The sequence below is a fragment of the Homarus americanus genome, unplaced genomic scaffold, assembly GCF_018991925.1.
Source record: "Homarus americanus isolate GMGI-L3 unplaced genomic scaffold, GMGI_Hamer_2.0 scaffold52806, whole genome shotgun sequence".
Lineage (NCBI taxonomy): Eukaryota > Metazoa > Arthropoda > Malacostraca > Decapoda > Nephropidae > Homarus > Homarus americanus.
This window is the reverse complement of record NW_024720773.1, coordinates 5,034,712-5,087,001: the sequence shown is the minus strand read 5'-3', so window position 1 is coordinate 5,087,001 and position 52,290 is coordinate 5,034,712. Positions and strand designations below refer to the sequence as shown.

The following is a 52,290-nucleotide window of genomic DNA, read 5'->3' as shown; positions in this document are numbered from 1 at the left end:
TGGTACAATAAAAGCAGGTATATAAAGTAGGTATTACAAAAAATATTAATACTCAGACAATACAGTAGATATTTCTTAAGAGATGATTTAAATGAAGGGAGCGTAGTCTTTGCTCGGATGGGTGGGGTTAAGTTGTTCCTTACCTTCACACCATGATATTTTATGGAGGTCTGGGACTGAGATGAGCGCATTGGGGATGGTCTTAGTAGCTCTTGGTGTCTTAAGTTGTATCTTTGAGTATTCCGGAACTAGAAATAATTGTTGTCAAGCAAGTGATTGACAGATTTGTAAACAAATAGGGCACAGCAGTAGGTGTTAGTATCCTCGAATTTTAACATTTTCAATTTTGCAAATTGTTCGTTTGTGTGATCAGTTTTTTCAAGTAGGCCATTGTCCGCACAACTCTCTTTTGTGCAGTAACCAGGGATTGTGTTTTTGAAGAACCAGATGCCCCCCCCCCATAGTGTGTTGATAAACAAGTCCATAATAGATTTCTTCCATTGCTGTAAGAGTGAGTGACTGACGAGTGTGATACATGATATCGCACTGTTTATTGACTTCATAGTGAATGTCTTGTATGTGGTTTCTCCAGCTAAGTTTCTCATCGACAATAACCCCAAGGAATATATTATTTTGTTCGCGTTTGAGGACTGTATTACCAAGGTACAGGGGGTCCAAATCTGGGGGTAAGTTTTTCCTTCTGTGAAAGATTATGTAGTGTTTTTTTTTCGAGGTTTAGGGTCAGTTTGTTACGTTTTACCCAGGTCATGACTTTAGTCAATTCAGTGTTCACAGTTCTCATCAAGGAATGGAGGCCTGAGTTGCTGGCATAGAGATTACTATTGCCTGCAAATAAGTTGTATTTTAAGAGTGTGTTGGCTTGGACTATATCGTTTATGTACAACAAAAACAATACAGGACCGAGAATGGAGCCTTGAGGGACGCCATAGAAAATTGGTGAGGAGTCAGATTGATGATTATTATAGCAGACATACTGCGTCCTGTTAAACAGATATGAGGTAAACCAATTGTGGGACAGGCCCCTCACGCCATAATGTTCAAGCTTTGAAAGGAGGATGGTATGGTCGACAGTATCGAAGGTTTTAGAGAGGTCCAAGAATATACCGACTGTGAACCGACTGTCATCAAAGGAGTTGAAGATGTCATTAGTGAGGATAACAGAGCACTCGCAATCGACCTTCTAGCTCCAAATATAAACTGAGACTCTGTAAGGATGTTATTGACATTGCAGAAGGAATTTAGTCTACTACATGCTAGCTTCTCCAGTATCTTACTTAAGGCTGGGTGGACTGATATGGGGCGGTAATTCTTGAAGAGACCTTTGTCCCCAGATTTTTCATATGCCGGGTGAACTTTAGCAATTTTCAGTTTATCCGGAAAAACACCACTAGTGAAGGAGGAGAACAGGTAGTGGGCTACTCTCTTAATGATGCTCATTGGTATATAGTTGTCAGCTGCTGCTGCATCTTTGGACATTTTTATGATAGTCATTAATTCATCTACCGTGACAGGGGATAAGAACAGCTCCGTTTGCTGTCTGTTCAGCAGGTAGGCTCTAAATTCCTCATGGTGATCAGGGATGGTCTCTGTAAGATTTCTGCCAATATTAATAAAATAATCATTCAAGTGGTTGGTAATGAGGGAGGGTTCTGTTACAACTGTATCATTTATCATAAAAGCTGTGTGGGGGGTGGCGAAGGTTAAGTGTTCCTGTTTTGAATAGAATTTATGTTACTCCAGGTTTTCTTACTGTTGCCTAATGCTGACTGGAGCTTATTTGTATAATAGCTACGTCTCTCATTTCTAACTGCTTGAGTGACTCTATTTCTGATACTTCAGTAAGCATCACCGAAAGTTATGGGTCTTTTTGCAAATTTCCTTTGGAGTTTGTGTTTTTCTTTTATCTTTATCTTAATTTCGCTTGTGATATAGAGTTTGGAAATGGATACAGTTTTCACTGGCTTAGTCTTGAGGGGGAAGCATTCATCATAGGAAGCATTGAAGATGTGAGAGAAGTTGCAGCTGCTCACGTTAGGGTTGTTGGAGGCGTAGACAAGATCCCACATTGCATTCAGTAAGTTGTTTTCAAAAAAGGAGCATGTTGTCGGCGCAGTAGTTTCTGTATTGTATTGAGACTCTACTAGACCTTTCAGGTCTTGTGGCTGTTTTATACATGGCAAAAACTGGAAAGTGATCTGAGATATTGTCATAAATAATTCCACTTGCTAGAGTGTTAGTAGTGTTGTCAGTCCAGATATGATCTATCACAGTGGCAGAGGTGACAGCTACTGCAGTGGGTTTGGTTATAGTGTTGAAGAAGAGTTTAGAATGACAGGTAGCAATAAGGTCGAATACTGAGGTGTCGGTTTCTGATTTTAATAGATCAAGGTTGAAATCTCCTGTAATGTAGCAAAGTTTCCTCTCTGAACTTATGATAAAGATAAGCTCCAAAAATTTATCAAGAAAGTTCCTTACATTAGTGTGGGGTCTTCTGTAGATTATTCCTACTAGGATATTTCGTATGTCGTTACGCAATTCAGTGAAAACACTCACCATGAACTCCTCCTGAACCTTTAAATAATCTCTTACAGAAGTGTTATACTTAATATCAACATATAGTGCGACACCACCACTGTGTTGTGACGTGTTGACGCAGTGTATATTATATTTAGGAATGATATACAAATGTTCAATATCGTTAGTGAGTTTGGTCTCACAGAACCCAAGTACATCAAATTTGTGGGCAATAGAAGATAAACACTGATCTAAAAAAGGTATCTAGATGAAGGGGAATACTGCTGATGTTATGGCTAATTAAGGAGAAGGAGTGAGGTAGAAAAAGAAAAGAACTAAACTCGGGAGAGTCAGGAAAATAATAGGTACAGTTGGGGTTGGTGTAACCCAGTGAGTTTTGTAGAAAGGCATCAGGGTCAATATGAGGGAGTATTGTGTCGACACCATGGATGAAGGGGGTGTAACACATACGGTCCAGTACATCTAAGGGAACGACACTCGCATCATCAGTGTAGGAATACTGGTTCCGATTAAGGAAAAGCAAAAACTCAGGGTCACTGAGGTGTGAAAAAGGAAGCTCAAAGAAAGTTATAGCAGGTGAAGGGGGTAACGTACTCACAAGTGCTACAATCAACACAGATAAAGCACACAGGGAACTCAAAGAAATCACAGAATGGGGGCTGCTATGGAGAATTCAAACAAACCCCAACAAATCACAAATCACTTACTTTGGCACCAGACAATAATCCCGCCACATGTACCTTAACCCTTACATCGACAACCGAACACCCCATTCCTGTCAAACGTACAAGCAAAATCCTAGGAGTCACGTTCGACCACACCCTCACCATGACCTTTCACATCATGACGTGGCAGCAATCGCAAACAAAATACTCGGAAACATACGCAGATTCACAACCGCATCAACCAAAACCAAAACACACCTACACAAAGCACTCATACGACCACTATTGACATACGCCCTTAACACACTCCAGCTAGCCGCACAACAAACTCAAGAAACTACAAGTCACACAAAATAAAGCACTTCGGTTCACACACAACACACACACACTGGTCATCCTTCACCTCAAACGGACACCTACATGAACTTAGCTCCATCCCACCACTGAACATTTACTGGAGACAATTAGGCGACAAGCAAATAGAAACCCTCTTCACTTCTTACCCTCAATGGCAGGAATGCTTCGACAATATCATACTCCCACGCAGACTCAGAAACAGGAACCCCTCCTTACAAAACAGACAAAACACACCTCCCCCCCCATACTAGCAATACAGCCAGAATATAGTAACCTGATGACCCCCAAGAAAGGGAGGAACGACACAAGTAAGCAACACCCACCGAAGGAAGAGCCAACTATAACCACAACCGAATAAATAAATAAACAAATAACACACAACACACCTGACCTAAACTATTATCCCCCAAACACAAAACCTAACACACCCGACCGTACTAACAATCTTCCTCCCAACCAACCACTAACTATAAACCAAAATCAAAACCTAACATTCCCGACCAAACTAACTACCCCCACCCCCGAAAAAAAATTACGTTGTTGGGATGCATACCGATGGCTGCCGCGGTCGTGGGCGGGGCTTCGTTCGTCCCCTGCCCTCGCTCCCACTGTGGCGTGTGTAGGTGCCCGCGAGGCAAGGCCTATACCCTTGTGGTCACGCTCGGCCATGTGGTGAGGGTTTGTTTACACAAACCCCCCTCCTCATAGTGTGCCAAGCTGGTTAGTTCTTTTGAAACTAAAATTGACTTTGATACTGTATCTAACCAGAAAAACAGAGATACTATTAAGAACAAGTGTAGTGTAATAAAAGTGTTTATAAACTGAGAATACTCCTGTTACCTTAGTCCCCCCGACACCACCCGCTCACGGCCTCCCCTCACACCGCTAATACGCTGTAGATACCAGTCTCCTTTGTCCTCTAAGAGGGTTACGCCTCCCAACCACCGCTGACTTCCTAGGAGTGCCAAGCAGTCCTCGGCCCTCTGACGTAGGCATATAGGTCGGGTCCTGTAACTCCACCATGTCTGAATTGACTGGAGACCCAGCTACACGCTTTAACTCTCCTGATGCACTGAGTGAGCCAGGCGTCTATGGTGTTGACCTTGACACCAGCGGAGAGGATGGCTTTCAACTAGTTCAGTCCAGGAACAAGCGGAAGGCCGAAAAGGCAGAAAAACTTAGAGACCATCAACTACAACCTCAACCCCCCCATGAGAGTAAGATTAAACTTCCCTGAAGGTACATCACCTGAAGTCAAGTATCTCTGGCTGAACGATGCGGAAGATAAACACCCAGACGCTGAGTTTCAGTTCTTTTTTTGGGGGAGGGGGGGGGGGCACTCCCCTACATCCTTGTGTAAGGTGAAGCGCAGAAGCGTTTACAGCGCCCAACAGGGAAGCATGCTAAGTTCATGCTTGCCTTTATGTCTCATGAGTTCAGGGCGCAGAAGCCTGAAGAGTCAAGGGCGTAGAAGCCTGAAGAGTCAATGGTGTATGTCATCAAGTTATTGGAAGCTCCAACAACTCCCTAAATACGAATTCGCAACTTTCGACTTACAAAAGGTACCTACTTTACTGCTAGGTGAACAGGGACTAATGGGGGCTAGGAAGTAAGCCCAAACAACTTCCACCGGCCCGGGAATCGAACCCGTGACATCTTGCTTGCGAGTTTCAGTTCAGAGTCAGTACACAAGATCATGTTCTGATTAGAAGCGACCCAGCAGTCATACAGGATCTCCTCACCAATAGCATAAGGGGAATAACCATGGAACAATCATCCCAACCATCGAGCAAGAAAACCATCTTAATCATAGGGCTCGACCAGTACCAGACCCCTACACTACTAGAAGCTCATCCCTACATCAGAAGGACGAAGCGACTCAGGGGCAAGAATGCAGTCATTGCAGACTGGGTTGGCTAGGAGGACCCACCCAAGACCATTCGAGTCCGTGGTGCCTATCGGACTCTGAAGGTAACTCTCTATCAGCCCCCTACCCGGAGGTGTTACAATTGTCAGCACTGGGGCCATGTGGCCCGAATATGCCCCTCGACTAAGCCGTGGTGTGGTTTCTGCTCAAGACAACATGCAACACAGGCTTGCAGAGATACAGTTGCTCAAGGGGGTGTCATTCAACAGAAGTGTATTAACTGCAAAACAGTTGGAGTTCCTGTATGGCACCCCGACTGCCCTAGAGCTCCTAAACCCCTTCAGCGCCCAGACCCGCCACCCAGGCAGGTCTCAAGAAACACTAATGCTGCTAGGGTACTACCTACGGCCAACCCCTGGCCCACCCTCCACACAAAGCTCCAGGATCATCACCAGCAGTCATCGAAAGATCAGCATGGGGCAACACAGACGTACCGACACAACAGGTAGCTGCCAACACACACCGTGAACACGCACAAAGTGAAGAGATCAATGATTTGAAAAATGAAATTAAAGAACTCAAAGCTCAATTTACAGCTCAATCTGATATGTTAAGGAGCCTCTGTGATACACTACAGAAAATGAACACCACCAACACAGTGCAGCAGCCATGGAAAAATTACAGTCAAACTGAAGACATTCAGATGTCAGTACCAGATGTGGAAACTCAAGACCCACCAGGAACTAGTGTCCACGCAGACAAAAATAGTGATACTGTGAGGGCACGGGTTCCCTCTCTGTGTATCTACACCACCCTCATCTTACTTACTTCTCTTAGTCTTACTCTTACTCAGTTCCGTCACCTATTCTTTTGGTAGCCTGGACATTCTTTTGGTAGCATGGTCCTTCTTTTGGTAGCATGGTCGAGGGTCTAGGCACATGGGTATGGTAATTCTGGTATCAAGCCACTTGGATGGAAATAAAGGTAAAATACTGTGGGAGAAAGGAATACACCTAAAGTACTCTAAAAACAAGTTTATTAATATGAAATCAATGGGGAAAAATATTGTATTAATCATATAACTACCAGGCTCAACTCCTGGGCTTATTGCAGACTCAGTACGTACTCAACATACTCGTAAATAATTAAACTAGCATATACAGGGGTCCACTACCCAACATGGGATAATTATTTCCATCTAATTATCCCTAACATACATGTCACAACCCTCTCTGTGGACATACACTTCCAAGGAACAACCCAGGGTAGAGCACTGGGGCTCACGACTGTTGTTATTGTGGGATAGCCAGACACATGGCGGGTCTGGGGTCTGGCCCAACGAAGCCGTGGGGCACATTAATCAGGCCGCATCGGTGCCATCGTTTCGTATATGATCCCTGTTGGTCATCTACTACATCCGAGGCCGTTGTTGAATGGTTGCAAGAATCACAATGGGATCTGGAGAAACATTGAAGCAGCGTCAGGAGGAGCTGGGAAACATGACAACACAAACAAACTCTCTTGTCTAGACGACAGACGTATTTACGTTATATTACTTCTACACTGGGTGAATGACAATTCAACTGTTAAATCATGAACACTGGTGAACACTGATATTCACTACAATTGACTGAATTAACTGAATGGCTACACAAAACATACCTGGAGAAACATTAAAGCAGCGTCAGGGAGCGCTCTCCCTGGCTCGTCTTGGGGTATATGTACCCCTGAGTTGCCAGTGATCGCTACTCCCGCAATGACAATAATTACAAACAAACTAACTGTTACTCATTCAAAGATGACCCTCAGTTGACAAAGGTCTGGCGAATTACTTGAGTGGATTTACACAGACTAATTCAAGATTGAGCTTCCCAGGAGAAAGTGGAATAAACCACGCATTGACAACTGTCTTCACAAAGGCGGGACTCTGGGAGGGAACACAAGTGTAGCGTCTATGAGGCAAAAACACGTCTTCTCAGGGGTCGCTAACTCACTCATGTTTTGCGGGCGTGGAGTTTAATAAGAATCATTAGTTAAATATATCAGCAGTCAACGTGACCATGACAATACTGGTAACAGTTCTACTGATGCCTCTGTGGACATGGTCAGTGAAGATGAACAAACACAAACAGAAAATGGTGGTGATGTCGAGTGTAACCAAAGTGTGTCGTTGTCTGCCACTGACTTACAGCAATTGTTGAGCAGCACATGCTCCAGAAATGTTTCAAAAACGTTATGTGGCCTACTGCCTGCCGAAGGGACAGGCAGCGCAGAAAAGAACAGTATCATACAGCGCCTTTTGCTTCTTTCCAAATACATTTCATAATGGCCAGTGTTAATACCAGACAAAGATACAGAGCGGTGAAGGTGATGAGTTGGAACATCTCATCCCTTAGAAAACGATACCCTGACCTACACCACAAAGTTGTGACTGAAGACATCGATATTGTGTGTCTGCAGGAGTGTCTCACACCTAATGGCAAGCCCCCACCCAGTCTGCCCAATTATGTGTATTATGATCCTAGTTCTACTCACACATGTTTGATGTATGTTAAGAAGTCACTACCACATGTACCTCTTGTATCCAAAAAGACTACCAACCTTCAGTACCATGGGATCACTATCCACCTGGGCAACTCCACACTCAACGTGCTAAACGCCTATGCTCCCTCAGATCAGCTTCAATACACAGATCTCCCAGACTTTTTACACACTGAGCCCACTGTCCTGATGGGCGACCTGAATACTAGACACAAGAAATTAGGTGACTCCACCACTAACACCAATGGTAGGAAACTTATCTCGCTTCTCAGCGCATATGAAGATGTTCAAATTATAGGTAATAATGAACCAACACACATCTATGGCGGGGTTCTAGACAAGTGTATTGGTTTTAATCTTTCATACACAACTCATAGCTCCGATGTTGTCACTGATCTTATGTCTGACCACAGCCCAATCCAAGCTAGTATACATGTAGCCAATGACACCCCCACTGATGGTAAACTCAACAAATTTAGAATTACAGTCAAGCAAGAACATGAAACCCAGTTCATAGACTTTATCCATGACTGGTACAAGGACTACGAGCCTGACAACTACCAAAGTTTCCATGACGATCTGATAGATAGGACTTATGTATACTTCACCAACAATGCCGCCACCAAAAAAGGAGAAAACGTGGTCAGCATAATGGGAACAGGCAACAGCAGTGCTATAATGAACCTGAGCTGAAAAAACTTAGGGCTAGGGTCAGGAGGGTGGGTAAGGCTTACAAACAAATTAGAACACCTCGAATGTTACAATTGTATCAAGCTTCCCTTGCTGCTGTCAGGGAACGTGTAAACGAACTCAGACAAAATGCATGGAAGACATATGTCAACAGCCTGAACCAACACACATCCCTCAGCAAAGCTTGGAAAGACATAAACACAATCAGAGGTAAAAACAGTAGACACGTCTCCCATCCAAACCCTCTGCAAAAGTCGAATGAGCTAATAACAAAGTGGGCTCATGTGTCTAGCTATGACATGTTACCAGCTAGGACTCGGGGACTCCTTGATACGAAGTCTGTAGAGAGAAGTAATCTTATTAACTTTATGGTGGGCAAACAGCACGATGAGTGTGATGTTCCATATACTGAGTGGGAGCTTGACGCCGCCCTCGCCAGTGGTAGGTCTACTTCCCCTGGAGAGGACGGAGTCACCTACAACATCGTTAGACTACTAAGGCGTGTGCCGGGCAATCCATTGTTGGTATTGTACAATATGAGTCATGCCGAGGGCCAACTACCCACATCATGGACCAGCAGTATTGTTGTACCAATACCGAAACCAGGACAGCCTGATGCTTTTCGTCTTATATCACTAACCAGCTGCCTGTGTAAAACCTTTGAGAGGATGGTTCTTGGCAAACTCTTATATAGAATCAGAGAACACATGTCTCCTAACATAAATGGCTTCACCCATGGTAAAGGTGTACATAATTGCATCACCACATTCCTAACTGTGCATGGTGATGAAAGGCACAGATACACCACATTTCTTGACCTAAAAGCTGCATTTGATATTGCCAATAGGCATCATCACTGACTCTCTATCCTCACTACTTGCCCTTGACACCCTCGACTCAGGTTGTGACGCTCTTGTCTCTGAAGCCAGACACAAATATGCGTGCCCTGTTGACCGGGGTGTCAAGGTCAAACTGTTGTGGATCTCCTCTCACATAGGTCTCATAAAACATGACCGAGTTGATGCCCTCGCCAAACTTGCGTCTAACAAAGACACCGTTGAATACAATTTGGGTCTGTAAAAAAGAGCCCTTAAAACTGTAATTAGGAAAGAACTTATTGATGAGTTTGACGCAAGTAGACTAGTGCAAACAGGCACTAGTCGATCCATAGTTTACCATGATGAGATGTATCAAGTAAAGCATGTATATGGAGCAAGTAACAAGATCACTAGATTACAAGATGTTGTAACCGCTAGATTAAGGTTAGGATATAAGCACCTCTGGCAGTATGTTCCTCAAGGAGATGTAAACAAGACTAAATGTAAAGTGTGTGGCCAGACATGTGGCCACACACTTGAACAATACGTCCTCGACTGTGTGAAGATAGAACCTTTTAGGGACAGGTCCAAGCACACTGTGTGTGAAATGGCACAACACTTCATCTCTACAGTAATGGCAAGATAGCCGACATATTAAGATTGTAACCACTTTTTTGCACTTAGTAACTATATCAGTTTTCATGTACAGAACCAAATACACAATGTGCTTGAATACTTCTCACGTAAATGTGAATAACAAAGTGTGAGGCCAGACATACTGCCTCACACGCCTGTACTCACGCATTTGTTAATAAGTTACCCTTTATGTATAGAACTAAACAAATAATGTAATTGAAATACTGTGTAACATTCAGTGCCATAATATCCTGATAACGGGGGTTAATTATTATGACCCGTTGTAAACTACTCTGTAATCCTTTTGCGCTACCGCTCACAGGATGAGTGTGGGGTGCACAATAAAGTAGCCGCTGTAATAGGCAAAATAAAAAATCAATCTCAAGGAGACGAGGCGGAGCTTGCAGATGACGTGGACGCCTCTCTTGCCGATGAAGCGGAGAGGGGTGCAGAGTACCTGTAAAAAGTCCAAAAAAAAAGGAGGGGGGGGGGGCGGCGCTTGCGTCCGCGGCGGCTATTCGTGTGCGACCCAGGCGGGGAAAAAAATTACTAACAACCGTTACTAACAACCGTTACTAACAACCCCCACCCAATAGAATAACTGACAACTCCTCCCAAAACAAAACAAAACCTAACATACCCAACCTTAACCAAAATCCCAAACCTAACATTCCCCTCAAACAAAACCCAACATGCACGACCAAATAGACAAACAACCCAACCCAACAACTCAAAAAACAAACAAATAAATAGATAAATGAATAAATAAATAGAAAATAAAATCCTAACTCTCCTCTCAACCTCCATTCCAAATTTGACAAAAAAGCTCAAAATCTTTCTCCTACTCTCACCAAAAACCTCTCGTACAATACGCTCATCCTTCCATGCCCAGAGTACTTCGACATTTCAAGATCGAAGACTCAAAACTCTTCCTCCAATTCGCTCCGTTCATTTTTGACAAATTTTACGAACCACGCCATCTATTGTATCATGATCTAACTACCCAGCACTACCGAGCAACGCCGTCTAGGGACGCTACTCGAGTATGACTAGTCTTAGTCATCACTCCGGGTTTCCTTTCTCCATATCCTGGTTGTTGCGTCACCTCCTCCAACTCTTCCTCATCAGCTCCGGATTGAGGAGAGTTCAGTTCATTCTGGGAAGTGACCACACTTGGATTACCTATCCTGGAAACATACGGCACAGTGACTACCTACCATCTTCTTCTTAAACTCAGCCCTACTCGTCAGACACTTCAGCACCGCACTTGAGTATTGTAACCCTATATTACCTCCCACCTCCAATTGCTTCAGATTATTGTATGTTGTATAAATATGTATATACTGTTAAGCCCATGTTGCATATGTTTAAGTTAAGTATGGTTAAGGGTAAATTATAGAAAGCTGGATATTTTGTTAAGGAATTTATTGTACTTTATTATACACAACAAAAACTCTCATCCTTTGTCTACCCTTTTATAGTCTGATTGTCTTTGTTTGTTTAGTTTTTTTATTGTTGTTGCCTGTTGGGATCTGGGTAGACTTTTAACTATATTCTAAACCAGTTTCTAAATCCCCAACTCGTAACAAATGGCGACCGTGACAGGACCCGACCTTAAGTGCCATATTTCTTCCCCCCTTGTTACTCCTTGTTAATTATTCCTCCCAGTCACTTCTGTTCAAAATTGCTTTACGGTGGTTTAAAGTTCCCTTCATATGTGTGTGTGCATATATTGGTATTATCGTACAGTAAGAGTGACAGACATAGGATATTAGGTTCCGAGTGTCATAAGGCTTACCTGTTATTACACGTAGGCAGTCGTGTAGTAAGTCTTATCGAGTGTAGGGAAGAATCCGGATCTGTTTAATGCCGCACCCTCGCTCCAGAGTAGGCTGTTCCATAGTCACTAGTTTAGGGTGAAGTGATATCTTGGGACGCCCCTCTCTACCAGGACCCCATAATTATAAAGCCTCAATTATTGTTCTTCTCATTATCTCATTCGGGGTCAATAATAAAGTTACTCAAGGGTTGTTAATCCGGATCTTTATATTAATGCCGTAATACGCCCTTCCTGTTTCAAGTATCTTTCCAAGTCTCTTATCCTTATCTAAGGATCTTATCAGAAGAACAATATTCATAAGTGTAATTTCCCTAGGTATAACTTGGGTAGTTTCCGGGACTTTCTGGTTATCCACTGCCGTGATATCTTTTAGGGTAATCCACTTATCTTATCTTTTTGGCCATTAGTTAATTTATCTAGTTTTTCTTAACAATGACCACCTCAGGTTTTGATCTCCAGGATTTTATTGAAAATCCTTCCGTATCTAAATTACGTGTTAATATCCTGAAGAAAGAATGGAAAAGTATAGCCACCTATTACAATATCCCATATTCACAGCAAATGACTAAGGAAGTGTTAAAAAATCAGGTAATTGAAATGTTGGTTCAACAAGAAGTTTTAGAAGAATCCGCTGTTGACCAATTAACGCCCATGTCCAATACACTTCATCCTCTATCTACCACCCTTCCTCACTCAGAAGTTGCCTCAGGTCTGGCTAGCCCTCAAGAAAAAACACAAAGAGTAGACGCCTTAGAAATAGAACGAGCTAGGTTCGAGTTCCAAATCAAAATGAAAGAACTCCAGTTGGAGCATGAGTTGGAACAGGCCAAGTAGGAGCAGGAGGTTAGACTGAAAGAACTACAGGTGAAAGAGACAGAAGTCACCTTAACATCGGAGTTTAAATCAAAAGAAGTGGCATTAAAAGAGAGACTAGCTGCTTTTAACCCTGCTAATGCTTCTTCCCTTGTTCCTGAGTTTGATGAATCCGATATGGACGGGTCATTTAGGACTTTTGAGAAAATAGCCGGGAAGAATGAGTGGCCTGAGGACCAGTGGGTGTCGGTGTTAGTTCCTAAATAATGTGGTAAGGCTCGTAGAGTTTATAACTGTTTAGACCAGACTGATGACTATGATAACGTAAAAAAGAATATCCTCACCTCTTATGCTATCACGCCAGATAGATATCGGCAGAAGTTTCGTAAACTAACCAAAACATTTTCACACACCTTTGTTGAGTTTGCTCAAGAAAAGCTTAGGTTTTCAAGAAGTGGTTAGAGGCTACAGAGACCTCCACATTTCAGGATTTGTTAAACTTGGTAGTCCTGGAGGAGTGGAAGAGCAAGATACCATTTCACATCTTGAAGCATGTGGAGGAGCGTGGAGAGGTTAATTTAGGGCGTGCTGCTGAGCTGGCTGATGCGTACGCCTTGCTGGTGGAGTCGCTGGGCAGTAGGGAACGTGGTACTTTCCGGCATGTTAGGTCCTCCTCTGATGATAACCTTGGGGGCGTGAGTCGTAGGTCGAAAGGTCCCACAACTACCCCCCACCCCCTGATGCAACCAAGTTTTATTGTTCTTACTGTAAAAAACCAGGCCATACGATCCAGTCTTGTAAACACCCATCATCACTATACATGACACCATCCATCATCACTACAGATCGGTAAAGTAGTTTCCGAGATTCTCGAGCGGACACACAAACAAATAACAAACAGACAGACAGACTTCTTCGTTTTATATATATATATATATATATATATATATATATATATATATATATATATATATATATATATATATATATATATATATACATAGATAGATAGATAGATAGATAGATAGATAGATAGATAGATAGATAGATAGATTTGTAAAATCCACAAGTTACCTTACCTTACCTTACCTTACCTATATTGTATCACCAGTTGTAACAATTTTAGATAAACTATTCAACAATTCTCCCTTGAGTGAGTGTAATGATAGCGCCTAAGATGTGTCCATAATTTATCTACTATACTTATTAAGCATCAGTAGAGACTATCATTATATATCCACTTACCAAAGTTTTCTTACAAATGTAATGTTGTTTGTTTTAACCTTTTTGAGCCATAATTATTTTCCCGCCACAGACGGACAACCCGAGATAGTTGTTGATGTAGCGGCTGAACTTTGAGGGATGAAATAATTTATCCTTTCAAACATAAATATTTTAAAACAACAACAAGAAGTAAAGCATTAAAACACAATTAATCAAAAAATAACTTTATTGTAAAAAAGAAATCATTGGGCACAACCCCTGCTGTGGAGAGACAACCCGGTCCTGAAGTAAGGAACGTCGTATGACTCGCGATCTTTAACTGGCTTAGGGTGTTGGTCGGAGAAATGGAACCGAAGGGGAAGTTTGTGGGCCCCATCTTGCTTATGGGCCCCATCTTGTTGCTGGGCTCCATCTTGCTTAGGCTTTTTTAAACAACCCTTGAGAGGGGTTGGGTGGGGGGAGCACACCACCTTGATGGAGGCCGCGTCTCGGTCTAGATCCTTGGCGCAGTCTGGTGGATAAACATAATCTACATAGATTTTTGGGGGGAGGCAGTTATATGTTGGACGGTTTACATCAAACCACCTGCAGAGTCTCCTTCCGTCGAGACTTACACCCAGGTCTTGGTAATAATTATTTGTATAGGAAGCGACGGCCACACCAAGGTTCTCACCCTGTGGGTCAGTTGGCATAAACAGGTCCAACAGACCCCCTAATCGGGCCATCATCTCCATCAGTTCACCGCGGCTGCATTCCCGAGGTATATTTTGGATGTGCACAGCGTATTCATGGTAGCTGTTGTATTGAACGGTTTCCCAGTCTAATGAATTAAACTGTGGGCGGGATGGCTCAGCCCGTGAATTATTAAACTGGGGGCGAGATGGCTCAGCCCGTGAATTATTATACTGGGGGCGAGATGGCTCAGCCCGTGAATTATTATACTGGGGGCGAGATGGCTCAGCCCGTGAATTATTATACTGGGGGCGAGATGGCTCAGCCCGTGAATTATTATACTGGGGGCGAGATCAGCCCGTGAATTATTATACTGGGGGCGAGATGGCTCAGCCCGTGAATTATTATACTGGGGGCGAGATGGCTCAGCCCGTGAATTATTATACTGGGGGCGAGATGGCTCAGCCCGTGAATTATTATACCGGGGACGGGATGGCTCAGCCCGTGAATTATTATACTGGGGGCGAGATGGCTCAGCCCGTGAATTATTATACTGGGGGCGAGATGGCTCAGCCCGTGAATTATTATACTGGGGGCGAGATGGCTTAACTGTAAAGTTCGAGGTCCTCGCTTGGTCTTTCAGCTGGGAGAATGTTTCTTGAGTTAGGATGGTGACTTTTCCCATTTTGTTTATTTTATATAAATGAAGTTAGTGTTTGGGTGGCAGGTGGGGACCCTTCCCTGGTTGAGAAAATAATGTAGTAAGAGGTTAACAACACCATATACTGTAAGTAGTGTAATTGTAATGGTGATATAGTGTAGTTGTGTAGTGTATGTAGTGATGATGATGTAGTTTGGATAGAGTAGTTGATGTAGTGTAGTTGTGTAGTTGATGTAGTGTAGATAATGTAGTTGATGTAGTGTAGTTGTGTAGTTGATGCAGTGTGGATAATGTAGTTGATGTAGTGTAGTTGTGTAGTTGATGTAGTGTTGATAGTGTAGTTGATGTAGTGTGGATAATGTAGTTGATGTAGTGTTGATAGTGTAGTTGATGTAGTGTTGATAGTGTAGTTGATGTAGTGTTAATAGTGTAGTTGATGTAGTGTGGATAATGTAGTTGATGTAGTGTGGATAATGTAGTTGATGTAGTGTTGATAGTGTAGTTGATGTAGTGTTGATAGTGTAGTTGATGTAGTGTTGATAGTGTAGTTGTGTAGTTGATGTAGTGTGGATAGTGTAGTTGATGTAGTGTTGATAGTGTAGTTGATGTAGTGTGGATAATGTAGTTGATGTAGTGTGGATAATGTAGTTGATGTAGTGTTGATAGTGTAGTTGATGTAGTGTTGATAGTGTAGTTGATGTAGTGTTGATAGTGTAGTTGTGTAGTTGATGTATTGTGGATAGTGTAGTTGATGTAGTGTAGATAGTGTAGTTGTGTAGTTGATGTAGTGTGGATAATGTAGTTGATGTAGTGTAGATAGTGTAGTTGTGTAGTTGATGTAGTGTGGATAGTGTAGTTGATGTACTGTAGATAGTGTAGTTGTGTAGTTGATGTAGTGTGGATAATGTAGTTGATGTAGTGTGGATAATGTAGTTGATGTAGTGTGGATAATGTAGTTGATGTGGTGTGGATAATGTAGTTGATATAGTGTAGATAGAGTAGTTGTGTAGTTGATGTAGTGTGGATAGTGTAGTTGATGTAGTGTAGATAGTGTAGTTGTGTAGTTGATGTAGTGTGGATAATGTAGTTGATGTAGTGTGGATAATGTAGTTGATGTAGTGTAGATAGTGTAGTTGATGTAGTGTGGATAATGTAATTGTGTATTGATGTAGTGTGGATAATGTAGTTGATGTAGTGTTGATAGAGTAGTTGTGTAGTTGATGTAGTGTGGATAGTGTAGTTGATGTAGTGTTGATAGTGTAGTTGTGTATTGATGTAGTGTGGATAATGTAGTTGATGTTGTGTGGATAGTGTAGTTGATGTAGTGTAGATAGTGTAGTTGTGTATTGATGTAGTGTGGATAGTGTAGTTATGTAGTGTGGATAGTGTAGTTGTGATATTGATGTAGTGTGGATAGTGTAGTTCAGCCATCATCACTCCAGATCCGTAAAGTAGTTTCCGAGATTCTCGTGCGGACACACACAACAAAGAAACACACATACACACAGACATACTTCTTTGTTTGATATACTGTAGATAGATAGATCATCACTACATATAACAACATCCATCATCACTACATATAACATCATCCATCATCACTATATATAACTGTTACGAACCACGCCACCAATTGTCATGATCTACCTACCCAGCACCACGAACCACGCCATCTATTGTCCTGAACTACCAACCCAGCACCACGAGCAACGCCATCTAGGGACGAAACCCGAGTATGACTACTCTTAGTTACCACTCCGGGGTTTCCCTTCTCCATATCCTGGTTGTTGCGTCACCTCCTCCAAGTCTTCCTCATCAGCTCAAGTTCGAGGAGAGTTCAGTTCACTCTAGGAAGTTTCCACACTAGGATCACCTATCCTGGAAACCTACGGCACAGTGACTACCTACCATCGTCTTCAATACTCAGCCTTACTCGTCAGCCATCTCAGCACTGCACTTAAGTATTTGTTATCCTATATTGCCTCCCCGCATCCGCTTGCTTCAAATTATTGTATGTTGTATAAATATGTATATACTGTTAAGCCAATGTTGCGTATGTTTAGGTTAAGTATGGTTAAGGGTAAATTATAGAAAGCTGAATATTTTGTTAAGGAATTTATGGTACTTTATTATACACAACAAAAACTCGCATCCTTTGTCTACCCTTTTATAGTCCGATTGTCTTTGTTTTTTTATTGTTGTTGCCTGTTGGGATCTGGGTAGACTTTTAACTATATTCTAAACCAGTTTCTAAATCCCCAACTCGTAACAAATGGCGACCGTGACAGGACCCGACCTTAAGTGCCATATTTCTTCCCCCCTTGTTACTCCTTGTTAATTATTCCTCCCAGTCACTTCTGTTCACAATTGCTTTACGGTGGTTTAAAGTTCCCTTCATATGTGTGTGCATATATTGGTATTATCGTACAGTAAGAGTGACAGACGTAGGATATTAGGTTCCGAGTGTCATAAGGCTTACCTGTTATTACACGTAGGCAGTCGTGTAGTAAGTCTTATCGAGTGTAGGGAAGAATCCGGATCTGTTTAATGCCGTACCCTCGCTCCAGAGTAGGCTGTTCCATAGTCACTAGTTTAGGGTGAAGTGATATCTTGGGACGCCCCTCTCTACCAGGACCCCATAATTATAAAGCCTCAATTATTGTTCTTCTCATTATCTCATTCGGGGTCAATAATAAAGTTACTCAAGGGTTGTTAATCCGGATCTTTATATTAATAATACACCCTTCCTGTTTCAAGTATCTTTCCAAGTCTCTTATCCTTATCTAAGGATCTTATCAGAAGAACAATATTCATAAGTGTAATTTCCCTAGGTATAACTTGGGTAGTTTCCGGGACTTTCTGGTTATCCACTGCCGTGATATCTTTTAGGGTAATCCACTTATCTTATCTTTTTGGCCATTAGTTAATTTATCTAGTTTTTCTTAACAATGACCACCTCAGGTTTTGATCTCCAGGATTTTATTGAAAATCCTTCCGTATCTAAATTACGTGTTAATATCCTGAAGAAAGAATGGAAAAGTATAGCCACCTATTACAATATCCCATATTCACAGCAAATGACTAAGGAAGTGTTAAAAAATCAGGTAATTGAAATGTTGGTTCAACAAGAAGTTTTAGAAGAATCCGCTGTTGACCAATTAACGCCCATGTCCAATACACTTCATCCTCTATCTACCACCCCTCCTCACTCAGAAGTTGCCTCAGGTCTGGCTAGCCCTCAAGAAAAAACACAAAGAGTAGACGCCTTAGAAATAGAACGAGCTAGGTTCGAGTTCCAAATCAAAATGAAAGAACTCCAGTTGGAGCATGAGTTGGAACAGGCCAAGTAGGAGCAGGAGGTTAGACTGAAAGAACTACAGGTGAAAGAGACAGAAGTCACCTTAACATCGGAGTTTAAATCAAAAGAAGTGGCATTAAAAGAGAGACTAGCTGCTTTTAACCCTGCTAATGCTTCTTCCCTTGTTCCTGAGTTTGATGAATCCGATATGGACGGGTCATTTAGGACTTTTGAGAATATAGCCGGGAAGAATGAGTGGCCTGAGGACCAGTGGGTGTCGGTGTTAGTTCCTAAATTATGTGGTAAGGCTCGTAGAGTTTATAACTGTTTAGACCAGACTGATGACTATGATAACGTAAAAAAGAATATCCTCACCTCTTATGCTATCACGCCAGATAGATATCGGCAGAAGTTTCGTAAACTAACCAAAACATTTTCACACACCTTTGTTGAGTTTGCTCAAGAAAAGCTTAGGTTTTCAAGAAGTGGTTAGAGGCTACAGAGACCTCCACATTTCGGGATTTGTTAAACTTGGTAGTCCTGGAGGAGTGGAAGAGCAAGATACCATTTCACATCTTGAAGCATGTGGAGGAGCGTGGAGAGGTTAATTTAGGGCGTGCTGCTGAGCTGGCTGATGCGTACGCCTTGCTGGTGGAGTCGCTGGGCAGTAGGGAACGTGGTACTTTCCGGCATGTTAGGTCCTCCTCTGATGATAACCTTGGGGGCGTGAGTCGTAGGTCGAAAGGTCCCACAACTACCCCCCACCCCCTGATGCAACCAAGTTTTATTGTTCTTACTGTAAAAAACCAGGCCATACGATCCAGTCTTGTAAACACCCATCATCACTATACATGACACCATCCATCATCACTACAGATCGGTAAAGTAGTTTCCGAGATTCTCGAGCGGACACACAAACAAATAACAAACAGACAGACAGACTTCTTCGTTTTATATATATATATATATATATATATATATATATATATATATATATATATATATATATATATATATATATATATATATACATAGATAGATAGATAGATAGATAGATAGATAGATAGATAGATAGATAGATAGATAGATAGATAGATAGATAGATAGATAGATAGATTTGTAAAATCCACAAGTTACCTTACCTTACCTTACCTTACCTATATTGTATCACCAGTTGTAACAATTTTAGATAAACTATTCAACAATTCTCCCTTGAGTGAGTGTAATGATAGCGCCTAAGATGTGTCCATAATTTATCTACTATACTTATTAAGCATCAGTAGAGACTATCATTATATATCCACTTACCAAAGTTTTCTTACAAATGTAATGTTGTTTGTTTTAACCTTTTTGAGCCATAATTATTTTCCCGCCACAGACGGACAACCCGAGATAGTTGTTGATGTAGCGGCTGAACTTTGAGGGATGAAATAATTTATCCTTTCAAACATAAATATTTTAAAACAACAACAAGAAGTAAAGCATTAAAACACAATTAATCAAAAAATAACTTTATTGTAAAAAAGAAATCATTGGGCACAACCCCTGCTGTGGAGAGACAACCCGGTCCTGAAGTAAGGAACGTCGTATGACTCGCGATCTTTAACTGGCTTAGGGTGTTGGTCGGAGAAATGGAACCGAAGGGGAAGTTTGTGGGCCCCATCTTGCTTATGGGCCCCATCTTGTTGCTGGGCTCCATCTTGCTTAGGCTTTTTTAAACAACCCTTGAGAGGGGTTGGGTGGGGGGAGCACACCACCTTGATGGAGGCCGCGTCTCGGTCTAGATCCTTGGCGCAGTCTGGTGGATAAACATAATCTACATAGATTTTTGGGGGGAGGCAGTTATATGTTGGACGGTTTACATCAAACCACCTGCAGAGTCTCCTTCCGTCGAGACTTACACCCAGGTCTTGGTAATAATTATTTGTATAGGAAGCGACGGCCACACCAAGGTTCTCACCCTGTGGGTCAGTTGGCATAAACAGGTCCAACAGACCCCCTAATCGGGCCATCATCTCCATCAGTTCACCGCGGCTGCATTCCCGAGGTATATTTTGGATGTGCACAGCGTATTCATGGTAGCTGTTGTATTGAACGGTTTCCCAGTCTAATGAATTAAACTGTGGGCGGGATGGCTCAGCCCGTGAATTATTAAACTGGGGGCGAGATGGCTCAGCCCGTGAATTATTATACTGGGGGCGAGATGGCTCAGCCCGTGAATTATTATACTGGGGGCGAGATGGCTCAGCCCGTGAATTATTATACTGGGGGCGAGATGGCTCAGCCCGTGAATTATTATAGATGGCTCAGCCCGTGAATTATTATACTGGGGGCGAGATGGCTCAGCCCGTGAATTATTATACTGGGGGCGAGATGGCTCAGCCCGTGAATTATTATACTGGGGGCGAGATGGCTCAGCCCGTGAATTATTATACCGGGGACGGGATGGCTCAGCCCGTGAATTATTATACTGGGGGCGAGATGGCTCAGCCCGTGAATTATTATACTGGGGGCGAGATGGCTCAGCCCGTGAATTATTATACTGGGGGCGAGATGGCTTAACTGTAAAGTTCGAGGTCCTCGCTTGGTCTTTCAGCTGGGAGAATGTTTCTTGAGTTAGGATGGTGACTTTTCCCATTTTGTTTATTTTATATAAATGAAGTTAGTGTTTGGGTGGCAGGTGGGGACCCTTCCCTGGTTGAGAAAATAATGTAGTAAGAGGTTAACAACACCATATACTGTAAGTAGTGTAATTGTAATGGTGATATAGTGTAGTTGTGTAGTGTATGTAGTGATGATGATGTAGTTTGGATAGAGTAGTTGATGTAGTGTAGTTGTGTAGTTGATGTAGTGTAGATAATGTAGTTGATGTAGTGTAGTTGTGTAGTTGATGCAGTGTGGATAATGTAGTTGATGTAGTGTAGTTGTGTAGTTGATGTAGTGTTGATAGTGTAGTTGATGTAGTGTGGATAATGTAGTTGATGTAGTGTTGATAGTGTAGTTGATGTAGTGTTGATAGTGTAGTTGATGTAGTGTTAATAGTGTAGTTGATGTAGTGTGGATAATGTAGTTGATGTAGTGTGGATAATGTAGTTGATGTAGTGTTGATAGTGTAGTTGATGTAGTGTTGATAGTGTAGTTGATGTAGTGTTGATAGTGTAGTTGTGTAGTTGATGTAGTGTGGATAGTGTAGTTGATGTAGTGTTGATAGTGTAGTTGATGTAGTGTGGATAATGTAGTTGATGTAGTGTGGATAATGTAGTTGATGTAGTGTTGATAGTGTAGTTGATGTAGTGTTGATAGTGTAGTTGATGTAGTGTTGATAGTGTAGTTGTGTAGTTGATGTATTGTGGATAGTGTAGTTGATGTAGTGTAGATAGTGTAGTTGTGTAGTTGATGTAGTGTGGATAATGTAGTTGATGTAGTGTAGATAGTGTAGTTGTGTAGTTGATGTAGTGTGGATAGTGTAGTTGATGTACTGTAGATAGTGTAGTTGTGTAGTTGATGTAGTGTGGATAATGTAGTTGATGTAGTGTGGATAATGTAGTTGATGTAGTGTGGATAATGTAGTTGATGTGGTGTGGATAATGTAGTTGATATAGTGTAGATAGAGTAGTTGTGTAGTTGATGTAGTGTGGATAGTGTAGTTGATGTAGTGTAGATAGTGTAGTTGTGTAGTTGATGTAGTGTGGATAATGTAGTTGATGTAGTGTGGATAATGTAGTTGATGTAGTGTAGATAGTGTAGTTGATGTAGTGTGGATAATGTAATTGTGTATTGATGTAGTGTGGATAATGTAGTTGATGTAGTGTTGATAGAGTAGTTGTGTAGTTGATGTAGTGTGGATAGTGTAGTTGATGTAGTGTTGATAGTGTAGTTGTGTATTGATGTAGTGTGGATAATGTAGTTGATGTTGTGTGGATAGTGTAGTTGATGTAGTGTAGATAGTGTAGTTGTGTATTGATGTAGTGTGGATAGTGTAGTTATGTAGTGTGGATAGTGTAGTTGTGATATTGATGTAGTGTGGATAGTGTAGTTCAGCCATCATCACTCCAGATCCGTAAAGTAGTTTCCGAGATTCTCGTGCGGACACACACAACAAAGAAACACACATACACACAGACATACTTCTTTGTTTGATATACTGTAGATAGATAGATCATCACTACATATAACAACATCCATCATCACTACATATAACATCATCCATCATCACTATATATAACTGTTACGAACCACGCCACCAATTGTCATGATCTACCTACCCAGCACCACGAACCACGCCATCTATTGTCCTGAACTACCAACCCAGCACCACGAGCAACGCCATCTAGGGACGAAACCCGAGTATGACTACTCTTAGTTACCACTCCGGGGTTTCCCTTCTCCATATCCTGGTTGTTGCGTCACCTCCTCCAAGTCTTCCTCATCAGCTCAAGTTCGAGGAGAGTTCAGTTCACTCTAGGAAGTTTCCACACTAGGATCACCTATCCTGGAAACCTACGGCACAGTGACTACCTACCATCGTCTTCAATACTCAGCCTTACTCGTCAGCCATCTCAGCACTGCACTTAAGTATTTGTTATCCTATATTGCCTCCCCGTATCCGCTTGCTTCAAATTATTGTATGTTGTATAAATATGTATATACTGTTAAGCCAATGTTGCGTATGTTTAGGTTAAGTATGGTTAAGGGTAAATTATAGAAAGCTGAATATTTTGTTAAGGAATTTATGGTACTTTATTATACACAACAAAAACTCGCATCCTTTGTCTACCCTTTTATAGTCCGATTGTCTTTTGTTTTTTTATTGTTGTTGCCTGTTGGGATCTGGGTAGACTTTTAACTATATTCTAAACCAGTTTCTAAATCCCCAACTCGTAACATTTATTATACACAACAAAAACTCGCATCCTTTGTCTACCCTTTTATAGTCTGATTGTCTTTGTTTGTTTAGTTTTTTATTGTTGTTGCCTGTTGGGATCTGGGTAGACTTTTAACTATATTCTAAACCAGTTTCTAAATCCCCAACTCGTAACACAAAGCTCAAAGACTATACCCTTCACTTTTCCCTAAAACAACCGTACAACTAACCTACCTTTCGTTTTTCCTACCTTTATGCATAGTTTTCTTTTGGTTGTGTGCGCCCCCCCCCCTGTTCGTTTTTTGGGTTCGCGCTGCACCCGCGGCGATGGCGGTCTTCAAACAGTGATACAGTCCGTTGCCCGACTTGACTGACGCCTGGAGCCGCTTATCGCCTGATCCCCGCCCCCTGCCGCAGAGTCCGAGCGTAGTGTAGCTCCCTCCACCAATCACAGCACTGCCTTATCGCCCACACGCAAGCTGTGTTAAGCCACGGCACCTTTTTTTCTCTCACTAAAATTCCCTTCCATCATCCCCTTTAAACTTCCACTGAACCTCCTTCCCCCTTGTCACTAGCCTTTATCGATTGATTGATGACTGATACTGCTGAGGGTGGTTTCCAGACAGACTTGGCATTTGACTCATTAGGGACTTGCCATAAACGGACGTATTGTATCGGGAACTCTCCCTCCACACACTTATCCTGTCACTATATTTAACTTGCCGATATCCATTCAGGCACTTACGCCCTTATGTGCTTGTGTCAAGGAAACAAGCATGAACTCTGCGTGCGTCTCTGTTGGGAGCTGCAAACGCTTTTGCGCTACAGAATGGGCATCCACACGCTGCCGATTTACTTTGTATCTAATGTACTTGCTGGATGTAATTGCTTATCTTTGTATATTTGTCTTTCATATTAGGTTATGCGTTTCTGCTACTACTTGTGCTTTTGCCTTGTGTGGTAATTGTATGGATTTTAGCAAATGGTATTTCATTGTTTTAGTTTTAAATTTTATATTTTGTTCAGACAATTATACTAAATATTTTAATGCTGCAATAGACTTATATTTGTTTTATACATATTTGAATGCCGGTACCACTGCATCTTACTTCGTGTATCTGAAGTCTGATGATGATAAGCGACATTGTCTTAACGTCAACAAATAAATACAGTATGTTGCTGTTTATCCATCCATTGGTCCTATTGAAATTAACTCCCAAGCCAAGCGCATACCTTTGAAGACGTACACTCGAACAAAAAAATAAGTAGTGTACAGCATAATCTTCTGCACCACATATACCCACAAAAACCTGGATCATCATCTCGAAATCCTGTACTACTATCAAGGAAACCTGAACGTTGCTTGTTAATCGTCACATATACATTGAAGTCTACTAAATACAATTAGTAAAGAATAATTTAAGAATACACTATTGATAAAGTTTTGCTAAAAGTTATTGATAGAATGTATATACTAGTAATAAAACTATTCTTGTTTCTTATTTGCTGCCTTATTGTAGATTTCGTCCATCTGGGCTGGTGAAAGGTGGAAGGTCTCTGGCATATTTCTGTGAAGAAGTAAGTAGCTCACACTTGTCAGCACAGCGTAGCCCAGAAATGTGTTGTGAGCTCCCAGGGACGACATACACCACCCAAATGTCTTGGTGATCAGGAATGACGAAGCCCAGTGAACAGCTACGGCCATGGCCACACCATTACTTCGCACTCGGCTGGGCATACCCTCTCCAAGGAACACCCAGGGTATAATGCGCCAGCCTAGAGAAGAGGCAAACATGTAGGCCACCAGTGCCAGTGTTGGCACTAGGTACAGAGTCTTGGCCATGATGGAGATGTAACCTCCTGCTTCCTTTGCCCAGAAGAAGAGTGACAGTGTAAGGAGGGAAGCTACAATCATTACTGTTGACACAAAGAGAAGGTAACGCCGTTTAATCCTGGCTAATAGAAACAAAGTGACGAAGGTGCCCAAGACATTGACCACACCCAAGAGAAATGTCGAGGAGCTGTTCGACGTGCCTTCCTTGCCAGTATCCAAGATGGTAGAGGTGAAGGAGACTATAGCAGTGAAACCTGTGGCTTGTTGGGCCAGCATGAGGCTGGCCGCCACACTCACCGGCCACAGGTTGGGTGGCTGCACAAGCTCCCACACGCTGACATGTGAATTATTTTCTCTACTGCTAAAGCTGTTGCTGATCTGCTGCTGTTCTTGCTCGGCGTCCTGAGGTGTGCATCGCAGCTGACGCAGTGCAGCCAGCGATGCCTCTTTCTTACCTGCATAACAAGGAAACTTCTCAGTCCATTGTCATAGATAAAGATATTCAACCATTACATAAAAAAAACTAAAAAACTAAAAAAATTCTGAAACATACGGATCCCGCCGTCTGGGTCATGGCGATCCTAACCAGAGAATATTTTTCCCCTAAAACCACAAGAGGTGACATATGACTGAAGGCTCTGATCAGCGAAGGTCGTGGTGTCTGTCAGTGTTAGGTGGTGGTGTCTGGAGTCTGGTAGTGTTAGGCGGTGGTATCTGGAGTCTGGTAGTGTCAGGTGGTGGTGTCTGGAGTCTGGTAGTGTTAGGTGGTGGTATCTGGAGTCTGGTAGTGTTAGGTGGTGGTATCTGGAGTCTGGTAGTGTTAGGTGGTGGTATCTGGAGTCTGGTAGTGTTAGGTGGTGGTATCTGGTGTCTGTCAGTGTTAGGTGGTGGTGTCTGGAGTCTGGTAGTGTTAGGTGGTGGTGTCTGGAGTCTGGTAGTGTTAGGTGGTGGTGTCTGGAGTCTGGTAGTGTTAGGTGGTGATGTCTGGAGTCTGGTAGTGTTAGGTGGTGGGTGTCTGGAGTCTGGTAGTGTTAGGTGGTGGTGTCTGGAGTCTGGTAGTGTTAGGTGGTGGTGTCTGGAGTCTGGTAGTGTTAGGTGGTGGTGTCTGGAGTCTGGTAGTGTTGGGTGGTGGTGTCTGGAGTCTAGGTGGTGGTGTCTGGAGTCTGGTAGTGTTAGGTGGTGGTGTCTGGAGTCTGGTAGTGTTAGGTGGTGGTGTCTGGGTCTGGTAGTGTTGGTAGTGGTGTCTGGAGTCTGATAGTGTTAGGTGGTGGTGTCTGGAGTCTGGTAGTGTTAGGTAGTGGTGTCTGGAGTCTGGTAGTGTTAGGTGGTGGTGTCTGGAGTCTGGTAGTGTTAGGTGGTGGTGTCTGGAGTCTGGTAGTGTTAGGTGGTGGTGTCTGGAGTCTGTGGTAGTGTTAGGTGGTGGTGTCTGGAGTCTGGTAGTGTTAGGTGGTGGTGTCTGGAGTCTGGTAGTGTTAGGTGGTGGTATCTGGAGTCTGGTAGTGTTAGGTGGTGGTGTCTGGAGTCTGGTAGTGTTAGGTGGTAGTGTCTGTCAGTGTTAGGTGGTAGGAGTCACTCACCTATACGGGTGAGGTGGCTGGGGGTCTCCGGGAGGGGCAGAAGGAGTAGAACCACTGGAAGACTCAAGGCGGCGCCCAGCCACGCCAGCCCACGCCACGACAAGAACTCTCCCGCCGTGAAGCTCACCAGCAGACCTGGAACATAATCATCAACACACGCACTACTGCTAACCATCAACACACCCACACACCAGTACAGGTTTAAGTTAACATAATACAGAAACCAAAACTTAACAAAGGAAAGAATTAATGTAGACGATGAGAAAGACTTCACTACAAACCTTAAGAGGAAACTTAAATTAGAGCTGGGAGTTACTGTACCTAAGTTAGCAGATAGTGCGGGTATTGCTGCCAAGACGTCTCTGAGGTTCAGCTGGACGGTCTCGGACATGAAGACAAGTCTGGCAGCCGTCTGCGCGCCCACACACACCCCACCCACCATGCGGCCTACCACTACCCCGCCTACACCCTCAGACGTCGCTATCATCACCCACGCTGCAGGGAAAAAACACAGAAGACGACAGTGAAGACCCAACTCATCCATATGCTATTGACACATAATGTATAAACTTGTTTGATCGCTGTAGAGTAACACACGCACACAGCCATGTAAGGTGAAACGTACAGGAGCCAGGTATAACAGGAGGAGAACACGTACAACATCAGGTAAGGAAACACGTACATATCACCAGTGGCCAGGTGAGGTGGAGGAGGGTGGCGCGGCGGCCAAGGCGGTCAACCAACGTCCCTGTGGCCAAACTCCCCACCAGAGCACACGCCGGCATCGCCGCCCCCACCCATGACTCCTGCAACACAACACACGTGAAGATTTACTCAACACCATTAAATATGATAGTGACCCAACGACACACACACATACACATGCAGTATATATATACTGTATATATTTTTATATATATATATATATATATATATATATATATATATATATATATATATATATATATATATATATATATATATATATATATATATATTCTATGTTTGCCTTTGATACCCCCAAAATGTTCTACACTACTGAGGGTATACACAAACACTTGTTATCTTAAAAATAGGTTCTTATTCTCGTACGGGAGATATACAGAGATGAACCAAGAAACTCGCTTCCACACCATAAGGACTGGTGGTCTTTACTCTATGTATTACTGCGCGCTGGGATGTACAGATGCCAGCATTCACAAGCTGAATACATAAAATGTAAATATAATAATTTATATACATAACATGGTGCATAATAAATGGAAATATTACATAGAATTAATACATGTTCTGTAATACTTTACTATACATAATTAATAGGGTAATATAAGTATACACAGCTTAAGGTACTACTTAGTGTCCATATTATACACCTCCCTCCCCCCTATACGCTCATAGTTTCATCTTGAGCTGACCTTTTGTTTCCGAGTCCCTCGGACCTGCGGAGTACTGGGGCAGAAACACAAGGTGGGGATGGATTTACTGTAAAGACATCAGCATTAGGGGACTCTACTGGGGAAGGGTCAACACTACGCAGCTCCACAGGTCGGAGGAAACGACGGTTCCTCCACCATACTCTACCACTAGGAAGACGCACTTGGTAGTCCCTGGACCGGCCAATACCCATGACAACCCCAACCTTGTCCCAGCGGTGAGATACCGGATCTTGAATCCTGACCTGCTGGCCGATATTCAACCTGGGAAGGGGGCGGGCATGACAGTCGTACCGAGCAGCGACAACTGCAGCTCGTTCTGCTGCACGGCGGTCACATTCTTCAGTCTTAGCCTGCCACTCTTGAGAAAAAGACTTTGGGTGGGCAGGAACACAAGACCTGAGATGATGTCCGTATAGAACCTGGGCTGGGGAGCGTCCGGTGAAGTTCGGGGTGTTGCGTAACTCCAACAAACCTCGATCGAAGTCCTCGCAGTCGATATTTCCTGAGGATGACACCTTAAGGATCAGGTGTTTAACAGTCTTGACTGCGGCTTCAGCGTGTCCATTCGCCTGGGGGTAGTGGGGCGAGGTCACGACATGACGGACTCCCCAACGGTCCATGAAGTCCCGGAACTCGTGGCTGGTGAACTGGGGTCCTCCATCAGTCCTGAGGCGGAGGGGAACACCAACTTCTCTGAAGTAATGCCTGAAGCTCCGGATGGTAGCAGTAGCCGTTGTATCACTACCACAGGGGACGACAACAGGCCATCCAGACAATCGGTCGGCAATGACGAGGAAGGACTTCCCTGCTACTGCAAAGAAATCAGCCGACACAGACTCGAAGGGTCTTGAAGGGTTGTCGTCGCACATTAAAGGTTCCTGTTGCTGGCTGGGTTGCAGAATCTGGCACGGCTCACAGGCACGGACGGTACTTGCAATGTCCGCGTCGATTCCGGGCCAAAATGCAGTCTGCTTCGCCCGTCGCTTGGTGGCCTCCACTCCTCGATGGCTGTCGTGAAGGCGGGTCAAGGTACGGCGGCGTAGGGCAGCAGGAATGACTACTCGTGGACCATACAAGACGAGGTCTCCGTCACAATAGAGGTCCTCGCGTATCTTCCAGTACGGGAGTAGCGATTCATGAAGGTCGTATCGGTTAGATGGAAATCCCTGGGACACACAGTCGACGAGCCGGATGTAGGAAGGGTCGGCCCGGGCTGCGGTGCGGAGATCTTCAAGGGTCTTGTCTGCATCCGGTGCTGTAGACTCTTCTGATGTGAAGACGGCCTTCAATGGAACCACTGACTTGAGGGATGCAGCAGCTGTAGAACACAACATCTCGTCCTCTGGGGTGGGGCGACTGACAGGGGCGCGGGACAGGGCATCCGGGATGCACAACAGCTTACCCGCACGCCACACAGCCGTGAAGAGATAAGGCGAGAGCTTCTCTTTCAGACGTTGATGGCGAGGATTCTCTACTGCATCCAAAGAGTAGTGATTGATAATAGGTACAAGAGGGCAATGATCCGTGAAGAGGGTGAAGTGCTGAAGTCCTATCAGGTAGAAGCGGCACTTCGCCATCGCCCAGACAACAGCCAACATCTCCAGCTCAATCGTGGCATATCGGGTCTCGGCGTCCGTTAGGAACCGGGATCCACACTGAATTAAACGGAGTTGTCCACCGCCATGGTCCTGCAGAAGGGCGTAACCAACGCCGTAGAGTCTGGAGGCGTCAGTCTGGTGGACGGTGGGTAAGGCTGGGTCGTAACAGGCGAGGACAGGTGGACTTACGAGGGCCTGCTTGACTCGCTGGAAGGCCTCTTGATGATCTGGGGTCCACAGGAATGTCCTCCTGGGGCTCAGCAGAGGGCGTAACGGCTGGGCTGCGGCGGAGATGTCAGGTGAGAATTCAGCCAGCTGATTGACCAGACCCAAAAAAGAACGGAGGTCTGTCAGGTTGGCAGGGGTTGGAAAATCTCTGATTCCACTTACTTTCTCCGGGTCAGCTGCGATGCCTGATGCTGAGAGAGTGTACCCACAGAAGTTCACTGATGGTGCGGCGACTACAAACTTGTCAGCGTTGAGGGTAATCCCTTACTTTCGACATCTGGTGAGAACTTCATATATTCGGGAGAGGTGGGCACAGTAGTCTTCGTCATGGAGTAATATATCATCAACCACCTTGACACAATTTGTGACTCCTTGAAGGGCCGCGTCACCACGTTGACAGAATGCATCGCCCGTAGCGGCAAATCCCATGGGGCCTCTGCAATACTGATATCTTCCATATGGTGTGATGAATGCAGTCTAGTGTTGGTCTTCTTCGGCCAACTCGATCTGCCAATAACCACATAAGGCGTCCATTGTTGTAAAAAACTTCGCCTTCGGCTCCACATTTCGAACAGCTGCGAAGGGTGTGGGTGAAGGGTGGGCTGAACGGGAAACTTGCTGGTTAAGTTTTGACAGATCGGTGGTGATCCGTACTCCACCACGAGGTTTGGCGACGGGGACGAGAGGGTGGCACCAAGGTGAAGGTTCGTCTCCGGCCGGCTTGATGATTCCCTGAGCAACCATGGAGTCCAGCTCTTGTCTAACTAGCTCCTTGTAGGCGTGAGGAATCAAACGAGGGGTGTGGAATAGCCCACCTGGACATAGGCCACCGACCCACAACGGAGCCTGCGGTGGGGGGGGGGGGGGGAATAAGAGTAAAAAGAAATTAAAAGTAGAAGAGAAAAAGACGCAATTAATCTCCACCAAGAAGATGCCGGAAAACCAGCTTTTGGAAGTGAGACAGAATGTATAAGTATGGAAACAGAAGAAGGCAGAGCATTCCTTAGTTTGGCTGTGTGAGGAAAGAAGGATGTACTATAACGGGTTATTCTAGTGTGACCGACATCCACACAGAAACGGTTGGCACCGCGGGCAAGACGAGTGTTACGAGCCCACGGCCTTGCCGGCGGTACACAGGATGCCAAATCCACCGAACATTGCCCGTTAAAGTACCTGTAAAAGAGAGAGAGTGAAGCAACATTGCGGCGAAGAGAAAGGGAAGAGAGATTATCAACTAAAGGAGGAGAGTTAATAAGATTAAATGCCTTTGATTCCACCCTATCTAATAGTTGGACAGAAGAAGAGCCACCCCAGATATGAGAGCAGTACTCCAAGTTAGGACGAATGAATCCCTTAATACCTGAAGCAACTGCTCAGGAGTGAAGTAGCTACGGCATCTGTACAGCATTCCCAGCTTTAGGGAGGAAGCTTTGGCAATGTTGAGGACGTGTGGCTTCCATGACGTATTAGAGGAAATGGTGAGGCCTAGCATATCTATTTAGAATTTGGCAAAATAATTGAGTCCTGAAATGTGATTGGTGGAAGATCTTCTATTCTGGAAAGTGTGAGAGGTAAATAATGTGTTATATTACTATTGAATTTAATCAAGTTTCTACCTCCCCATTCGGAGATGCTCAACAGATCCGCATTAATTGATGAAAGGATATCAGCTCTAGAAACAGATCTACTGTAGTTTGAGAATTAGGGGGACGGGAAAAATGTGTAAAAGAGTGAAGAGTAGAATCATCAGCATAAGAATGGACAGAATTAGTCGTGGTGTGAAGTAAATCATTGATAAAAAAAAGGAAGAGAGTAGGTGAAAGAACAGAACCCTGTGGAACACCACTATTGGTAGAGAAAGGGCCAGAGATCGATCCCTCGACAACAACTGCCATGGATCGGTTCTCAAGTAAGCTAGAAATTAGAGAACAAAGTGGGGGAGAGAAACCATAAGAGGGAAGTTTAGAAAGCAAATACTTGTGCCATACCCTGTCAAATGCTTTGGAGATGTCGAGGGTTACGACGAAAGTTCCCCATACACCCTAAGAGAGGATGACCAAAGATTGGTGCAGTACGAGAGAGCAGATCACTAGTAGATCTCGCCTAGTGAAAGCCATACTGGTGATCCGACAAAAGAAAATGTCGTTCAAGGTGACGGAGAAAAGGAGAGTTTAAGATAGTTTCGAAAAACTTAGAGAGGAATGAAGTTCAGGCAATGGGGCGATAGTTAGAGGGATTAGAATGGTAACCATTCTTCTGAATAGGCTGAACCAAGGCGTGCTTCCAAGATGAAGGAAATGTTTGAGTTTTGAGGCAAAGGCAAAAGAGACGAGCTTGCACAGGGGCCAGAACTTCAGCACACTCCCTCAGAACACGAGGGGGTATTCCGTTCGGTCCATGCGCCTTACTCACATCCAACCCGGATAACACACCAGCAACCCGACGAGTGGAAATTATAGGAGAGTGCATAGGTTCAGTAGGCGGAGCAGGAGTAGGGGGGAATCGTCTAAGGTGGAGTTATGGGAGAATAAGGTGCCAAAGAGATTGGCTTTGTCAGGGGGAGAGTTGGCTATAGAGTTATCAGGTCGGAAGAGAGGAGGAAAAGAGGGAGTGCGGAAGTCAATACAGATGTTTTTGGTTATGGACCAAAAGGGTTTACTGGAATAAAAGTTGGTCAGGTCAGCGGTCTTTCTTTTTATAAAATTCCGCTTGGCCCTACGAAGAATAGCCTTACAACGATTCCTAGAAGTAATGAAATAGGAGTCAGTAACAGGAGAAGGTGATAGTTTCATATCTTGATACGCCCTATCTCTCTCTCCCTACATACAAGAGAACAGGAGCGATCAAACTATGATTGTAAAGTGAAAATTTTGTTGGAAGATGGGATAAATGCACTCATACCACCTTGTATATATATATATATATATATATATATATATATATATATATATATATATATATATATATATATATATATATATATATATATATATATATATATATATATATATATATATATATATATATACACAGCATGGTACCATTGATCGTTCAGTTTAGTCTGTACGACTACCAGGCCATATCTCGTGTAATGGCTTATTTCTATTTTTGTTTTATCACTGAGGATGGAGACGTAATGCTCTGAAACGTTTTGACTCTAACAAAGAATTATATTCAACACAGGAATGGTGTGTATGTGTGTGTGTGTGTGTGTGTGTGTGTGTGTGTGTGTGTGTGTGTGTGTGTTCTATCCTCCGAGTTCGCTGGAAAGACAAAAGAACAAATGCCAGTATTCTTGCTGGCCATGTTACCCGCATGGACGACAGTAGACTGCCAAAGCAGCTACTTCACAGTCACCTAAGGAAAACTAAACGTAACGCCGGCGGGCAGACAAGCGCCAACGCCGGAAAGACGCTGTCGCCGCCCCTCCCGCACTTGAGGTAGCCCTCCACATGTGCAGCATCTGTGGACGACCCAGCCGGTCCCATATCGGCCTCTCGAGTCACCCCAGAACTCACCAACGAAGGTGACATCCTTGATAACTCATATAATTTTATCATAGCTGGATGATCGTCATACTCGATTCCGAGTGACAGAAAAGTAGTAGTAGGAGTAGTAGTAGTATGTGTGTGTAATAATGATAAAAATAGTATTAGTAATAGTAGTAGCAGTAGTAGGATCAGTATTATTATTACTATCAAAATAGGTTACGGACGAACCTGTTCCTTGGTGATGGAGAAGTGAGGGTCAGCACGCATGGAAGGCAGGGCCGGGGAGGTGTAACTCATAGCCGTAAACGACACCAGCGACCCCATGCCTACTGCGCCCGCGGCCATTACCTGTAATACAAGATGATTATTAGCCATTCGGGCGGTTGGTCTATCCAGTGTTAGTACTGGAGGAAACCAGGGACCGGGAAACCTGTGGTGTTTGGTAGTGAGGGTCACACTGGATAACACCCTTTAGCCTTCTCACGTTTGTCCGGGCTCAAACCGCTGGAAAACATATGTCCTCTACTTATCTTTAGATTATGATAAAAAATAGAACTCGCATATGAGTAATGAAAACACCTGTCCTGGGTCCTGTGGCATCGCAGGTTAAGAGGAAGAATGTATTCCCCGGAGTGTCTCCACCAAACTACGATGGCTTATACGGAAGCACGAACCCTGACACCACCTCTCGTTTATAGTTTTTTTTCATCAAAACAATGAATGTGTGTGGGGCGCCGGTGGTAGAAGCGGTACCACTCTTGCTTCGCCCTTAACTCATGAGACATAAAGGCAAGCATGAACTTAGCATGCTTCCCTGTTGGGCGCTGTAGGCGCTTCTGCGCTTCACCTTACACAGGATGTAGGGGGGTGCCCAATAAAAAAAAATGTGTGTGTGTGCTTGCATGGTGGTGTAATGCGTCCGTGTAGCAGCATTATGTGAATGTTAAGTTGCAAGCACTGCTTGCTTCCTCTCGCTTTCAGCTACTGCCTCTGGCTAGCCCTCGTGGTGATCAGGGAAGCAACTTCTATAAGTCCTACCCTGCCAGTACACAGCCTTTTCACCATCAATAATTGTACCAATGGATTAGAAAAAGGGAGAGCCAAGATGTGTTGCTGCAGCCTGCGCTCTTGCTTCACCACATAAATCAACTCACGTGCAGCCATCATCCAACTCCTCATACTCCTCATCATCATCAAAACCCATATACCCCCAAAAGTCCAATGGCAGTGGTTCTCAACCTGGGGGCCATGGCCCCCAAGGGAGCCACGGCAAGAATTTAGGGGAGCCACGACGAGCTGTTATAAATTGTGCGTTTCCAAATAATGTTGGGAATCTGAAATAAACAAAACTTGAATTACTTATTGTGACTTGGCAGAAGAGAATTTTCATTATTTTTTTGTCATGTTGTTTAATCATAATGACAATACAATTTTAATATTTACTTACTCTGGTGCTATTTTTTTATTTTTTTTATGGATTATTTAAGATTTCACAGGTCCAGTCCCTGTCTGTGTGACAGGCGCTGGACCGAGCTGCTGAACTGACTTGTTCAGTACGTGTCCGTGTGTCATCCCTTTCCAAGTGGTGATAGGACCTAATGATCTCAGTCTGACCTGGGATACCATCACGAAAACAGTGGAGTGTATTGCATCTGAACCATATATTGTGTTTGAGCTTGACTCAAGCATAATATACTCCGTAATTGGTGTTACTTATTTTGTTTCATAATTCATGTGGTCGCTTTTTTACGTGGGTGAAATATTTGTACACTTCCTTTATTAATTATTTCTTTAATTATTGGTGCCATTGTTGTTCATACTCATTCTTTACTTATATAATCCTACCATTTTTAGTGCTAAATTGGTATGACTCACTATTCCTCTCATTCTTCCTAGTTGGGCAGTGCTTGTCAAAGGAGGCGTGTTCTTGCTTACAGGAAGTACACTACAGCTTGCTAGCTTGAGTGTGCATGTTTGTGTATGACTGTATGTGTGCTTTATGTGTGAATGCATGGGCGTGTTATGTATGTGAATGTGTGTGTGTGTTTGCCATTCTAACTCTTGTCCTATTTATCTGTCCTTCTTTATCATTCTTTAGTCTTTATCACTTGTCTGTTTGTCTGTTCTGGGAGAAAAATGAAGGAGGCCACGAGGATGTTGAAAATTCCTCAAGGGAGGAATGGAGTGAAAAAGGTTGAGAACCACTGTGGACCTATGGCAACGGACGACTGGCGACGGGGACAGGTAGTGATGACTGCCGGGAGTCTAGTCACAACTGTGCACATGGGTGGCACAGATAAGATGGTCGTTTATGCACTGGGATCTAGGCAGCAGTGCAATTAGGTCCTGTCTGTGCGACTGAACAGCCTTTTCGAGGAGCCACTCTGCTCACCCAACATGGGGAGGGTGCTAGAAAGGGTACCCTAAACATAGCCTGCCTAAAGAACCAATCTGACTGGGCAACTGCACCCAGTAAGGTCATCCTTATGCGGTGGAAAACACAATCATAATCACAGATGAAAACAAAAGCAAATTATGCTACCTCTTTTGGTCGCTGCATGGAATGTCAGGACCCTTCTGGAAACTAGCACAGATCAGCGTCCTGAAAGAAGAACCGTCCTTGTGGCAAAAGAGTTGGCTGGGTATAACATCGACATAGGCCCCGTTGTGGGTCGTTTGACCTGTGCCCGGGTGGGCTAATTCCCATAAAAAAAAAGAAAAAAAAGAAAAAGTGAGTCCCGGCTCCCAGACGAGGGTGGACTCACAAAACTGGAATCTGGCTATACCTTCTTCTGGAAGGGTAAGCCTCCTGCAGAGAGAAACCACATTTATGGAGTTGGCTTTGCCATCCGCCAACACATCCTACACGGGCTAACTGAAATGCCTGTTGGGATCAACGAGCACCTCTTGACGCTCTGCGTCCCACTGAATCACTCACGTCATGCCTTTTTCATCAGTGCATACGCCCCAACACTGGATACAGAGGATGACATCAAGGAGACCTTTTACGCTGACCTCGACAGAGTGCTAACCTCTATCCCCAGAAAAGATAAGGTTGTGCTCTTTGGTGAGAGATGCTGGTAGAGATGCTGACATTTGGCAGGAAATCATAGGGAGAAATGTACTACGCAAGTGTAATCCCAACGACCTACTCCTCCTCATTGAGTGTGCTGCACACAACCTAACTGTCACCAATACCCTGTTTAGGCAGGTCGACAAGTTCAAGGGTTCCTGGCAACACCCACAATCCAAACACTGGCATCTCATTGACTTCATTATTATCAGAGAAAGAGATCGCCGAGATGTCCTCATCACCCGTTCCAGGCGTGGCTCAGACCACTGCGACATATCATCGGCTCATCAGAGCCAAGCTCTCACTTCACGTCGCCCCAAAATGGCGAAGGCAACAAGCCTCTAGAAGAGGGTTTAACACTAAGCGTCTGGAGGATTCAGTTGTAGCACATGCTTTCAGAGAGCAGCTCGAACGTGGGTTGATAAACAAGCCGACAACAAACAACCCAAATCCCAGTGCCAAATAGGGTATTCTCGACAATGTCATGACAAAAACCTGCAGAGACCCTCGGCCAGATCAAAAGAATAAACCAGGACTGGTTTGATGAAAATGACTCGGAATTCAATATACTCGTCGATGATAAACGTGAACAACCCTCAGTCTCAGACCAAAACTGATAACTTCAGCAAGAAGAAAGCGGTGGCCCAGTGCGAACTTCGCAATCTGAAGGATGACTGGTTTAAAAATAATGCATGTGAAATGTAAAAACTTGCAGATTAACACAAGATGCGTGAAATTTTCAATTCCACTAAAATATTTTATGAGCCAATCACTCATGGTGCAACCCCCCTCCGTTCTTTCGACGCTAACTCCCTAATTAAAGACAAAGAAGGCATCTTTCAGGGGTGGAAAGAGCACTACTATTCACTGCTCAACCGAAACACTGATGTGGATGTCCTGACCACCCAGCAGGTCCCTCAGCATCCAGAGTTGACCCATCTCAGGTATCCTCCATCACTGAATGACATAGCTACTGCCATTAAACAGATGGAAAATAACAAAGCCTCAAGGCCTGATGGAATCCCAGCTGAGGTGTATAAAGCAGGAGGACCTCTGCTTATCAGCCACCTCCACTCTCTCCTGGAGAATATATGGAAAAAGAAGGAAATCCCCCAAGCTCTTAAAGACGCCTCCATCGTCAATATTTATTAGAACAAGGAAGGATGATCAGACTGTAGCAACTACCGTGGGATCTCACTGCTCTCCGTAGCTGGCAAGATTATCGCCCGAGTCCTCCTGAACAGACTTCTTCCTAAGGTGAAAACTTCCTCCCAGTATCTCAATGTGGCTTTTAGACCGTCACGTGGCACCACTGACATGATCTTTGCTGCCCGCGAGATACAGGAAAAAGGCAGAGAACAGCGTCGTGACCTGTGTATGACCTTCATCGACCTAACCAAGGCCTTCGACTCCGTCAACAGGGAAGCCCTCTGGTGTACCCTCAGCCGTTTTGGCTGCCCATCAAAATTCATCGCCATTGTGAGGCAACTCCATGATGGCATGAATGGCAGTGTCCTGCACAATGGCATCCAGTCTGAGTTTTTTCCCCATCCAAACAGGGGTAAAACAAGGATGTATTCTGCCACCAACTCTCTTTTCCATTTTCTTGGCTGCCTTCCCTACTCGTGCCAGTGCCAATTTAGCCAGTGGGGTGGACATCCAGAACCGGATGAAGGGTCCTTTCAACATAAGATGACTCCAGGCAGGAACAAAGGTGTCGGCAGCTTCCATTACTGAACTTTAGTATGCAGACGACCTCACCCTTGTCGCTCAAACTGAACGTGACCTACAGAATATCCTGAACACCTACGCAGATGTGTATGCACACTTCGGCCTTGAGGTGAATGTACTGTACGTAAGACTCAAATTCTCTTTCAGCCTGCCCCTGTTTCAGCCACAACTCCACCATCCATCCGTCTTAACGGTACCACCCTCTCTAATGTTACCCACTTTTGGTATCTCGGCTCCCACCTGTTCACCACCACGGACATGGATGAAGAGATTCAACATCGGATCAGATGTGCATTTCAAGCCCTTGGCAGACTCCGTACCATGTCTTCATCTGTAGGGAGCTGAAATTATCTACAAAGTTGCACGTATATCAAGCAGGAGTCCTCCCCACCCTGCAAAATGGCAGTGAGACATGGGTCACATACTGGGTGCCTCCTCTGAGTTCACTGGGAAGAAAAGAGAGCAAATGCCAGTATTCTCGCATCGAGGCTACCATTATCCATGAACAACTATACTGGACTGGCCATGTTACCAGCATGGACGACAGCAGACTGCCAAAGCAGCTACTTTACAGTCACCTAACGAATAGTAAACATAACGTTGGCGGGCAACTGAAAAGGTATAAGGATAGTCTTAAGACAACCTGAGAAAGTGCCATATCGACCCCCTCACCTGGGAGACAATTACTCCACACCGTAACGCTTGGAGGATCACCACACGAGGTGCCAAAACTTTTGAGTTAGCCCGACTGTATACCGAGGCAGACAAGCGCCCACGCCGGAAAGACGCTGCCGCCACCCCTCCCGCACTAGATGTAGCCCTCCACTTGTGCAACATCTGTAAGACCCTGCCGGTGCCATATCGGCCTCTTTAGTCACCTCAGAATTCACCAACGTAGGTGACATCCTTAATAACTCATATCATTGTATTATAGCTGGATGATCGTCATACTCGATTCCGAGTGACAGCAAAGTAGAAGTAGTAATAGTTTGTGTGTGACAGACCCCAAAGTTTTATACTTCTTAATTTTCTTTTAATTATTATAATCGCTCATAGGAGCGATTTTGGTTTGTGCAGGACAATAAGACCCTTGTCGTTGACGCGATGAGTATAATTCGGTCAAAACCTGTTGAATACAATTCACATATAACAACTGCTGGTACATCAGGACACAGTTTGAATAATACGATCAATATACAGTACATAATTACACTTATTAAAGTTATTTAGAGTTCTCAGAGGATTCAACAGTTCACAATCACACTCAAGTTTTGGGGTCGAGGGTTAGACCAACGAGAACAAATATAATGTCCTGCTGGTGATGTTGGCTGACGAGAATCAAGATGTTGCCTCAGGCAGTCACACAGCTGCTACCAGCTCCATCTCGCTTAGTAAGCTATCCTGAGTTGTAAACAGTTTCTTCACCTAACATGTGGCCTGCGCGCACAATTGTGCGTGGCAATAACAATTATCATTTCCCCTCTGATCAGCTTACTAGCCGTTCGGGCGGTTAGCCTGTGCTTTGTTATGACTTTTATTATCCAGTATTAGTGCAGAATGAAATCGGAGAACCCAGAGAAAACCTGTGATGTACGGTAGGGTCAAACTGCATGGATACCTCCCATCTCACGTATGTTCCACAAGCTGGAGACTGAACCCGGAGACAGTGATACTCACCGACTCCTCTCTAATTTCAACAACCCCATTTCTAACACTTTTAAGCGAGTATAAGGTGGATAATTATCTCTCCAAAATGGCAGGAATGACGTCTTGTGTAGCTTAACTTTAGTCACTGTAATAGGCTGGCCAGACATCCTGCTTTTGAACACTCTGTCCTCCGTCCTGCGCCACCACAAGCAGGATGTTAATTTGTCCTTCTCTTTTGGGCCCGTCTAAAAAGAATTATATAAATTACCTTACGTATACTAAAACAGTGGGAACAAAAGGCCACAATAACAATTGACGTACAGTATTTTTATTATAATTTTATGTAGTGGCCGTTGGCAACACTACGCGTGGAGCCGCAGTGTACGTGGACGAGACGAGCCAAGCTATCAATCAAGTACACGTCGGAGTAAAATTGAATATTCATTTCTTTCAGTTTTTTATTTATACTGTATGAATGCATGTATCATGTATGTAACATATACCGTGCGTTTAAAAAAATTGAAAATTTAGAAAAACCTCAAAATAGCCTTCATTACATTATAGTGATACTGTATTTGACAAATCAACACATCTAAGTATATTCTGTATATTTTATGCAACTTTTTATATTTCAATTCATCATTAAACATGTTTAATTTAGGTTAAAATTAAGTGTCGTAAAAATTTAAAAAATTTCCTCCTTTTTGGAAATTTGGAAATGGCCACCCTACGGCCTGTGCTTGATCGTGTAAATCATTTTGGTAAATAGTTTTGAATTAATTTATCAGCGTAAGACTCCACAAAGTAGTGGATCCTTTTGCCTATTTTATCTAGACCAAGAGGGTTGTCTCAGGTGCTCCACTGGATCAGCTCTAACCTGTTATTCTAGTAACGTGAGTAGAGGCATAAACCTGAGAATGAGGTCATATCCTATTATTGATTTGTTCACCCTTCGGTCGTTTTCTAACACACCAGCAGCCTATCCGAAGATTTATTGTGTCAGTGTTCTCTCGTTGTTGTTTCAGTTTATGACCTTGAATGACCTCTAAATGCCAAGTTGGTGACCTTATCTAGGGTCAGATTTTTCGGGCACCTATGGATTCGGGTTCCTTAGGTCAAAATTTTTAAGACCACTGTAGTGGATACTCTCCCCTACAACTGTCACTACCGTTAGTCACTGATCAGCGATCCCACGACGAAGTTTCTCAGACAAGTCTAGACGTCTATACTAAGGGGGGGGGTCGACACCGGCGACGCTTACTTCCGGTTTTACTGCCGGTGGACGTGTGTATAAGCTCCCAGCCTGCAGAAGACCTGTATTAGCCAAAAAGAAAAAAAGAAAGATAGCAATAATAACCCAACTCTGCCAACCACTAACAAAACCTACAATCCTCCCAAAACAAAACTTAATATACCCGACCTTTCTAACAACCCCCTTCGACCCCCCTTACAAAAAAAAATAAATAAATAAATAAATTCACTTATATATATATACAACTATTCATTACCACACAAATCAAATCACCCCTAAGAAATCCTACTACACCATAAATCAACTTAACTACCTCCAAAGCCTCCCCCCTCCCCCAGAGAAAAAAAAAAGAAAAACTCCAATCTCATAACCATACCTAAAATCCTCCCAACAACTCACCTGACCTTACTAACAATATCCTCCCCCCCTCACCCCTTACTATATTGACTCACACACAACTCCCCCAGACAAAGCCTTACATAAATACTACAACTCTCTAGAACCAAATCAAACATACCCAACCTGTGACATCCACTCGCTAAAATCGACCTAACTCAAGATTGAAACCAACCAATCTATATCTCATTCTCATCTCCGTTCATAATTTGACAAAAAGCTCAAATCTGTCTCCTGCTATTACTAAAAACTCTCCTACGATACGCTCATCCTTCCTTACTACGAATACTTTGACATTTCAAGCTCAAAGATTCAAAACCCTTCCTCCAACTCGCTCCGTTCCTCTTTGACATAGCTCAAAGACTTTACCTTCATCTTTCTCCAAACAACCCTACGACTAGCTACATTTCCATTTTCCCTTTCCTTGTTTCTTTGACCGAGTGTGGCCTGTGCGTCCGTCCACCTGCGCTTCTCTGCTTGCGCCACCGCCGTGAGGGGGGCAGTTCTTCCTCCGCTTTGCCAACACTGCCTGAGCTAAGACGACAACCAGAGCACCCGCGTTGGCCCTTTGCCTGCCCGATCCGAATCCCGCCCCACCTCTGCCTCGTCCTGATTGTGATTGTTACACCATCTGGGCACATTGCCTACCCAGTGCCACTCACGCAAGCGGTGTTTAGCCACTGCACCTGTTCTCTCCTTCTAAAATTCACTTCAATCCTCCCTTTATCCTTCCCCTGAACCTCCTTCCCCCCTTGTCACTAGCATTTAAGTCAAGTCAAGTCGTTGAAGTCCATTCTACCTAGAGCCCTGCCACACGCAATACCTCCTCTAAAGAAGCTCCTGCACAGCAACTCCTCTACCACGCAGCAACTCTCCACCACCATAGCTGAGTTTCTCTTCTCACCTCCATCCTATGTGCGCTTCAACATAACGAAATCCCACACCACATTAAAAATTCCTTTTCACAAACAATGTAACAAACTATCAACTTTACTTAGTTCGTCTCCACTAAAGGCTTAACAAATCTTCAGATGACTGTACAACGTGAGACTTAAGATTAAATTTGACTAGGAAACTTCAACACCGAAATGGATTAAGTTAAAATAGCCTCTTACTTGATAGGTGACGTGGCTCTTATTTGCAGGATCCCTCATCGATCCTATAGGTTCCTTGACTGATCCAGCTGGTTCTTTCATCTCCTCTGCTAGGTCTCCCATCGCCTCTGTTTACACTGTGACTCGGGGTCTTTGTATTCCGTCACCCTACAGAGCAGGTAAATGCAGCGGGAGGGTATGTCCTCCCTGTGTTGTGACTGCCGAATGATTAAGACAGTAGCTCGGGAAGCAGCTTCATTATGTGAACACTCCTTGTTGCTGCACGCCTCCTCTGTGTGACGAGAGCGTGAGGGCACCAAAACTTTGGATCTACAGTCAAGAAAAAATCTCTTACACTGTACAGTTATTTGCAGTTTTTCACGTCTAACTGTTAGCAGTTACATACGTTTTACATTTACTCCTGGACAGGTTGTGTGTATTTATCCCAGTGAAAAGGTTGGCTCTCTCTTTGGACCCGGTCTGGGGTAAATACACAAGTCCTATACACGTCAGTTGTATCAAGTTATTACATGTTTTCATTAATTTCACTCTTTTAAAGAATCTCAAATAATTCACAATTTTCTAATAAAACCCTGCGGGCTCCATATGGTTCCACGGGCGCCGAACGACAGGTAAACCAAAATATCACCTCACCTGATCTAACTTCATATAAAGCTATAGGCTAATAGATGGGAAGGTAATGTCCATTTTTAATCATTTGGTGGTGAAATTTTGACGAATGTTTAATAGCCCTGATGTAGGTCAGTGACCTGTGCTCGGGTGGGCTAATCCCCGTAAAAACAAAATCGTAAGACTCTCCAAAGTATTATTTCACGAGTGAATATGAGCCAATTTTGTTATTTTTTAGCGAAACTTTAGTTGGGAGGAAAATTATCTGGGAGGATTTTGCTTGTGCAGGCATCCAAGGCACCCTGACATGAACTACCGACTTAACTCCCATGTTTCCCAACTAGTCTTTTGTTCTTTTTTCTTTTTTAACGAGGATTAGCCCACCCGAGTACAGGTCACTGACCCACATCGGGGGGTGGGGGGCGAAAATGTAATAATAATAATAATAATAATAATAATAATAATAATAATAATAATAATAATAATAATAATAATAATAAAGACATACAAAAATTAAAAAAAAAGATCAAGAGTGAGAAACAATATATGTATGTTGAGTTGTCAAAGTAAGAGAAACAATTGAGACCCTGCAAATGTGTGTAAATGAGGCAGAAAGTCAGATCAGTAACCTGGGACTTTGTCACAATTTTCGTGATGCCATATGGCAGCAGGGTCTACGATTAGGCAACACATTATGCTTCCAATATTTTCCCTGGCGGTAGTACCTCCCTGTTTGTTACCTGCCAACTACCTACTGTACTACCTATACTTCTTTTATTATTAACATTTCCGCCATTTATCATACTACTAGCCATTCAGGGTTTAGTCTGTTCTTAGCTATGGCCTTCATTGACCAGTGTTAGTACAGGAGGAAACCGAAGCACCCCGAGAAAACCTGCGATGTTGCTATGGTAGGATGTGAGGTGCATACTTTACACCTCAGGAGCTATTTTTCTCAGGTTGGGCACTCACTATTGTCATCCACTGTGAACATCGAGTGCTTATGGCATGGAAGCTTTGGTCTTGGCGGGAGGTGTAGTGATGGGTTGTCAGACCACAGCTTACATCTCAGAAACAGTCCAGACCTGACCCGACATTAGGGGGGGTCAAGTGTAAGGGTACCCCTCGCTGCCCGCTCAAGGGGTTTCAAATCAACCAGCACCCCTCCCTTGTCACACGGCGCCAACAAATATGTAAGAGACACCCAGTCAGAAGAAGCCACCTGCCGACTCTCCCTCAATTTACACAATAACCTACAGTACATCTCAGAAAAAGTCCAGACCTGTCCGCACACTAGCGAGGTCAAATGTAAAGGGACCCCTCGCAGCCCAAGTCAAGGGGCCACAAATCAACCAGCACCCCTCTCATGTCACACGGCCCCACCAACGGTGTTAACAGGCACGCAGTCAGCACAAGATTCCTCCAAAATATACAACAACTTTTAGCTCCGAAAAAGTCCAGACCTGACCTCACATTAGCTAGGTCAAATGTAGGGGTACCCCTCGTTGCCACCCAGTCATCTGCCGGCTCCTTCCCCAATATAGGACCTGTAACGGGCCTCACGAGAGAGAGTCTTGTAACCAAGAAGGGCCAGCAACAACGTCCCCAGTCCCGCTCGAGAGAAGTCCGCCACTAAGTGTAACGAGGTCTCAGCCGGGTCCATCGACAGAGTGCTGTCAACTCAACGTGTAACAGTAAGTGCTGGCTGTGTAGACGGTAGAAGTGCGGTGATTTCGAACCTCCCCAACGATCGACTTAGTGAAGTGCCCGTTCTAATTGTGAGGTTAGGTTATACGAGAATACCATAGTCTATCATAAATTGTGTATGAACCCCCCATAAACTCCCCCTGTTGAACTAGTAAAATAAAGCTCTAACACGCATTGGTGTTTTATATACTACACTTGTACTGTACCCTCGAGACACGCTACCATTTCCTCTCACTATATGACTCTACTACTATAAACTCCTAGCTTACCTCTTCATATGAGATTTTGTCTCATTATAAGTGTTATCATAACACCTGTAGTGGATACTCTTCCCTACACTGCCGATTTGTCGCTGAGCAGCCGACCCTGCCGCGAGTTTCTCAGCCCAAGCCTAGCTTTCGGACTGCGCGGTGATTGGCCAGCAGCGCCGCTCACTTCCGCAGACTTGTATAAATACTCCGTGAAGAGGATTCTAAGAGGATTCTACTCAACGCTCTCAAACCAACAAGACCTCCTCTCAACAAGCTCCTCACCACACAGCAACTCCCTAGCACTGCGTTGTACACACACACACACACACACACACACACACACATATATATATATATATATATATATATATATATATATATATATATATATATATATATATATATATATATATATATATATATATATATATATATATATATATATATATATATATATATATATATATATATATATATATATATATATATATATATATATATACCGCCACAATGGCTAAACTAGAAGAGGGATATACAATAAGATGAACTAGGCGGGAGAGAGAAGTGAGATAAGAGATATAGTGTTGACAACGAAGTTGCTGACGTGTTTGATGCGATGCAGCAACGTCTCTTGGTTCTAGTTTGCTACTGTGGCGGTAACACTCCCCCTGTCGGGCTTCTCACGAAATTACGGCATATTATTAGATTCACTCTCCGACCCCTTCCAACAGGCAGAATTTCGTCACTGGGCGTATTAACACTTGAGTCCGTTATCTTCACTTTAACACTTCGCACCAGGCCATCTTTGCTCGGTAGAGCCTCCAGTACTCTCCCTAGCATCCACTGACTCCTGGGAAGGGGTTGTCCAGAGATGATCACGATTTCCCCAGCGTGGAGATTATGGTGAGTTTTGAAGAATCTTTGTCGCTGATGTTATGTTGGGAGATATTCTTTTCCCACCTTTCCAAAATTTGTCCGCAATGAATTGGGTGTACTTCCATCTTCGTCGGTACCCTTCTGTCATGGACCGATCGCCTCCGGTGGACAGTGTCTCCGGGTTCATCCTTAGTATGTGGAGCGGCGTTAGTGCTTCTAGATCCTTTGGGTCGTCAGACACTGGGGTGATGGGCCTTCCGTTGATAATCTCTTCTACGGCGCAGAACACAGTGCTGAGGCGTTCATCGTCTAGTGTCTGGGTGCCCACCACTCCCTGGAGGACCTTCCTTACATTGCGGATTTGTTGCTCCCACACTCCTCCCATGTGAGGGGCTGTTGGGGGGTTGAACTGCCATTCTATTTGTTTCTGTAGGAGGGCATTCCCGACCTTGTCACTGTTGTTCCAGCCGTTCACCGCCTCTCGTAACTCTCGGGTAGCTCCAATCATGTTGGTTCCCTGTCAGACCGAACACGCTTGGGAGGTCACCTGCGGGAGGTGCATCTTGTCAGGGCATTGGCTCTTGTGACGCTCGGAGCGATGAGTCCCAGTGGGTCATATATGGGGCTGACCATACTCAGAAGGTTTCGTTTCGTCTCTAGTTTCTTGGGGATCTGGTCCCGGACCTCTAGTTCGTCCTTTTCCAGGTCCCACAAGATTCCCAAAGCTCGTTCATTGGGGAGCCTGTCGTTTTTCAAATGACTTCCTTTATTCCCACGGCTTTCTCTGTCTGTGGAATTGCTTTGAGGACTTCCCTGTGATTACAGACCCCCTTCGTAAGTCCGAATCCGCCCTTCCTTTTCAGCTGTCTTAGTCAATGGGTAATTATCCTTTCCTTCCCCGGCGAATCTATTGAGAGAAGCAGATCGTCAATGTAGAAGTTACAATTCGCTTTCTTGATGTCGTCATGGAGGCTTTCCCTGCAATCTTGGAATGTTCGTTGTAGCGCATATCCGGCGCATGAAGGGCTACACATACCTTCAAAGAGATGTACTGTCGTTTAGTAAGTGGCGGGGCCCCTGGCGGCTGGTCGTCCGTCCACCATAAGAATCGTAAGGCGTCTCGATGTTCGTTACTACTCGCACTTAATGGAACATTGCCTCGATATCAGCCATGAGTGCCACCTTTCCTTGTCTGAATCTGATGAGGACTCCCATCAAATTTGCTGTTTAGGTTCTGGCCCTTGCATCACCTGGCTGTTCAATGACATCAACTCACATTTGGCTGTACAATCAAAACTATTTTCACCTTTTCTGGCTTGTTGGGATTCAACACTGGGTGGTGTGAGAGATACCAGGTCTTCCCGGGTGTAACACTGAGTTCTTGATGTGGCATGTCCCTCGTCGACTAGACGTCTCATCTCTTCTTGATACCTCTGAGAGAGCCTTGGGTTCTTTAGGAGGCATTTTCGGACCAGCCAGTCGCTGTTCAGCAAGCTTCTTATTGTCTGAGAGTTCCGGTTCTTCCTGGTGAAACAACAATGACCTTGGGGATCGTGATAGATCGGCTCTTTCTTTCTCCTACGCTAACCACTTTTGCACTGATCTCTTCGGCGTTTACACTACTTCTTTCTTTCATGATTGTGCCAATGGAGAAGGAAAAACTGGCATTCCCTCTGTTTGCAGCCTTGGTACTGCTCGTCAGAAACTCCCGTGAAGAGTAGAAGCCTCGAGTGTACTCCAGAGCAGCCACCTATACCACACACCATCTCCTGGCTGCACTCCGTTATCCGGTGATTATGACCCAGGCTGGCGAAGTAGCGACATTCTTCCCCTACGAGGGAAGTTCATTTCGCTGTGGACATGCTGAGGAATGTCCGACACATCTGAAGGTGATCTCCGTGGCATAACGAGTAGCGTTCATCGTCCGTTTCTCTGGTGGTCTTCATTCTTGATGTCACCAGACCCACAAGTTTCTTCCTCGACGAGGATTGGCGTGAGGGTGAGTCTGCATATATTCAGCTTGGTTTCTCCGGCCCTTGTCAACCATATCCATAGTGAATTCCAACATCCACTCGATTCCAGGAGGCTTTCCTTGCTTCCCTTTGTATTTATGCACGTTATTCACATAGTCGTCACTTATGGTCCTTCATCAGCGTTAGTGGTTTCGGCGAGCGAGTTTGATGCTCGGAAGTACCTCCGTGCTCCCCCAGGTGAAATATTCCCGGCTCCGTGGTTAAGGTGAGCGTCGAGAGTCCTCTTGAAGTATATAGCATTTCTTTGTCAGTTTCGGTTTCAGGAAGGTCGTGTCTCTGGTAGTGGTAACACCTTTCCGCTATCCTCTGTTGTTGTTGAGATTGTCGGACCGTAGTCCGACACGGACCTTTTCCTGTAGGCGGCCCGTTTGGAGGTTCCGGGTGGAGCTCTTGGAGCAGCCAGGCCGGATTTGGGATTGGGGATGGAGGTTATCCTACCTGCAGGTATGAAAGGATACTGCAGGTTTGCAAGTGTAAGCGGACCCCCGATCAGTGAACGCTTACCACCAACCCCCACTCTTGGGCGTGGTCAGTTTCGGAGTGGAGCGCCCCCTGAACCGGGGTCCGCACTTGCTGGGGAGGATACTTCCTAAACTATCTGGGTGATGGGTATAGTGTGATGACCCGGAGAAGGTGGTGCGTGGTTTGTTTGGGCCTTTGAGATTGCTACTAACTATGTTTGTAGCGTAGAGCAGTCATTAGAAGTTCCCAGCTGAGGGTCTGACCATGGGCGTAGAAGGCCACTCCTGATCTATGATATTTTGGGTCCACCGAGCTGTCTGTGAAGTAGGGTGCTGCATCGGCCGGTGTTCAGTGGTTATGGGTTCCTGAGTGTCAATGCTTCTGGAAAGTGGGTATGACGGGTGGAAACACGTTCCCTCTCCCTCCAATGGGATGTTCCCGTCCCTGAAGCGCTGTGTTGGGACCCTCCTTGGGTGGGTGTCGAGGTGTAGCAGCTAGACACTCCTGATTCCGGCGGTTGACAACGTGTGTCTCGTGCATACCTCGTTGTGGCTGTCATCCCTTCACTCGTTTCCAGAAAGGGTTTTCCTCATGTTAATGACAGCATCTCACCAAAGTCCTCCGTATCGCCTAAAGTCTGAAGTTGCTCCATATAATCTTTCATATTCTGCACCTTTGCCGTCAATTGGGTGAGCGTCAACTGTTAATCCCCCGATTACCCTGGCTGTGTGAGTGACCGGTTAACATTTCCGTCGTTCAGGGCCTCCAGGTCTCCTCTGCTTTGTTTCCTTCCATGACTGGTGACACAGTGGACAGCTATAGAGGTTCGGTTAAGCAGCAACGCTCTTCAACTAACACGTCTGCTTGTTTATAAAGATGTCATATAACTGAGGTTATACAAATGATGTAATACAATCTGAAGTCATGTAAGTGATGTCATACAACTGAAGTCGTATAAGCGATGTCATACAACTGAAGTAATATAAGCGATGTCATACAATCACGACCACAATGAGACTTTAGTTGATGTCACACAATTGGAGTTCATGTCACACAGTTTCAACCTGTAATACAACTGAAGTAATATAAGCGATGTCATACAATCACGATTACAGTGGTGACACACGAGCGACGTTCCTCAGACACGTGACGTACAATACGCACGAGTGATGTCACACAAACAACCACAGTGATGTCATACACGAGCGACGATATCACACTAACGCGCCCACAGTGATGCCACACACGAACGGCGTCCTTGCTTGAATACTGAAATAGATACATTCCATTGACTGTATTCTATTTCGTATTCTCAACCTGAAGATGTCTTGAATAAAGACGAAAGCTAAGGTGCTCCGTTGTTTCCCTTTTCCCGTGTGATTTTATCAAGATATATATATATATATATATATATATATATATATATATATATATATATATATATATATATATATATATATATATAACTCAATCCATTTTTTTGCATGTAGACAATTATCAAGTCGATTAGTGAAGAAAAAACATTAATTCCATTAGACTACCAATTTTTTTTTAATACCTGTAAGTGACTGACAAACCGAAACTGCCGCCATTTACATTGCAAGATAATCCAAAATCACAGCTGTGTCTATTAATTTACGAAAATAAAATATATAAGCAAATTAAAAAACAGAACAACTATATTTTTAGTTGTAATTGTTATTATACTTCAAATTTGCAATGAATATTAAGTTTTTGCTTACTCATACAAAATTATGAGTTTTTTTATAATTAAATTAATTCAGTTATTAAGTATACTACATAATACGTGCTGAATCAAGATGAATTAAGTGAACGTCCTTAATAGACAGATGATAAAACAGTTTGGACCAACAGCTGGAGGAGACCCGCGCTCTCTCCCACTAATTCAAAAGGTAAACATGATGGCCGCCCAGTGACCATAACAGTGAGGCGCATCCCGTGTAAAATTAGTTTCGAAGATGAAATTGTGTTTTTATTCTTAGCAGATAAGACAAAGTAAGTGTTGTTGATGTATTATATGAATCCCCCAGAGTAGCTAACTGATGAATCACCCCCAGAGTAGCTAACTGATGAATCACCCCAGAGTAGCTAACTGATGAATCTCCCCCAGAGTAGCTAACTGAAGAATCTCCCCCAGAGTAGCTAACTGATGAATCTCCCCAGAGTAGCTAACTGATGAATCACCCCAGAGTTGCTAACTGATGAATCACCCCAGAGTTGCTAACTGATGAATCACCCCAGAGTAGCTAACTGATGAATCTCCCCAGAGTAGCTAACTGAAGAATCTCTACAGAGTAGCTAACTGATGAATTCCCCAGAGTAGCTAACTGATGAATTCCCAGAGTTCTGAAGAATCTCCCCAACTAACTGATGAATCACCCCAGAGTAGCTAACTGATGAATCTCCCCAGAGTAGCTAACTGATGAATCTCCCCCAGAGTAGCTAACTGAAGAATCTCCCCCAGAGTAGCTAACTGATGAATCACCCCAGAGTTGCTAACTGATGAATCTCCCCCAGAGTAGCTAACTGATGAATCTCCCCCAGAGTAGCTAACTGAAGAATCTCCCCCAGAGTAGCTGCTAACTGATGAATCACCCCAGAGTAGCTAACTGATGAATCTCCCCAGAGTAGCTAACTGATGAATCTCCCCAGAGTAGCTAACTGAAGAATCTCCCCCAGAGTAGCTAACTGATGAATCACCCCAGAGTTGCTAACTGATGAATCTCCCCCAGAGTAGCTAACTGATGAATCTCCCCCAGAGTAGCTAACTGAAGAATCCCCCCAGAGTTGCTAACTGATGAATCTCCCCCAGAGTAGCTAACTGAAGAATCTCCCCCAGAGTAGCTAACTGATGAATCACCCCAGAGTTGCTAACTGATGAATCTCCCCCAGAGTAGCTAACTGATGAATCTCCCCCAGAGTAGCTAACTGAAGAATCTCCCCCAGAGTAGCTAACTGATGAATCTCCCCCAGAGTAGCTAACTGAAGAATCTCCCCCAGAGTAGCTAACTGATGAATCACCCCAGAGTTGCTAACTGATGATCTCAAGCAGTTATATTCTTACATACTTTAAATGCAGCATTAAAGTGAGCCAGAACTTAGTATCGTTAACAGTTATATTGGGGTTTATTTGTGATATATCAGTATTAATTATGGTATTATTGCGTTTACACACCGTTCATTTCTACCACTAATCTATTATCATATTCGAATAAGACGTCTAATTATATGATCATTTTCATCTACTACTGTACATTACCGGTGGAAATGTATGATAACGGAGATAGCGTATCCAAAATTTTCTCTATTTTTTCTTCCATTAATCTTCCTCTATTATCGCCTACCTCACCTCCCTCACTGCGTGTCTCCTTCATAAATCATCACACTCATGCGTTCACGTACACTTCACACGGCCAATCAAAAGCGTTTTTGTTTTGCAACCAATTAAAAT

The 52,290-nt window shown here is 43.9% G+C and overlaps 2 protein-coding genes across 2 annotated transcripts in view; one reads left to right on the top strand and one right to left on the bottom strand.

The window, feature by feature from the left end:
• Positions 1-24,544: 24,544 nt before the first annotated feature.
• On the bottom strand, positions 24,545-43,139 carry LOC121860921 (facilitated trehalose transporter Tret1-like). The gene is made up of 6 exons (XM_042358295.1): positions 42,881-43,139; positions 33,895-34,014; positions 27,596-27,719; positions 27,235-27,408; positions 26,914-27,048; positions 24,545-25,791 (listed from the first exon to the last, which is right to left on the bottom strand). The coding sequence occupies exons 1-6, from the start codon at positions 42,980-42,982 to the stop codon at positions 24,989-24,991; spliced, it is 1,458 nt and encodes a 485-aa protein (XP_042214229.1). The 5' UTR covers positions 42,983-43,139; the 3' UTR covers positions 24,545-24,988.
• A 7,538-nt stretch (positions 43,140-50,677) lies between these two features.
• LOC121860920 overlaps positions 50,678-52,290 on the top strand; it is a 29,089-nt gene continuing 27,476 nt past the window's right edge. The window contains exon 1 of the mRNA XM_042358294.1: positions 50,678-50,834. The gene's annotated coding sequence lies outside the window, so the exon portion shown is untranslated. The remainder of the gene's footprint in view (positions 50,835-52,290) is intronic.

Bases quoted from the DNA above. Each gene is read 5' to 3' on its own strand.
- LOC121860921 (XM_042358295.1), bottom strand. From the start codon at position 42,982: ATGGGAGACCTAGCAGAGGAGATGAAAGAACCAGCTGGATCAGTCAAG. The intron at 27,409-27,595 runs GTACGTGTTTCC...TTTTCCCTGCAG, and splicing joins CACCTGGCCACTGGTGATAT to CGTGGGTGATGATAGCGACG. The intron at 25,792-26,913 runs GTGAGTGACTCC...CTTGTTATGCAG, and splicing joins CAGCCACCTCACCCGTATAG to GTAAGAAAGAGGCATCGCTG.